Source organism: Lathyrus oleraceus, chromosome 7, assembly GCF_024323335.1.
Source record: "Lathyrus oleraceus cultivar Zhongwan6 chromosome 7, CAAS_Psat_ZW6_1.0, whole genome shotgun sequence".
Taxonomy (NCBI): domain Eukaryota; kingdom Viridiplantae; phylum Streptophyta; class Magnoliopsida; order Fabales; family Fabaceae; genus Lathyrus; species Lathyrus oleraceus.
This window is the reverse complement of record NC_066585.1, coordinates 136,364,909-136,436,997: the sequence shown is the minus strand read 5'-3', so window position 1 is coordinate 136,436,997 and position 72,089 is coordinate 136,364,909. Positions and strand designations below refer to the sequence as shown.

General features: G+C 37.4%; 1 protein-coding gene across 11 annotated transcripts; it reads right to left on the bottom strand.

Annotated features, from left to right (window-relative positions):
- Positions 1–25,713: 25,713 nt before the first annotated feature.
- Positions 25,714–59,669, bottom strand: LOC127104476 (uncharacterized). Of its 11 annotated transcripts, none has more exons than XM_051041652.1 (4): positions 59,510–59,669; positions 58,353–59,277; positions 33,526–33,646; positions 25,714–25,954 (listed from the first exon to the last, which is right to left on the bottom strand). In XM_051041652.1, the coding sequence occupies exons 2-3, from the start codon at positions 59,242–59,244 to the stop codon at positions 33,570–33,572; spliced, it is 969 nt and encodes a 322-aa protein (XP_050897609.1). In that variant the 5' UTR covers positions 59,245–59,277; positions 59,510–59,669; the 3' UTR covers positions 25,714–25,954; positions 33,526–33,569. The 11 variants fall into 11 exon arrangements, with proteins under 11 accessions (XP_050897609.1, XP_050897614.1, XP_050897610.1 ...); XM_051041657.1 differs by having other exon boundaries at positions 33,526–33,643; XM_051041653.1 differs by lacking the exon at positions 33,526–33,646 and adding an exon at positions 27,200–27,320.
- Between the last annotated feature and the right edge of the window lie 12,420 nt (positions 59,670–72,089).

The following is a 72,089-nucleotide window of genomic DNA, read 5'->3' as shown; positions in this document are numbered from 1 at the left end:
GTTAGGGTGATGATATGTGTTAAATTACTTAGCATTACATGATGTTTTATAATGCTTATTATATCGATTGAGAAACTCACCCTTACAACTATTTTTCAGGTAACGAGCAGTGATTGAGTAGAAGCTAGTCCTTGGAGTCTAGTGTAGTTCCTTAGTGGGTCATGCTCTGGTAGATGTAACATCGGGATGGGATGTTTTACTATGTTTTCATTTGGTTGTTGAACAACTTTACATGTAATGTATTACATGGTTTGAATGTTGTTAGTTTGTATCCGCTGCGAATTATGCAAATGTTTATTTTGATAAATAAATGAGTATGACCAGATATTTTGGAACATGGTGTGAAGTGTCATGTGTGACACCCTTAGTTGCATATTTACTCTGATTTATGTTTTGATATTATAATTTATTTTTGGGGTATTTTAGAAGGGTGTTACATCTACCACTTGGGGTTCTGATTCAAAATGATGTCATAGCTCATATGAACTCTTATGAATGATTATGGTGCCCAAATTCTTCAGAATGGCCACCATCTATTGCTCAAATGAATGTATTGACTGCCTTGACCTGTGATTGCTTCATCTGCAAGTAACAAGGTTAGATGACATATTTTTGTACTTTTGGTTAGTAAGCAAATGAAAAGCAATGATATACAAATGCCAAACATGCTTGGTGATCAAGAAATCACTCTCAAAAGATAACCCACCCACAGGAAAGCATGCAAGGTGCACAATGATCCTTGAGGCAATGATATGGTATGATATGATGCCATGAGGGATCTTAGGGACAAAATTGGGGTCTTACAGATGCCCCTATTTAAGGTCATTCTAACCGGAGAAGTGAAGTTTAGAAATCTTCATCTCGACGCGGTAGAATGGGCTTAAATAACAATAATGAGACAAATTTTGGTCCCTAAGAGACCTCATGATGCAAATGTATGCATGTAAAAGACACAAACTCTGTGGGGATAATGGTTCACACAGAAGAAAAGACAATCCATCGGAGTAATACACCCACTAGGAACAGAGACTCTAACAAGACTCTCGCGGGGACTCTTATTGGGGATAGAAAGAAAAAGAAGGCGTGAGCAGGACACGACTCTGAATTAGGGGACCAACTGACACTGCGTGAACAAAACACGACTGGACTAGAGACCTCACTGGGGAGTGAAGGACTCACACTGGGGAAAAGATGATTTCCAAAGGAAGACACATCCATTGGAAAGACTCAAGCTGACTCAAACTATCCACAAAGGATACTTCGGATAAAAATCCGGACTCGGACTGGGAAACGATTCACAAAGAACTTCCCTGCTGGGGAAAATGCATATATTGGGGAAAACGCCAATACAGCAAAAGGGTAAAATCACAACGGAAACTCCACTGGAGAAATGTCTAACAAAGACTCTCACGGGGAAGCAACAAAGAATGAGGCGTTACCGGTATAAGGGTAACCAACTCAGGAAGAATGAATATCTAAGACCGGTATAAGGGTGAGAGATATCAATCAACCAAACATCTGAGAAAGACCTGAAAAAAGGTACATCAACTCAGGAAAATCTGACTCCACAGAGGACCAAAGTCATAATAGGGAGCAGAAAGGAAGGAACACCAGGGATACCGGTTAGGGCATATAATAGGTGACCGACCAAAGCGTGAATTGGTATATATGCCAAAACACTCATCATCCGAAAGGAGGGCTTGAAAAAGCAAATCGACTTACAGGATGGATATTCGAATCCACAACGGGAAAACGAATCTTACTCAACTGGGGACACAAACCCAAAGAGTGCATGAGATATAATATCCATTACCGTCAGAACGTGGATAGAATACTCGCATGAGATATATTATCTATTACCGTCAGAACGTAGATAATATACTCGCATGGAAGGAAACACCAGGGATACCGGTTAGGGCATATAATAGGTGACCTACCGAAAACGTGAATTGGTATATATGCCAAGACACTCATCATCCAAAACACAAACTTGTTAAAGGATGGATATTCGATTCTACAAAGAATACGAATCTTACTCTACTGGGGAAAATCAACAAAGGATTCCAACCAAAGAGTGAAAGAGATATATTATTCATTACCGTCAGAACGTGGATAACATACTCGCATGGAAGATTATCCACAACCGGTTACTGGGTTAATAAAGGATAAATCGACCGAAAAGAAAGGCATCGGGATACCAAACAGGTATATAATGATGACCAATCAAAGGGAGCAACAAACATTACCGAGCAAACGGGTAAATGAAAGAAGACCCGATGGGGATACATTGATACAAAATCAATGATCCGGGGATGAATTGCATAAACAGCAATTATCCACAAGGACTTGCTGGCGACTTCAAAGGGATAACATTGCAAGCATACGGCAATGATCCAGAAGACGGCTGGGGATAAAATTGCTAGCAACCGGCAATTATCCAGAAGCAAGGGAGGAATATCAACATTGAATATCGAATGAAGATAACCACAAAGAGTAACCATCATCGGTTAGGATGAACAACAAGGTTAACTCTGCAAAGGGGAGAAATTAGGGTTTACAACTACCGAATACGGGGTAGAATACCAAAATACTGGCTGGGGATAAAATTGCTAGCATCCGGCAATTATCCACAAGAAAGCACAGACTCCGTTGGGAATAAAACCACAACAACGCCAAAATCCACCATCAACCAGAACGAACCACAAAGGTTACCTCTGCTAGGGGAAAAAGAGATAGGACTTACAACTACCGAATACGGGGTAGTAGCCAACAACTCTGATGAGGATAAAAGATAGGGTTTAGATCTACCGAATACGGGGCAGAAAACCACAACTCCACGTGGGAATGAAAGAATCACAATTCCGCACGGGAACAAAAATAGGGTTTATAACAAACCACAAACTGCTGGAGAGCAGAAAAAACTAGGATTTACAACTACCGACTACTGGGTAGAAAACCAATCAACTCTTGTTGAGGAATAAGAGGTATATAACCACAAATTCCGCCAAGAAGAGGGAATATAGGACTTACAACTACCGGTATGAGGGTAGAGGCCCAAAAAGATTCCGCTGGGGATAAAAGAATTATTGCCGGTTACTGGGCAATTTATTCATCTATTCCACAGGGAAGCACGAGAAACAGCTGACAAATGCCAATTCGGGGTCGATCCAAAAAGACAGACTGAATCAAGACACGTCCTAATGAGGATATAGCTCAATAGGAACATCCATCCCAATATATGTGTTGGGAGGAAACGGAAGAAACCGTCATCCACGAGGATAATCTCAGTGGGGAACTGCAGAAGGAAAGACAGACACTTTCTGCTTATGGGCTGACTCTATATGGAGAGATTTAACACCCGACATCTGCTTGGAGGATCTATTGAGAGATCTATATCACCCATAGCAGGAGACAACAAACAAGAGATATATGGCAAAAAATGCAACATGAATATCTGAATGTTTTTATGATTATGCATGAATATGCGTAATTTATGTTTGATGAATGCTGACAAAACAAACATATCTAACACAAACAGGCCCAGGAATCAAATGCCTGGTACTACACTTCCAGAGGAAGAACCAACTGGAAAGCCAATCTGCTGGAGATCTTCGTGCCGAAAAGAAAAGATCTGTGGGGAGGCAAAAGATCAGAGACATCAAGAAATCACAAAATCTCTGAGTGATGGATCAACAAACAACCCAACTGGGGAACAGAAAGTCACAACAGGCATAACCCGCCACCAAGACAAATCTGTTGGGGAAACGGGAGAAATCCCGAAATATCTGCAGGGGAACCTCAGTATCAACTGGGAAACAGGAGTTCATTGCACAAGCGAGAACTGCTACGAAAGCAACTCCGAATAACTCCACTGGGGAACAACCCACAAAGGGAGAACAGATCATCCATGTAGAATCTACTGCACAAGCAATTCTACCTGGGGAAAACACAAGTAGCCATTCCATCGGGGATACACCCGCTGAAGAAAACACAGATCACACAAGTAGATTCTGCAACAAGCCACTCTACTGAGGATCAAAAGCAAACAGGAAATCAACCCAATCTCTGGATGCTAGACCACCAACCGACCCTACTGGGGAAACAGAGGTTTCAACAAGCAGAAACTGCCACAAACAATTCTGTCGAGGATACCAGCTCTGGCGGAGACTCTGAGGGTATTATCACAGATGCAATCCTGACTCTGTTGGGGATACCAACTCTTTTTGGGGATTTTGCATAAATACAATCCACCAAACCACAAATCTACTGACGGTTAGGGAATCCACTGGGGATATGGAGGAGAGCTGGGGAATCAACCACTGAATGCTACACCTTCCAAAAACAAATCAACAACTGCTGAGGAGGAAAATAATCACTACTCTGCTGAAGGCTAAACGCTCTGATGGGGAGATAGCAACAAACTCCGCTGACAATGTTGAGGAAAGTGGTAAAGTACCGGGATATCAATCCACCAACCACTGAATCTTCAAAAAGAAAGCAACCATGCTGAGGAGAGAAACAACAACTCCGCTGGCAACTGCATTGGAGAGAGTGACGGGGTACCGGGGTTCCAACCCACCAACTACCGAATCTACCAAAAGGAAAACACCCATGCTGGGGAGAGAATACTGCTGGAGAAGAAAACGAAGTCTTCAACAAGCACTCTGCTTGGGGAACAACCCATAACAACCACTCTGCTTGGGGAACAACCCCAACAACAAAGCAGGAGAAAGAGGATACAACCATGCCAGGAATATGAACAAATGTCTTACCTGTTGGAAATCATGCCACCCTTGGGAGAGCACTGAGAAATTCTTAAGTATCCTTTCATCATTGTGAATGTTCACTTTGTTTAAAACAACAAATTTGAAAATTTTATTTGTTTAAAACAATGACATTTTATCAATTAAAACATGCAAAACATTTGTTGAATTGAAACAAATATGAGTGCAAATAATTGGATAAAAGCTCAAATTGATTTGATGGAATGGTAGCCTGCAAATGGCAAGACTCTATAGATCTGTACAAATTTGAAATCAGTGATATGTATTGGAAGAGGGCTACATTGAACATAATGATCCTTTCTCTACCAATTTGAATCCCGATGTATTCGAAGCTTCAGTCGACGACAAATCGAGAACCTCTGACGAAAAGACGGCTGTGGAACAGAAAGTCTTGTCAGGATGCAGTTACTTGCCAAATCCCTAATTTTTGCCTAGATTGCCCCAGGATGAAGTACTCAATCTAGCGGGATGCAAATATTCTCTTTTTTTCAAGTCTCTAATTTTTGCCTGGATCACCCTTTCGGGTTCTCCACCGAGACGCTCATTTTTGCCTAAGCCGCCCTTTCGGGTTTTCAACTTAGCGAGCTATTCTGTTTTTCATTTGCATATACTTTTTTTAGGCAAAGTATTTCTTGACTGCATCTGAATTCACAGGACGAGTGAAATCCCCCCCATCCATTGTTGTAAGAAACAGTGCACCGCCTGAAAAGGCTCTCTTAACAACATATGGACCCTCGTAGTTTGGAGTCCACTTGCCCCTGGAATCGGGCGCGAAAGACAAGACTTTCTTGAGCACAAGGTCACCTTCTCGGAACACACGAGGCTTGACCTTCTTATCGAATGCTTTCTTCATTCTCTGCTGATATAACTGACCATGGCACATGGCAGTCAATCTCTTCTCTTCAATCAAATTCAACTGGTCATAACGACTCTGAATCCATTCAGCATCAGTCAACTTGGCTTCCATCAAGACTCTCATTGATGGGATCTCCACCTCTACTGGGAGAACAGCCTCCATGCCGTAAACAAGAGAAAAAGGGGTTGCCCCTGTTGAAGTGCGGACAGATGTACGATATCCATGCAAAGCAAATGGCAGCATCTCATGCCAATCTTTGTACGTAACTGTCATCTTCTGGATAATTTTCTTAATATTCTTATTAGCAGCTTCAACAACCCCATTCATCTTAGGTCTGTAAGGAGAGGAATTATGGTGTGCAATCTTGAATTCAGCGCACAAATCTTCCATCATCTTATTATTCATATTAGATCCATTATCAGTAATGATCTTATCTGGCACACCATAACGGCAAATCAACTGGTTCTTGATAAACTTCACAACCACCTGCCTGGTCACATTCGCATATGAAGCGGCTTCAACCCATTTGGTGAAGTAATCAATTGCTACGAGAATAAACCTGTGTCCATTGGACGCCTTCGGTTCAATCATGCCGATCATGTCAATTCCCCACATAGAGAAAGGCCATGGTGACGAAATCACATTCAGAAGTGTCGGAGGAATATGAATCTTATCCGCGTAAATCTGACACTTGTGGCATTTCTTCACATATTTGCAGCAGTCAAACTCCATTGTCAGCCAATAGTAGCCTGCTCTCAACATCTTTCTAGCCATGGCATGTCCATTGGAATGAGTACCAAATGAACCCTCATGGACCTCAGTCATTAACAGGTTTGCTTCGTGTCTATCCACGCATCTGAGCAAAACCATGTCAAAATTTCTCTTATACAGCACTTCACCACTGAGGTAGAAACTGCCTGACAACCTTCTCAATGTTTTCCTGTCTTTCACAGATGCCCCAGGCGGGTAGACCCGGTTCTGGAGGAAATTCTTGATATCAAAATACCAAGGCTTGTCATCATTCACTTCTTCAACTGCAAACACGTGAGCTGGTCTATCCAAGCGGATCACGGCAATGTTGGGAACTTCATTCCAATACTTGACCACAATCATTGAAGCAAGCGTAGCAAGAGCATCTGCCATCCGATTATCCTCTCGAGGAATATGATGAAAGTCAACTTCTGTAAAGAACATTGAAATCCTCCTCGCATAATCTCTATATGGGATGAGACCTGGCTGATTCGTCTCCCACTCTCCCTTGATCTGATTAACAACTAGGGCCGAATCACCATACACATCAAGATGTTTGATTCTCAAATCAATACATTCTTCCAGTCCCATAATACAGGCTTCATACTCAGCCATATTATTCGTGCATTTGAAAGTTAGCCTTGCTGTAAACGGAATATGCGTGCCATGAGGAGTAATGATTACCGCCCCAATTCCATTTCCATACTGATTCACAGCGCCATCAAACACCATCGTCCATCTGGAACCAGGTTCTGGACCTTCATCAAGTGTAGGCTCATCACAATCTTTCATTTTCAAATACAGAATCTCCTCATCTGGGAAGTCGTACTGAACAGACTGATGATCTTCAATCGGCTGGTGCGCTAAATGGTCAGCCAAAATACTACCTTTGATAGCTTTCTGAGCTCGATACTCGATATCATACTCAGACAACAACATCTTCCAACGGGCAATCCTCCCGGTGAAAGCAGGCTTCTCGAAAATATACTTGATCGGATCCATTCTGGATATCAACCAAGTAGTAAGATTTATCATGTACTGGCGCAAACGCTTAGCAGCCCAAGCCAAAGCACAACACGTCTTCTCAAGCATGGAGTATCGAGACTCATAATCAGTAAACTTCTTACTGAGGTAGTAGATAGCAGATTCTTTCTTCCCTGATTCATCTTGCTGACCGAGTACACAACCCATCGAGTCTTCAAGAACAGTCAAATACATAATCAGGGGTCTTCCTTCTACAGGTGGAGACAAGATCGGAGGTTCAGACAGATACTCTTTGATACTGTCGAAAGCTTTCTGGAAATCCTCGGTCCAATCATGAGACTGATCTTTCTGAAGGAGCTTGAATATCGACGCACATGTGGCAGTCATGTGGGATATAAATCTGGAAATATAGTTCAAGCGGCCAAGAAAACCTCGGACTTGCTTCTCAGTTTTGGGCGCAGGCATCTCTTGTATTGCTTTGACCTTGGCAGGATCAACTTCAATACCTCTCTCGCTGACCACAAAACCCAACAACTTGCCGGAACGGACTCCAAATGTACATTTGTTCGGATTCAGGCGAAGTCTAAACTTCCTCAAATGCTGAAAAAGCTTCAACAAATGCTCCACATGTTCAACTTCCGTTCGGGACTTAGCAGTCATATCATCAACATAGACCTCTATCTCCTTGTGCATCATATCATGAAACAAGGTAGTCATAGCACGTTGATACGTGGCTCCGGCGTTCTTCAAACCGAAGGGCATCACTCGATAACAAAATGTTCCCCAAGGTGTGATGAATGTTGTCTTCTCCATATCCTCGGGTGCCATCTTGATTTGATTATATCCGGAAAATCCGTCCATAAACGAAAAGACTTTGAATTTAGTTGTATTGTCTACCAACATATCAATGTGTGGTAGAGGGAAATCATCTTTCGGACTAGCCTTATTCAAATCTCTGTAATCAACACACATACGGACTTTTCCGTCCTTCTTAGGCACAGGCACAATATTGGCCACCCATTGAGGATATGTAGAAGTCACCAGAAACCCCGCATCAATTTGCTTCTGAACTTCCTCTTTGATCTTCACTGCCATATCCGGATGAGTTCTTCAGAGCTTTTGCTTCACAGGCACGCACTCAGGCTTCAAAGGCAGGAAGTGTTGCACAATATTTGTATCTAGACCAGGCATGTCTTCATACGACCAAGCAAAGATATCGGAATATTCTCGTAACAACTCAATCAATCTCTTCTTGACAGATTCTTCAAGGAGTGCCCCAATCTTCACCATGCGAACACAATCCTTAGACCCCAAGTTGACTGTTTCCAGATCTTCGAGGTGCGGCTGAATGATCTTCTTTTCGTGCTCAAGGAGACGGGTAATCTCATCAGGAATCTCTTCAACATCATCTTCCTCTGCCTTGAATACAGGGAATTCAAAATTGGGAGATGGCGTTGGATCATTATGTTCAATGGGTTTTAGAATCAACCTGCATAATGATTTTGGTTAATAAAAGACTTTAGCATTTAAACAAGCAAACCATTATGCAGATGAAAAAGGATTGCTTTTATTCTTGTTTTTATGGGTTTTTTGTGATCACTGATTTCATGCAAAAAAGCAAAAAGTGAAAACAAAAGGAAAAACAAATGTTTAACAATGCATTAATTGAATGAAAATATCATTGTATAAATGTTGCCAACAATGTCATCACTTCTCCTTTTGGCATGGGAGAAGGGTTTTGAACAAAGTGAACCATTACTCTGATCTATGAATGACTGTAGGAACATCTACAGCGACCCAATTGTGGCAGATACCACCAGGTATGATGAAGTTGCTCAAATCCTCTGCATCCTCTTCCAAGATAGCAGCAGCTTCTTCAGGTTGATCAGCATGGATGAAACCTCCACTCTTGAACAACCCAAGCTCGTTGAATGCCCCAGACGAATAGCCAATGCTAGCCCGGGATTTATTGTCTTCAAGCTCAATCATCTTCCCTAAACCAGCAACTGCACCACATTCAATGGCCAGTTTCGCATCACGATAGGAAGCAAATGAAGGAGACTTCTTCTCAATTGGTTCAGTAATAGATAAAGCTTGGAAAGGCGTTCCAACTTCATCCTCAGCATCAATATATGAGAAAGAAGACAAGTGGCTAACCAGGAGAGCCTTTTCTCCCCCTACCACAACCAGTTTCTTGTTCTTGACGAATTTCAGCTTCTGGTGTAGGGTGGATGTCACGGCACCAGCCTCGTGAATCCATGGTCTACCAAGGAGACAGCAATAAGATGGGTGGATATCCATAACCTGGAAGGTAACCTGGAAATCACTTGGTCCAATCTTGATTGGGAGATCAACTTCCCCAATCACAGTCTTACGCGACCCATCGAAAGCTTTCACAACAACCCCACTCTGCCTCATAGGAGGACCCTGATATGACAATCGAGAGAGTGTGGTCTTTGGCAATACATTAAGAGATGATCCAGTGTCAACTAGCACATTGGACATGGCATCAGTCTTGCAGTTCATAGAGATATGTAGAGCCATGTTGTGGTCTCTTCCCTCCTCAGGGAGATCAACGTCACAGAAACTCAAAGTGTTGCAAGTAGTGATGTTTGCAACTATACTATCAAACTGTTCAATAGTGATGTCATGATCAACATAAGCCAGATCCAAAACTTTCTGCAGAGCCTCCCTATGGGGTTCTGAATTCAGCAGCAAAGATAAAACAGAGATTTTGGAAGGCGTTTGTAGAAGCTGGTCTACAACATTGTACTCACTCTTTTTGATGAGCCTCAGCATCTCATCACATTCTTCATTCACAGCGCCACTCGGGCCAACAGAAGAAACAGGAGTCTTTTGTACAGAGGAGGATTTGGCAACAGGTGCCGGATTCTGAACACTCACAGCCGTCCCAGCCGGACGCTCAACAGAATCAGAAACAACATGATGTTTTGGGGGTGCAGAAAACACACGACCACTACGGGTCAACCCGCTCACGTCAGCAATATTGGTAACAGAAGTTGAAGGCAATGGCACTTCTTTCCCATCTTTCACAGCAACGGGATTATATCTGAAAGGGATAGCTTTATCCAAAGAATAAGGCACAGGGCCTGCAGGCTTGATTATCAGAGAAGGAGAGACCTTCGGCTTGCTGCCATCATAACGGATGACAACAGGCTCAGGCAACTTGAACACAGGAGAAATAACATTCACTTCTGGTTCATCTTCATCAACATTACGGTTCTGAAGAATCTCAATAGTACCTTCATCCAATATCTCTTGAAGCTCTCTTCTCACTTGGCGACAACCCAGTCTATTGACAGAGCAAATGCGGCACCTGTCATGGTCATGCTCCATATGACTGTACTGACACAGCAAACGATGCAACTCGACCAATGACTGTCGAATATGACTCACATATTTGACTTTATACTTCCCAGGGCACCCCATGACCATGTTCACTGATTTCCCATGCTCGGGCAATGGGTTCTTTGTAACATTGGGGCCTGAGTCCTCGAAGCTCAGAATACCGCATCGCATAAGGTCTTGCACCTTAGTCTTCAACGGATAGCAATTTTCAATATTGTGTCCCGTAGCACCGGAATGATAAACACAGTGTTGATCTGGCTTGTACCACCACTGCGGGTTAGCAGGCACAGCCGGAGGATCCCTGGGAGTAAACAGTTTCCTTTCCAACAAGGAAGGATATAGTTCAGCGTATGACATAGGAATGGGATCGAAGCTGATCTTCTTCCTATCATAATTCAGATTAGCTTGGTTACTAGTGCTGCCACGAGGCTGGTAAGCCTGTTGCTGTGGACGATGCTGCTGTTGATACTGAGGTTGTTACTGATGATGATTAGGCTGCTGATACTGAGCATTATCTCTGAAAACAGGTGCTATATGAGCCACCTGGTGCTGATGACGCGCAGGCTTCCTCTTGATAGAGGGTCTTCTTGGTTTAACATGGGATTGCACAGCATGTGCCTCCCCATCTTTCTTCTTAAACGCCCCATACCGTTTAGAAGAGCTCTCATCTTTCGACAGACGTCCCTCACGGACTCCTTCCTCCAGACGCATCCCCATGTTCACCATCTCGGTGAAATCAGAGGGAGCACTGGCTACCATCCGCTCATAATAGAATGAGCTAAGAGTCTTCAAAAAGATCTTAGTCATTTCTTTCTCTTCTAGCGGAGGAGTAATCTGAGCTGCTAACTCTCGCCACCTCTGGGCGTACTCTTTGAATGTCTCTTTATCCTTCTGGGACATGGCCCTGAGTTGATCACGGTCAGGCGCCATATCAACATTGTATTTGTACTGCTTGACGAAGGCTTCGCCAAGATCGTTGAAGGATCGGATGTTTGCACTATCAAGGCTCATATACCAACGAAGAGCCGCACCGGACAAACTATCCTGGAAATAATGAATCAGAAGCTGATCATTATCTGTTTGCGTAGACATTTTCCTGGCATACATAACCAGGTGAGCGAGAGGGCAGGTGTTCCCCTTATATTTTTCAAAGTCAGGCACTTTGAACTTGATTGGAATCTTCACACCGGGAACAAGGCAAAGTTCAGCAGCAGACTTGCCAAACAGATCTTTCCCTCGGAGGGTCTTCAATTCCTTTCGCAGCTCAAGGAATTGGTCATTCATTGCATCCATCTTCTCATTAACATCTGGGCCCTCAGACGGCTCAGAATGATAGATGGTGTCGTCTACCCTGGGAATGGTATGCACGACAGGAGGAGCAGCAGCATGGACCGGGCTAGATGCCGGCATGGAAGCAAAAGTTGGTGCTGGAATATCTGGCATGAAACCCGGAGGCATACCCCACGGAAACCCGGCTGGCATGGCATGCGGCACGAAGTGGGCACTGGCAGCTGGCACAGTCGGAGCAACGACTTCTGATATAACCGTCCTCTGGGGAGGAGTTGCAGGAGGTGGAGAAGGTTGGTTCTGAGCAGATAGAAACTACTCCATCAGAGCACTCAGACGAGCGACCTCTTCCTTCAGCTCTCTGTTCTCTTGTTCCAATTGATCCATCACTCTAGCAGAATTGGCTCTGGTATAGTACCGGTGAGTCAGCTTGTCTTCAAAATAAATGAAGAGCACAGAGTTAGGCCACAGACAAGAAGACCAAGAATAACCTGCTTATGCAAAATGATGCATGTGATGCTTGTGCATATGCTTTATTTTATTTTCAAGGAACTTTTAGGGTATTTATTTGCAATTTTTGAATTTTTAAGCATTTAATAGCATATGGAAAAATATCTCATCCAATATATTTGAGACAAAGAAGTACAACATTTTTGATCATTACAAAAGGGAAAAGGAAAATAAACATCCTATGGATCCCTAGAGGCTCGGGATGCTGGAAGACGAGATGCACAAAGCTTCTTGATCTCTCTCTCATAGGCTGCTTCCATATCCGCTTTCTCCTTTGCAAGTCGATCATACTTCCTCTTCCAGAATTTGGAAGACTGAGGAAGCAGAGAAGTCCAAGTATCATTCGGATCATCGATCACCTGATGCTCGAGAAACTCAATCAGAGCGTCCTTCTCCTTGATTTGCTGAAGCAACTCCTCTCTTTCACGGATCCAAGCACGTGAAAGGTCTTCTTCTCTCAACTCCTCTACATCTTGGTTGGGGAGGGTTGAAGGCCCAGCCACATCCAACGGTGTAGGTCTCGGATGATCATACGACATCAGATATTTAGAAGCTCTCTGTCTGACCCAAGAGGTATATGTCTCCAAAGCAATGCAATTCTTCGGACCCAATTCATTCCTACCCTTCTTCTGAATCTTGCCCAAGCGCGGACGAATCTGGCTTTCAGGCCTTGGGGATCTTTACCCTCCTGAAAGAATACACCTTCTAACAGAATGTTATGAGGTTTATCCTTTAGGGGGAACCCAAGCTGACGACGTGCTAGAATAGGATTGTAGCTGATCCCACCACATGTACCAAGAAGAGGCACATTAGGGAATTCACCACAATAATCAATGATCTGAACTGTATCATACACGCGATCATACCAAGAGATATCATCATTAGTGAGAGACATAAGTCTCTGAGACCACCGTAGACATCCCTTGTTCTCCTTGAAAGCAGTCGTCTGCGGTAAGTGAGAAATAAACCACTTATACAGCAGAGGCAAACAGCACACAATAACTCCTCCACCATTTGCATTCCTCAGATGCAAAGAGAAATAGGCATCACCCAACAGAGTCGGAACGGGATTAAGAACTGAAAAGATCCTAATGGCGTTCACATCCACAAATTTGTCGATGTTGGGGAACAATACCAAACCATAGATGAGCAGCACAAATAAAGCCTCAAAGGCATCCTCACTCCTGGCCTTCCCATAAACGCTAGCTTGAGCGATGAGGAAATCGGAAGGAAGACCCTGAATTCCACCTTTGGTGGTCAGATTAGCTTTAATCAAGGCTTCATCTATGTGCAACAAGTCTGCAATCTCTCGAGCGGTCGGAATACCCTCTAAGCCACTGAACGGCACCTGATCCAGAATCGGGATTCCAATAAGATGAGCATACTCCTCAAGCGTAGGCAACAGCTGAAAGTCCGAAAAGGAGAAGCAATGATACAGAGGATCATAGAACTGTGCCAAAGTACTCATCAACCCTTCGTCAACCTGAGTAGTCAACAGAGGCAGAAGCTTCCCATAACGAGCTCTGAAACCCAAGGGATCTAATACATAGGATGTCAGATTCCTTAACTCTTTCACATCAGGTTGTCTAAAGTTGTACTTCTTTGTATGCCTTTTTGGTCTTTCCATGTCTGAAAATTTTGCAAATAAACCCTTTAAGTTCCTTGAAAATTTTCTCATTTTTCTGATGACATGAATGCATATGAATGCAACAATCACACTCAAGGATCAAGCAAGGCACACCAAACAAAGGTCATGGGAAAGCTCATTGTATCCCTAATATCAATCATCCATTTTGGTGGATTATGGTTTTACACCTTATTAACACCCAAGTTCCATTGATATTAACGGTACATGAACCGGCTCAAACATCCTTAATATCAATCATCCATTTTGGCGGATTATGGTTTACACCTTATCGACGCCCAGGTTCCATTGATATTAAGGTTGTCTGAACGACTCAACCACGAATCACGGGTTTGTTGAGAGTCACGAGCATGGAGTCTCGGTTAAGAACCACCCAAAGGGAGTGTACTAGGGTTTAAACCTGCCGAGCATGTTCTACCAGAGGTTCCCATAGTCATCATCCCATCTTTCGAATATTATCGGAGGAACGAATACTCGTATTCCAAAAATATTCTCAAGAGAGACTCTTATGAGTGTAGTATCGCGTAACAATCGCATCAGATCTGACATCTGAACGACCTCTGCACTACGTCCTAAAAATAGGCCAAGATGGGCTTGGTAAACTAAGGTCCTTGGCTTCTAAGGCACATGATTGAAAGAATAATGCCTAACCACAAATAACTTGTGTGACATTATTAATCCAACATGACCTCCACCAAGTGAATGGACTCGCAAGTCAACTGGCTAAGGAATACTCCACACCAGTCAACAAGACTATGCCATTCTCCTATCCTAAGGTACACTCGAGTTCGGGTATAGAACTCATCTCACAGAGATCACCAAAGCAAACATCAATTGTATATCAAGCAATTCAAACATTACAATCAATACAGTTATCCCAAATTGTACAAAAATATGTCAAATAACACATAAACAAATATCATACAACAAGGGTGAAAAGTAGGCAAAACCACCAAGGAAGATCTAATGTTAGTCCCCAGCAGAGTCGCCACTTTTCTGTAGCGGTGTATTCGTCACTTTATGATTTATTGATTAAATCAAAAGCAAAGCATACAAAGAATCGAGTCGCCACCGCACTTTTATTTATCCAAAGGAATGGCTAAAAAGTGAACAAAAGCCTAAGAAGTTTTACACATAGAAAACTAATGAAAAGATCAGAGAATCTGGGTAAGGGGTAAATTACGCAATGGGAAGGTGTTAGGCACCCAAAACGTCCTAGGTACTCCTAGGGAGCCCTTTTCACACTTGTTGTATAAAAAAATTTATTTGTTTATGACATATTGTGCAAACATGATTGGGAAGATGAGAAAAGAATATACAATTTTTATTGTTTTTGTGTTTGAACGGATGAACCCGTTGCCTACGTACCTTCCATGAAAGGTAAGGATCAAAACGCCGTAGTTCGGCTAAAAGATTTCCAAAATATGAGTGGGTTCATTTTAAAACAAAAGCCCTAAGGTTTTTCGTTATCCACGGGAGAAAACTCAACCTTATACAAACAACGAGTCCACCATGTGAGAACAGCTTCAACTTGCTAGTGAGGGGTTAACCCTATAATAAGCAAGGAAGTCTTACAATTCAATCACTAAGGACAAGAAGGTGAGATTAACATCAACCAACTAGGATAAATCAAACCTATGGCTAATGTATGAAAACTTAACAAGAATGGACAAAGCCACAAAACAATTGAATGAGTTGGATTAACCAATTAGAATTTATTCACAAAAGATGGTCAAAGTATGATTAGAATTCAATTCAAAGAAGTATTATGAAATGGAGTTTGAAAAAATCAAAGGCCTAAAGCCTAGGTTTCTAATTTGAAAAGAGATGACAATGTTTGCACAATATTTCAAAGTTTTTGAATTAACATGTGAAAAGGGAGTTTTAAAAACACACACAAAAATGGAAGGGTGAGGAAGTAAAACTTCTTAGAGGTTCACCTCTTGAAATCATATGGAAGATGATTCAAGTGTGTCCTTTGGAATAGGCAACAATGCACATAAGCAAATGAACAAAGCAAGGTGATACCGGATGCCAATCAATGGACTTATACCAATCTCACAAACAAAGGTGGATACCGGATACCAATCAATGGATTTACACCAATCTCCTAAAACAAAACAATGATACCGGATGCCAATCAATGGACTTATACCAATCTCACAAAACAAACACGGATACCGGATACCAATCAATGGATTTACACCAATCTCCTAAAACCAAACAATGATACCAGATGCCAATCAATGGACTTACACTAGTCTCACAAAACAAACACGGATACCGGATACCAATCAATGGATTTACACCAATCTCCTAAAACAAAATAATGATACCAGATGCCAATCAATGGACTTACACTAGTCTCACACCATATCATTGGAACAACGGCCAAGTAATGGACTTATGCTTGTCTCCTCCATGGACAAAGCAAACATGCTATAAAGCAAAGCTATGAAATGATATACAAATGATGATGATAAATGCACTAAGGCACACTCAAGCAACTATGCACAGATGAATCAAATAAGCAGACAATCAATTCAGTTAGCACACACTATATAAAAACAATTAGGCTCAAGCAAGGTTAGACTTTAAAGTCAACTGGAATGGGGTAAGTTGTGCTCTTAACCTTAACATTGAGAGTTAAGGTGAAGCAGATGAAATGGAGATGAGGGGTGTGCCTCATAGCTCTTATCCCTGGCCTGGGAGAGCTTTGAATGATAGAATGTGTGGGAGTTCAGAAAGTTGGAACTCTCTCCACAAGTGAATGACTCTATAGGATCTTGGGTTAATATCCACAATGTATCAACATGTAATGTGAGCAAAGGGATGACACACTGAATAGTAGGAGATGGACTACACATCTCTTTTATCTATCAATTACCTTATCAAAGGACTTTTCCTGCTTGGCACAAAGAGTAAACAATCACAAGCATTGCCTCTTAAGGAGGACTTCAGACAGGTTCCTGGCCACATAACAGGCCAGGTCTTCCAGACTACATGAAGAAGAGAAATTATACCTAAGTGGTTAAGCAACCAAGCAAAAGCAAGTTCAAAGTGAACTTAAGCAACTAATGTACCTGTGAAACATCAAACAAATCAGTACAACTATACAGACAATCAACAGTTAATGCAACAGATAACCAATGTACACAATGTGTAAACCAAAAGTCAAACTCAATTGAGTCAACATCAACCTACAAAACACACATTAGTAAACAAAAGCAAATATCAAATGCTCTCAAGATGAGGCATCATCAATTGTGTAACTTGTATGTGTAACCTGAAACAAAACTTTAAACATGAGCATGGCAATCAAATTCCATAAGGCAAGGTAATCACACACAAACTCAAATAGAACACCATTTGCTACATCAAATTAGCACAAGCCTAAAACAGAATTGGCAAATGATAAAGACCTCAAACCAAAGCCACAATAAACTTCAAAATGTCTAGAAATAATTTGCAAAATTTCAAGTTCATATGATAAAGCATAAGCATTTCCCAAATCATTGAAGTTCATGACTATTCAAAAGTTCAAACATGACAATCCAGAAAGAAAAATCCCAAACAAATCAGAAATGAATCCTAAAATTCCACAAAAATTCATGATCATCCACAACATGCATAAGAATTATCACACAAAAAATCAGATCATTTGGAGTTCATTTGGTTTTGCAAAGAAAATTCACAAGTTGAGCAATCAAAGGTGTGACACACATTGTCACACCTACATTAACCAGATCATATCTCAACAACCATAAATGCTAAAAATGCAAACTCAACACCAAAATGTCCATCAAGATGTCTAGTTTAAGCACACCAAAATTCACAGGCATTGGATTAAAACTCATTATTTCACAAAGCATATGGCAAGCAAGGTTCAAATTGGACATGCATGCACAAACCCTAAGCCAAAATATTTTTCAAGCGTGCACAATTTCTGGAAAAATGCTCAAAAAATGGTAGACATAATGAGGAGAACAATGCAAAAATTCCCAGGTCATTTGGATGATTATTTATGGAGTTATGAATTTTCTAAGTGAATGAAAAATAAAAAAACATGTATGAAGCATATATGAACATGGATGAGAAAATGAAAATAATTCAGCAAGGCAATTTGGAAATGTCTATCAGTAAGATTCGAACCGTGCGCCATTTTGAATTAGGCGCCAGTTAAGTGAAACGCACCGTTTCACTTAACTGAGGTGGCACGGGCAAAGCATTCTTGGCCAATCAATTCGCCACACACACACTGACTTGGACCAATGCATGAGCAATAACATGAAAACGCATGCAACAGGCGCTGGGAAAGATCAAACACAATCTGGAAACTAAAACCCTAGCACATTCATCAATCTTCATCGTGTTCATCATCCTCAAGAACAAACATCCACAGAAATTCAAAATACACATATCATTGGACTCATCTTCCATCATACATCATAGATCAATTCTTAATTTAACCTAATTCTACATGTATCAAGCAAATCGAACACAATAAGTTTCACATGCCAAACTTCAAACAACCATAACTATCACAATACTGCACGAAATTCATGGATGTAAAGCTCAGTGTACTCAGTGATGAAGGATCTACAACATGCACATAACTATTTCAAGAATTAAAGCATTCGAAATCTGACCTTGTTGAAGATGCAGAAGTGGAATTGCTCGATTCAGGTCCTGGAAAGCTGAAACAGATGCTCTTCAATGCTTAGATAGATGAATGGATGAGGAAGGATAGCTCAATCGTGCTTAATCTGGCCAGAAACTTCAACTGCCATGGATGAGCATAAACTTCAACAGCTTCGAATCTTGATGAATTCTCCTGGATCTTGCTTCCAAAATGCTATTCAATGTTCCTATGTGATGAATCAACTAAGAACTAGGCAATGCTTTTGCAGAATTTTGATGAAAAGTTTGAGAGAAAATTGGAGAGAAATTTCTAGATCTGAGATTTGTGAATTGTTGTTGCAGAGTTCTGTTAGGATTAGCTATATATATGATCTGTTAATGAAGCTCTTAATCCCAATTAGGCTAATGCAAGTGAATTAATGAAAATAAGGTGTTTATGTCAATTTGCCAATTCACCTCATGTATGCTAGGGCAATGCAACAGTGCACGAGTTCTGGTGGAAATGCACTTAAAATGTGATTTTGAATCAAATGCCAATGGTGGAAAGTGAAGGCAATGCATAGTTTTTGAATTTGGATTTTCCCTCCAAAATTCAAATGAAAAGTCAAATATTTTTGTAATGAGAATGCATGGCCTATGATGCATGTTTTGGATAGTGCATATCAAGAGAGAAATGTTGCAAAAAGAACCACCTCATTTGGCCTTATGGTTCAAAAGTTATGCAAGTTTGAAGTTCAAATTCACTTGGCCATGTTTGATCCATATCTTCTCAACCACACATGAGAAATTGATGTTCTTGGACATTTTGGAAATGGGAGAGAAATATCTACAACTTTCATGTTCAACAAAATTTCATTTGAAACATTTTTGGTCATGTAATCTTGAGGAGAAAACCTTTCCATTTTTGGCAATTTTGAATTATAGGTCACTTTCTATTTTTGGAAAGTTTTGATCTGACTTTATTTTCTTCAATGGTGATGTTTGAAATATCAAATGAGACTTGTTTGAACATGAATGAAGTATTTCCCATCACTTCCCACCTCCAAAAATCACAGTTGACTGAGCAGTTGACTGAAGAATGCCTTGATGAGATTCAAGCCTCTACCACTTGGGATTCTGATTCAAAATGATGTCATAGCTCATATGAACTCTTATGAATGATTATGGTGCCCAAATTCTTCAGAATGGCCACCATCTATTGCTCAAATGAATGCATTGACTGCCTTGACCTGTGATTGCTTCATCTGCAAGTAACAAGGTTAGATGACATATTTTTGTACTTTTGGTTAGTAAGCAAATGAAAAGCAATGATATACAAATGCCAAACATGCTTGCTGATCAAGAAATCACTCTCAAAAGATAACCCACCCACAGGAAAGCAGGCAAGGTGCACAATGATCCTTGAGGCAATGATATGGTATGATATGATGCCATGAGGGATCTTAGGGACAAAATTGGGGTCTTACAGGTTTGTGTGAGGATCAAGTTTCAAAAGCATGGTTTGACTATTTCATCAAGCATAGGGGAAGTGAAACCCTGATTTCCTGATGGTGGAGGTATGGATTCAACAAGGGGTTGCCCAAGCAATCCTCAGGGGTCTTCAAAACCCTAATTCTTAATGATATTATGATGGGATCCTTTGGAGCTTCTTGTCTTGGCCATCAAAACCCTAATGAAGGCTCATACATTGGAAGACATGTTGTTCAAGCATATGGTTTTGTTCAAAGTACTTGATTAAGGAGGTAGGCCTCATGGAAACCCTAATCAAGGAGAGAATGGCCTTGATGGACTTTCCATCTGGTGACATCCAAAACCCTAATTTCATCCACTGACTGGTTGGCACCACCTTGATCTTTGTCTTGGCTCAAGTCCCATGGATTCCATACCTTGCCCCCTCTTTTGTCATCCCATATAACCACCTCTAGCACAAGGTCTACTCCTGGTTCATTTTCACTTGGTCATTAGTCTCAAATGCAATCCATCTTAGCCAATGCTTGGTTGTTTAGTCTATGGATGGTTTTGTCTCACCAAACTACCAAAGTTCATTTGTGTCATAATCCGAGAGGTATTTGTCTTTTGATTCATAGTTAAGTCTTAACCTTGTTTCATTAGGTAGTAGCCTTGTTCATTTTACAAGTCATGACCATGTTCATTACAATTCAAGCACATACAAATACAAAATCCATTGTACAATGAAAGCAACTTGAAGACCATTTTCAAACCATTTTTATTTCTTTCAATCCATCATAAACCATCACATTGACCATTACATGAAAAATTACAAGCCTTGGCAACTTTTTACCAAATGTTGACTTTGGTCAACAATTGACTTTTTGGTCAACTTTGACCAAAGTCAACCCAAATTCCTAAAACCCTAAATTCACCCATTGTTGACTTTTTGGTCCATTTACAAGAAAAAATACAAAAAAAAAGAATTATAACCAATTGTTGACTTTGGTCAATAGTTGACTTTTTGGTCAATTATGACCAAAGTCAACTCACCCGTTTTTTTGACCCTCTAAAACCTAATCCTAACCCTAATCGTCCACATCCCATTTTGACTTTTGATTGGCCATTGGTATATAAGGCTTCATACTCCATGGATGTCTAAACCTTGGTTCAATCCACATCATGAGGTCATGACCTACAAATGACCAACCAAGATAATTCATTAGCATACCACACATACACCAAGGCTTACCATCATCAAGCAACGCGTACCATGAACATAGGCCAAGCAATGACCAAGACTTACAACACACTAATGTCATTATTCATACATGCAGAACCATGTAAACTTATAGCAATTAACCAAGTTGCATCAATACATGTGACTATAACAACAACCTTGTAATAAACTTGCAAGCAGAATAATTCAGAACCAAGTGAGAATATGCTTGAAACACCTGCCTAGCCTCACTTGCAGAACCAAAAACAAAGTTGCAATACCATAATTTTGTAGCATTAAACATCTGTTACAACATGAGACCAAGGACTCACCTACCAAACCATGAACCAAGGTAATCTACAATAGCTGCAGTAGCAAGGCCAAAGCAAATGCCTGCATCAGGTCATGCAACAACTATTCCCAAGAGCATTCCACAACATTAACCAACAAGGAAAACCAAGATACCATACCTATGATACATCCCGCTATTCCAATGCAATAGAAGTCAATGAACCTACCTAATACTTGCTACAACAAGGCTACAGTGCAATCAGCATGTAAACACTGCTATAAAATCCTGGAAATTCAGCAACATTGAGACTTAATTGAACATGTTCACAAGTCAGTAACATCAACATTCTCCCTACCATGACATCATGCACATGCCAAAATTGAACCAACTGTACGCCAGAATCCTGCACCAAGCAAAAGATGCAAAAAAACATGAGTTAATGACTAAGTTGAGATACCTTGATCATAACTACATGGCATTTGATTTTAACCAATTCGATTGGTATTAATCCTGCAATTATCAGCACCATTCTCCATTTGAAACACACGTTGCCAACTCAAGCCAATTGCCATGCTTGCTGATGCGGTTTTTCGCAAGTATACGAATGCGTCAGAGTAATATAAAAGATTGTCGAATCCACAAAGACCAAGTTTCAATCTATCGTTATCTATTGTTATGGTGTTTATCAAAGGCAATCAAAATAGGTGTTTTTAGAGTGTGCAATGAAAAGTAAAGTGTTGAATAAAGATTAATTAATAAAGACAGGGTCGAATGTAATTCACGTAATCAATTAATAATCCAAGTACTTGCTAATAGAATTACTTATGGGCAGTGTTTCCTACTTTGAAAAGAACTAATTTAACAGGAATTGTCGCTTTCGCGTATTCAGAACCGAGTTGTACTCCCTAATCAATCCCTCTTATTGTCACTTATAAAAAGGCGCACATTGCGTTAGAGTAGTAAACCTATTTTTAAGAAATATAGTATCTTGACTAAGTTGAAAAGTATTATAACCTGGATTTCTTAACCAAAAGAGATTCTCACAAACCAGACTCTAAACTTATAAACGCGTCCAAAAATAGTTTTAAAATCTCTTTTCTTCTTAAGTTAAAAACTCCTAATGAACTAAACAAAGCGCTTTCGCTGTTTTTGAAATAGTTAAAAACAATTAAGTTTAGATAGACTTTGGACGGCTTTCGATCTTACCCAACGGAATTGAAGTGCGGGAAAACTTAAGTTGAAAGTTAAAATAGCCCTTAAGTGTTTCTACGAACAATTGTACGGATTATTGGTTCAATTACGATTCTTACATTTTAACCTTATAAATTTAGTTAGACATTGTAAAGTAAAAATGCATTAATTTAAATAAAAGTAGTGCGAGTGCGGAAAGTAAATAATTTAAAGCGAGTGCGAGAAATAAATAATTTAAAGCGAGTGCGGAAAATAAATAATTTAAAGCGAGTGCGAGAAATAAATAATTTAAAGCGAGTGCGAGGAAATAAATAATTTAAAGCGAGTGCGAGAAAATAAATAATTTAAAGCGAGTGCTAGGAAATAAATAAGATAAAGATAAGAAATAAAAACCTGCTCCAATCGGAGGGTTGAATAAATTGCAAAGCGGAAATGAAAATGGCGGCAGGATTAACTTCCTTCCAAAGTGCTCCAAACTCGATTACAGACTCTATTACACAATTGTGGTAACACTCCAATGCGAAGCGATTACCACTTTATAATACTGAATATATGCCTAAGTGAAACAAAGTTGCTCTGAGTTTGCCTCTGTTCTAAGTTTGGATGATTGTAAAAGTGATTTCGAGTTTCTATTTATAAGCAAGTAAAAAGATGGAAATGACAAAGATGCCCTTCAACTTGAAAATGGGAGGGAAAACTTTTCCTCTTGTGGCGCCCGCCACAAGGCCATGGCGCCCGCCACAAGGCCAAACTGAGGCGCCTTAGTGGAAGTAGTGGGGAACATGGCAGTTGAGGGAAGTTGAGCTTGGACACGTCATGGCAGGGTCTATGGCGCCAGCCATAGGGTAGGCCACAAGTACAAAATGCTGATTTTTAGGGTTTTTAGCTCTTTTTCACTCCTTTTCTGGATCGGGGCTCCGATTAAAGTAAAAACCTGAAAACAAAGGAAAACGTAGCAATAACACAACAAAATAACAATAAAACAACTAGAATGCATGTGAAATCGGAGTCGAAATACGGTAAATTTCAGTGTTATCACTTGCCTTGCAACACCATGAATGTACCAACTTGCTGCAATGCCAAACCTGCACAAACAAACAACTTCAAAACCATACCTACATCAACATAAGCAAGAACAAATCAATGAATGAATGATGCAGGCTAAGTTCAAACATATATCCTATCATGCCAACCCTAGTATTAGTCCACACCATGAGATGCACATCAACATGGCTTCAAAGTGTGCAAGGCATCACATGTCAATAACATTGTTCTAAGGTCTCCAATGCCATTTCAATCATGATTTGTACAACAACAATGTCACTCTATGTGTTGTGTTGCACCAAGATGAACCAAACCAATGAAGTATATCAATGGACCAACTGAACCTGCAGACCCCAACATATATACAACACTTCATCATAAATCTTGCCAAAAATCATTGGTTCATACATGTACCAATACTAAACAATAACATCCTGCAACAAGGCTCAAGTTGCTACCAAACCTATCAAACCAATAAGCCAATGCAACTGAACCAAATTGGCTGCAAAAGATGTAAGCAAATGACCTGCAGAGAATTCTATACCAATCCATTACTTTGCTGCACCATAGACCCAACCAACCCTTCAATTCAAACACAATTCATCTCATGTTAAAATGCAACCTTCATGGCTAATCCAAGTCCTTAGTTGAATCACAAAGCCTACAATAACACCCTGTTTAACAAGCCACAACAACTGAAGGCAGTGCAAGAAGAAATCAAAACAAGAAGATACAAAATAGCAGAATTTTAAACAAGCATGGGCTTGCATTCCAAAACCAACCAAGGCATAGCAGTAATAAAACATAACATTGCCTAAGTTAAGTCACTAACATATGGCTTCTACAAGGGAACCTGTGCAGCAGGTCATCACTCAAGCCATTAAACCAATTCCACTTAAAGTTGTAACATTTATTATCCAGCCAACAAAAACAAAACTTGCTCATTCACTAACCTATCCAACTAACTTAGTAAGGATTAACTAACTGAGTTAACTACCAACTCAGTGAGCCAATGCTAACTAACTCCAAGCCTTCTCTAACAAAATCCAAGCCTAACAAAAAATCCCAAACCTCATCTCTATTTAAATAGTATCATCACCATTATTTGATCACTTTTGGAATTACCTACAAACTCATTCTCACTCTGCAACAATCTCTCCCTCACCACTCACTCAGAGCTCTCTTTTCTCCTAAGCCATTGAATCTTCACATTGAAGCTTCAAATTGCTTGAGCTATACCTCATCATTCACTATCCATCGTTCCCGATTTCCAGAAGAAGAAGAAGAAGAAGAAGAAGAAGAAGAAGAAAGGAAGAAGAGAATAGGAAGAATCGTGAAATCAAAACTCACCTGAAAATTTTCCGGTCTCCTTCTCCGGTAAGTCAATATCCAATCTTGGATTTTTCATGCTTTCAAGTCACCAGAGCGTAGAATCTTGGATTTTTCATGCTTTCAAGCCACCAATTCACCTTAAATCCCTCGATTCATCCTATCCAACAACCATTTCCCAAAATCACCCCCAAATCCATCTCCAGCGCAGCCTTGCGCGTTTGATGGTGATTTCAATTTTAGTTTAGGGTACCACCGTCGCCGGCGGCAGCCGCTGTAACACCCTTCTAAATACCCCAAATATTTAATTAAAACAACAGCATATAAATCATACATATCAGAGTAAATATTGTCACTCAAGGGTGTCACATAACAACTTCTTCACATAATTCAACATAAAAGCAGTCATACTCAATTTTATTCGACATAAAAACTTCTTTAACAATACGCAGCGGATAAAATATTTCAACATCTGTAATTCATCAAAATTAACATTTATTCGACAATTCAAACATCCCGTCCTGATGTTACATCTATCAGAGCATGACCCTCTAACCACACTAGACTTCAAGCACTAGCTCCTACTCAACTCACTGCTCGTTACCTGAAAAATATTGTAAGGGTGAGTTTCTCAATCGATATAACAAATATTATAAATCATCATGTTATGTTAAGTAATTCTACACGTTAATCACCCAAATCATATCATGCATGCGGTAACGGCACATTCAACTCAATTATCATACGCAAATACAACGTAAATACAACTCAATAACAACATAAAATGCAACTCAATGAGACTCGACTCTTTATGCATGTGGTACCATTTGGAGTAAAACTCCCAACTTAAAATCATTGCCAGTTTAGTGGGCATCAAGGCATAAGCCTTCAACTTTCAACTTAAAATTTTTGCCAATCCAGGCCAACGTGGTGTGAGCAAAAGCCCCATAATTTTTTGCCAATCCAGGCCAACGTGGTGTGAGCAAAAGCCCCATAATTTTTTGCCAATCCAGGCCAACGTGGTGTGAGCAAAAGCCCCGACTTAATGCATATGAATGTCTATGGCATGTACGACTTGAACTCAACAACATAAGAATAACAGCAACATAACAGCTTTTCTTTCAACAAAACAACTTATAATCAACTTTGGCTCATCAGCCTACAACTCAGTAATTTTCAACAAAGCAACTTAAAATCAACTTTGGCTCATCAGCCTACAACTTAATATTTTCAACAAAACAACTTATAATCAACTTTTCAACATATTTGCATCGGCATTTCACAACATAAACTCAACAATTTTATTCATCACAATTAACTGCAATAGGCCAACTACCAATTGCATTTACAACATAAAAATCAACTATTTTTCCACACTGCAACAGTGTTAACCGGTTAACGCTATAGGTTAACCGGTTAACGCAGGACAAAAATACCATTTCTGGCAAAACGCAACAGTGTTAACCGGTTAACGCTATAGGTTAACCGGTTAACGCAGGCAAAACTCAACATTTGCTCAATTTATAACAGTGTTAACCGGTTAACACCCTGGGTTAACCGGTTAACGCAGGCGAAACAGCAGTTCCTGCGCTAACACAAGGCAGAATGCAGAGTTTCCGCATTTTCCGCCGTTGGAGGACTTCCGGACCTCCGATTCCAAATCCGTAAAAAGCGATACGTTCAGAATCTCACAACTCACACAGCTACCGATCTAATTTCAGCTTAAATTCAACTTATTCATCATAATATTTCAGCATCCATAATCTCAATTCGGTCAAATTAACAGCTTATCACTACCCATTACATGTTAATCGATAATACCCGTTAAACGACGATAAACCCCCCTTACCTGATATAATCCGGCAAATCTCTAAGCTTTAGCTTCTCCGTTCCTCAACCGTGCTTTTCGGCTCTTTGCCCTTCTTCCTCTTCTCTGCAGCTTCTCTGTTTCTCACGTGAAAAAAACTCTTCTGTTCCAAAAAATGAAACCCTTTCCTTATTCCCACTTATATATTTTTCCAATAATTATTATTAATAATAATAATAATCCAATAATTCAATTTTATTTAATTAAATTAATAAATATATTATCAACTTAATTAAATAATTCTTTTTCTTTATTTGGGGTGTTACAACTCTCCCCCACTAAAAGAGTTTTCGTCCTCGAAAACATACCTCAAACAAATAACTCTGGATAAGACTCCTTCATCTGACTCTCCAGTTCCCAAGTCACATTGCCACCTGCTGGTCCTCCCCAAGCTACCTTCACCAAGGCAATCTCTTTACCCCGCAACTGCTTCAACTCTCGATCCTCAATCCTCATAGGTGATGTTTCAACAGTCAGGTTATCTCTCACCTGTACATCATCTACTTGGACAACATGCGACGGATCATGAACGTACCTCCTCAACTGAGACACATGAAAAACTTCATGCAAATTCGCGAGTGACGGCGGTAAAGCGATACGATAGGCTACTTCTCCTATCCTCTCCAAAATCTGATAAGGACCAATAAATCGCGGTGTCAACTTCTTCGACTTCAAGGCTCGACCAACACCAGTTATCGGAGTAACACGAAGAAACACGTGATCTCCCCCTTGAAACTCAAGTGATTTCCTCCTCTTATCCTGATAACTCTTCTGACGACTCTGAGCAATTCTCATCTTCTCCTGAATCATCTTAATCCTTTCTGTAGTTTGTTGAACAATCTCCGGTCCAACCACAACACTCTCACCGGACTCATACCAACATAACGGTGTCCGACATCTCCTACCATACAAAGCTTCAAACGGCGCCATACCAATGCTCGAATGAAAACTATTGTTGTAGGTAAACTCAATCAAAGGTAAATAACAATCCCAACCACCTCCTTTTTCCAAAACACAAGCTCTCAAAAGATCTTCTAATGACTGAATCGTCCTCTCAGTCTGACCGTCAGTCTGCGGATGATATGCAGAACTCAATCTCAGCTTAGTTCCCAAAGCTCTCTGCAAACCTTCCCAGAACTTCGATGTAAATCTAGGATCTCTGTCCGAAACAATACTCGACGGAATACCATGCAGACTTACAATCTTCTCAATATACAACTCAGCCAATTTCTCTAACGGATAATCCATTCTGATCGGAATGAAATGAGCCGACTTTGTCAATCTGTCAACAATCACCCAAATGGCTTCAAAATTCTTACTTGTCCTCGGTAAACCAGAAACAAAATCCATACTGATACTATCCCATTTCCACTCTGGAATAGCCAACGGTTGCATTAGCCCAGACGGCTTCTGATGCTCAATCTTTGACTTCTGACAAGTCAAACAAGAATAAACAAAACTCGCAATATCTCTTTTCATTCCCGGCCACCAAAATAACTTCTTTAAATCATGATACATCTTCGTAGCTCCAGGATGAATACTCAACCCACTACGATGTCCTTCTTCAAGAATGTTCTTCTTAAGTTCAGTAACATCCGGAACACACACCCGACTACCAAATTTCAAAATACCATTCTCATCAATTCTGAATTCGCCACCTTGACCTTGATTCACTAGAGTCAACTTATCAACCAGAAGCATATCAGATTTCTGACCCTCTCTGATCTCGTCCAGAATACCACTTGTTAACTTCAACATTCCCAATTTAACACTATTGTGAGTACTCTCACACACCAAGCTCAAGTCTCTAAACTGCTCAATTAAATCCAATTCCTTAACCATTAGCATAGACATATGTAATGATTTCCGACTCAATGCATCAGCCACTACGTTTGCTTTACCCGGATGGTAATTCAAACCAAAATCATAATCCTTCAGAAATTCTAACCATCTCCTCTGTCTCATATTCAGCTCTTTCTGATCAAACAAATACTTCAAACTCTTATGGTCACTGAAAACCTCAAATCTTGACCCGTACAAATAATGCCTCCACAACTTCAGAACAAACACCACAGCCGCCAACTCTAAATCGTGCGTCGGATAGTTCCTCTCATGAACCCTCAGTTGTCTCGAAGCATAAGCTATAACCTGCTTATTCTGCATCAACACGCCACCCAAACCCAACAATGAAGCATCACAGTAAACTTCAAATGGTTCCGATGAACTCGGTAATATCAGAATAGGAGCACTAGTTAATCTTCTCTTTAACTCTTGGAAACCTTCTTCACATTTTGAGTCCCAAACAAATGCTTGCCCCTTTCTAGTCAACATCGTCAACGGTAACGCCAACTTAGAAAACCCTTCAATGAACTTCCTATAATAACCAGCCAAACCAAGGAAACTTCGAATCTCAGCAACAGACTTCGGAGCTTCCCACTTAGATACCGCTTCTATCTTAGAAGGATCAACAGCAACACCACCCCTTGAAATCACATGACCAAGAAAACTTACCTCTTCTAACCAAAATTCACATTTAGACAGTTTAGCAAATAACTTCTTTTCTCGGAGAACTTCCAAAACCACCCTCAAATGTTCAGCATGCTCTTCTTCGGATTTCGAATACACCAAAATATCATCAATAAACACCACAACAAACTTGTCTAGGTACGGATGGAAAATCCTATTCATATACTCCATAAATACTCCAGGTGCATTAGTCACACCAAAAGGCATTACAGAATACTCATAATGTCCATACCTTGTCCTGAAAGCAGTCTTCTGAATATCCTCAGTCTTCACACGTATCTGATGATACCCAGATCTCAAATCTATTTTGCTGAACGCACTTGCACCAACCAACTGATCCATCAAATCATCAATCCTCGGCAAGGGATACCGATTCTTGATCGTCACTTTATTCAGTTGCCTGTAGTCCACACACAACCTCATAGTACCTTCTTTCTTCTTAACCAACAACACTGGTGCACCCCACGGTGACACACTCGGACGAATAAATTTCTTATCCAACAGATCTTCCAACTGACTCTTCAATTCAGTTAACTCAACAGCAGACATACGGTACGGAGCCATCGATATCGGTCTAGTACCAGGTACCAAATCAATCGAGAACTCCACTTCGCGTTCTGGTGGTAATTCGTTCACCTCTTCAGGAAACACATCAGGAAAATCACACACCACGGCTAGATCACAAATCACCATCTTATCCTTGGCCTCCAAAGTCGCTAACAGCATGAACAACTTTGCTCCCTCAGCTACTGCCTCATCCACTTGCCTTGCTGATAGGAACAAACTCTTTCCTTCTACAATCTCAGGAAAGATCACCGTTTTATCAAAACAATTGATAGAAACTCGGTTGAACACCAACCAGTTCATACCCAGAATAACATCAATCTGCACTAGTGGAAGACACACTAGGTCCATCCCAAAGTCTCTACCAAAAATACTCAAAGGACAATTTAAGCAAACCGACGTAGTAGTCACTGAACCCTTCGCAGGAGTATCAATTACCATACTACCAAACATCTCAGATATCTCTAACTTAAGTTTCACAGCACACTCCAAGGATATAAAGGAATGAGTCGCACCTGTGTCAATAATAGCTACTAGAGGAAAGCCATTAATATAACACGTACCTCGGATCAAACGATCATCAGCAGAAGTCTCAGAACCCGATAAAGCAAAGACCTTGCCTCCAGACTGATTCCCTTTCTTCGGCTTCTGACACTGACTTCCAATATGCCCTTCTTCGCCACAATTAAAACAAATCACTTCTTTGTGCTTGCAATCAGCTATTGCATGCCCAGTCTTACCACAGCGAAAACACCTCTTTACTTCAGCAGTGCATACATTACTCTTATGACCAGCCTGACCACATTTGAAGCAAACTATACCAGTAGGAGCACCTCCCCCACTAGCTCTCTGAGTCGGAGCAGCTCTTTGTTTCCCTTTCCCAGCTGGAACATCATACGGCTTGCCACGGTTTTGATGTTGCTTGCCTCTGCGATCACTGACAATCTTGTAATGAGCATTATTGTCTTCTTCAAATATCCTGCAGCTATCCACCAGTTCAGTAAAAATGCGTATCTTCTGATACCCAACAGCCTTCTTAATTTCAGAGCGCAGTCCGTTTTCAAACTTGATGCACTTTGAAAATTCAGCACCCGCACCAGTGTAATGAGGATAAAATTTGGACAGCTCCACAAATTTCGCAGCATAATCAGTGACAGACGTGTTTCCTTGCTTCAGCTCAAGGAACTCGATTTCCTTCTTACCACGAACATCTTCCGGATAATACTTCCTCAGAAATTCCCTACGGAATACATCCCAAGTAATGTCTTCACCTGCTACGGTCAACCTCTCGTGAGTCTCTAGCCACCAGTCATCAGCTTCGACTGCTAGCATGTGAGTACCATACCGAACCTTCTGAGCTGGAGTGCAATCCATAACACGGAAGATTCTCTCAATCTCTTTCAACCATCCCAAGGCTGCATCTGGATCATGCTTCCCTTTAAACACCGGCGGATTCTCTCTTTGAAAAGTCGCCAAGCTACGTGATCCAGCATCTCCACCAGCATTTGGCAAGTTCTGCACAGCTTGTGCCATCGCTTGCATTGCGGCAGCCATTGCAGCGTCATTCCTTCCAGCCATTTCAACTTATCAATACAACACAACTTAAAGTTAGATTGGTAACAATACACAATTGTTAGACAAAACGACACGACAACTGGCCGGACGGACCGACCTGCTCTGATACCACTAATGTAACACCCTTCTAAATACCCCAAATATTTAATTAAAACAACAGCATATAAATCATACATATCAGAGTAAATATTGTCACTCAAGGGTGTCACATAACAACTTCTTCACATAATTCAACATAAAAGCAGTCATACTCAATTTTATTCGACATAAAAACTTCTTTAACAATACGCAGCGGATAAAATATTTCAACATCTGTAATTCATCAAAATTAACATTTATTCGACAATTCAAACATCCCGTCCTGATGTTACATCTATCAGAGCATGACCCTCTAACCACACTAGACTTCAAGCACTAGCTCCTACTCAACTCACTGCTCGTTACCTGAAAAATATTGTAAGGGTGAGTTTCTCAATCGATATAACAAATATTATAAATCATCATGTTATGTTAAGTAATTCTACACGTTAATCACCCAAATCATATCATGCATGCGGTAACGGCACATTCAACTCAATTATCATACGCAAATACAACGTAAATACAACTCAATAACAACATAAAATGCAACTCAATAAGACTCGACTCTTTATGCATGTGGTACCATTTGGAGTAAAACTCCCAACTTAAAATCATTGCCAGTTTAGTGGGCATCAAGGCATAAGCCTTCAACTTTCAACTTAAAATTTTTGCCAATCCAGGCCAACGTGGTGTGAGCAAAAGCCCCATAATTTTTTGCCAATCCAGGCCAACGTGGTGTGAGCAAAAGCCCCGACTTAATGCATATGAATGTCTATGGCATGTACGACTTGAACTCAACAACATAAGAATAACAGCAACATAACAGCTTTTCTTTCAACAAAACAACTTATAATCAACTTTGGCTCATCAGCCTACAACTCAGTAATTTTCAACAAAGCAACTTAAAATCAACTTTGGCTCATCAGCCTACAACTTAATATTTTCAACAAAACAACTTATAATCAACTTTTCAACATATTTGCATCGGCATTTCACAACATAAACTCAACAATTTTATTCATCACAATTAACTGCAATAGGCCAACTACCAATTGCATTTACAACATAAAAATCAACTATTTTTCCACACTGCAACAGTGTTAACCGGTTAACGCTATAGGTTAACCGGTTAACGCAGGACAAAAATACCATTTCTGGCAAAACGCAACAGTGTTAACCGGTTAACGCTATAGGTTAACCGGTTAACGCAGGCAAAACTCAACATTTGCTCAATTTATAACAGTGTTAACCGGTTAACACCCTGGGTTAACCGGTTAACGCAGGCGAAACAGCAGTTCCTGCGCTAACACAAGGCAGAATGCAGAGTTTCCGCATTTTCCGCCGTTGGAGGACTTCCGGACCTCCGATTCCAAATCCGTAAAAAGCGATACGTTCAGAATCTCACAACTCACACAGCTACCGATCTAATTTCAGCTTAAATTCAACTTATTCATCATAATATTTCAGCATCCATAATCTCAATTCGGTCAAATTAACAGCTTATCACTACCCATTACATGTTAATCGATAATACCCGTTAAACGACGATAAACCCCCCTTACCTGATATAATCCGGCAAATCTCTAAGCTTTAGCTTCTCCGTTCCTCAACCGTGCTTTTCGGCTCTTTGCCCTTCTTCCTCTTCTCTGCAGCTTCTCTGTTTCTCACGTGAAAAAAACTCTTCTGTTCCAAAAAATGAAACCCTTTCCTTATTCCCACTTATATATTTTTCCAATAATTATTATTAATAATAATAATAATCCAATAATTCAATTTTATTTAATTAAATTAATAAATATATTATCAACTTAATTAAATAATTCTTTTTCTTTATTTGGGGTGTTACAGCCGCCGGCCCGGTGGTCTACGGTGGTTGACCGGTGGACTGAATGTGAGTGGGAGGAGGAATGGCACGCGCATGATGCTTTCAAATGTTGTTGACTTAGACAAGTCAACTTTGGCCATGGTTTGGTTTTGATTAGGCTTAACCCTTCCAAGTCCACTAATGTTGTTTCACACGCCCATATTTCTTATGCACCCCCTGTTAATATTGAGTGAACTTGATAGTGGGCTTAACGAAGCCCGCACTGTATTTTTGTGCTTACCACTCTATTTTTGGGTGCACCCCCTATAACCAATAATCCTACATAATGGGCTTGTCTGAAGCCCACCTAACAAATTCAGTTTCTCACCTCCTCTCATAATTCATACCTCTTAGCCCAAATTCACTTTTTTTTATTTCAATTGATTGTTAATTTGTGTAATTAGCTTAACTAGATTGATGTTAGTTTAATTAGGTTAATGCTAGTAATAGGAAATTAAATCTTGTTTTTTAGAACATTAGGTTAACATGAAAAATTAGGTTTAATTAAAAATAGTTAGATTTTTGATTAAATGTAGGAATATAGTGCAATTTCCACATTAGGTTAAGATCAATCTTTAGGATTTAATCAATTTTTAGGCCATAGTTAGGATGTGATTTGTGATGATATTTGGACATATTTTGCAAATGACAATTTTGCCCTTTAGAGGAATTTTAGGCATTTTATCCATTTAATGACATGATCCCATTAGGACTAGAATTTAACATTAAGATTGAATCATTTCCTAACAATTGTAGGTTCCCTTGGGAATTATATATATACTTTTGATCAAGACTTTGATTAATATGCACATGTTCCCCTAGAATTTTGACATAGATTTTAATCAAGCTTTGACTAACTATGCATGATCCCTTAGGATAGTTTCTAACAATTAATAACCATTAGATTAGATTCAATCAAGCCATCCTCAGTCATACCAAGCAGTGGATTATACAAGCAATCAAAGGTGGAAACTTCAAAAACTTGTTAAATCAAAGTTAGAATCGTATAACATGAGCCTTAAGTAATAGAGAAGGAGTAGGACTGGAGTATTCCTACCCCCATTCTGAGTATCTTTGACTATGGGACGTATGGCCCAATGCTCATTGTATTCACCTCTATTCATATACTTTAGCACAATTCTAACAATGTGATTGACAAGCCTGTCTCTTCATAAAGCAATACAACAAGCAAGGACTACATCAACAATTTATCAATCATGAATCAAGTTGTACGATACGAGCCTTAAGCAATAGAGGAATGGGACTGGAGTATTCCTACCCTCATTCTGAATATCTTTGGGTATGGGACGTATGACCCAGCGCTCATCGTACTCACCTCTATTCATAGACTTTAGTGCAATTCGAATCGAACGATTGGCAAGGTCTTCATCAACATAAGAAACAACTATAAAGATTATCCTCTCTCCACTTGGAAGTTAAGACGAGATTTACATGCCACGAGCCTTAAATGGTAAATAAGGAATGAGACTGGAGCTTTCCTACACTCGTTCTGGATATCTTTGGGTGCGAAACGTTTGACTCGTTGCTTATCGTATCCACCTTTACTCATAGACTTTAGTGCGACTCTTGTTCTACAACTATCAAGTCTATTCATCCTCCATTCAAATCATTTCAATTTCAGTCATTCAATCATTCTTTTGCCTCCAATCATTTTTACTTTCAGCCCTAGTGGGTTGAACTACGAAAGCTCTGATTTCCTTATTGCACTATAAGAATACGTAGGCAGGAGAATCCAGATTCTTCGCGAGCTACCTTACCTATTGCTATCTTATTTATCAATCTACATTCTACACATACTATCTTTTTAGATCAATCTTACTTCTCCTTGGACTCCCTGTCTATTCTTTTAGGACGTCCTAACGACGGTCCACTTCATCAATCGAGAGTTGTTTGGCCTACATCCCCAAACACTTAAGCCATTCTTTCTTTTTGGCTTTACCTTATAGTGGCGGCCTGCTAGTCCACGTATTGGTAAATGCCTACCTTGCTCTTCGATTAAGAGTCTATCTCCTTCTTGGATCCAAGACACTATTTTATTTGATCTCAAACCGTGTGTTTTCCCAGCAAGTGACATTATTCCTTGTACCTCCATATTACAATCATTCCTTGAATTGGTGTTTGTCTTGTGAGCGCCCATTGCTTAGACAAACGTCTCTCTCTTTCTACTCTCGTGGTTCCGAACTACGATTGCTCTGACTTTCTCATTGCACGATGAGAATACGTAGGCACGACGATGCGAATCCTTGGCGAGCATACTTCTAATTATTCCTCCTTCACCTTAGGGCATCATTCATATTTTTCCCTATTTTATTTTCTACCTTCGATCATAAATCGTTCACCCAGTGACATATTATTCCTTTGACATCGAAATACACTCTCTTTGGAATTCCATACATAACCTTTTAGGACGCCTAACGAATAGTCCGCATTTCTACCTAGAGTTGTTTGGGCTACAACCTCAAACACTTAAACACCCTATAGTGGCGGTCTTACTAGTCCACGCATCGGTCAAAGTTGTTTCCCCCTATGGTACAAATCTCATTTCTCTTATGGATTCCAATACACTTTCACCTTTCGATTTTAAACAACACTTCTTCAGTCGCTTATTCCCAAATATCCAATTCTTGTGACTTCGGTCACTTCATTTCGTTCACCTTCGTGATTCCATCACATTTGACATTCCTTCACTCCATGTGATATACCAGTTATCTTTGAGCCAAACACACTACCTCCTTGCGCTCCTTCTTGCGTCACCTTGTGAACCAAGAGATGTTTGGGATATAACCTCAAATACTTAATTCTTTCCTTTTCGGCTTTACCCTATAGTGGCGACCTGCTAGCCCACGTACTAGTAATAGCCACCTTACTCTTGGGTTTATCTTTTCACCCTTGTTGGAGCTCAAAACATTATTCTTTGATTTAGACCATACTTTAATCACACTCCTTTTTATCTCCCGCCTCTAGTTCCTTGAACTACGAAGCTCTGAATTCCTCATTGCACTATGAGGATACGTAGGCATGAGGGTCTTAATCCTCACCGAGCACTTCATCAGATGATAAAGGCTGAGGAATACTTTTCATCCCTTATTTAGAAGTAAGCTTGAAGGCGATAGGGTTGTGACCAGTACCGTAAGAGATGCTTTCTTTCGCGAGAGATGAGGAAGCCATTTGGGGAAATGAAGCAAAGGTTTGAGGGTCTTTTGGATATGTTGTGTGAGAAAGCGCAATGCAGAAGTATGCCTAAGGTTTAAGCAAGAGGATACACTAATATGGAAGTAAAGAATGTGTAAAGAAGGAGAAGATACTATTTATAAGTCAGTGAGGTGAATAGTCGAGCAGTAGGTGATTGAAAAGTGGCTGGCTAGGAAGTAATCAGAAGAGATAGTGGGTTTTGGTTGAGATCCCACGACCTAGGGATGGCTGTTAATGATGGTTGAGTGTCTTGGAAATCGTGCGGCCGAAAAAAGTCATTATCACATATGAAGTCATGAGTAATGACAAGACAACTAGCTGAAATATGGAACGTCAAAAGGCCAGTTTTTCGATCGGCTCGCTCATGTCGAATCCAACCTTTTCAGAGGGAAATTTGTGAGTTGGAAAATTCCGACTAAGGGAAAAGCCAGTTTCGACCATGGGTTCTGTCTGAGGCTCCTCAACAGGAGGGTGGACGAGTCTGTCGGTCGACCCATGCAAGCTTCGGTCGAACTCAAAAGGTTTTGAGAGGAGAATGGGAATGTGGGCACACAAAGAGATCATGGGTAGTTATGCGCCAAGATGGGGGAAGTGGGCCGACACGTGGAACCACGAGAAGGCTTTGTAACCTCCCGACGGTTATTTTCAACTAGTATTTAAGCCAATGTTAGGTGAAATTCTAGAGGTGGAAATTTGAATATTTGAAGTAGGGGTAAAGCTTGAAGTACCAAAGCGTTTACGAGAAAAAAGTTACTCTCCTCATAAAAATGTATTTTGCCTCCACTTTATAATTACAAGTCATTTAATCTTCGCAAAGTTTATCTTTTGTCTTTTCTTGCTTTATCGTTTATCCTCTTTGGTTCAGTACTTTATCGTTTCTATTGTACATTTTACCTTTATTACCTCCCTGACTCATCAAGAGTCTTGTTTACACCCTTTCAACTTGTCAAAAACACTGTTTACCAAAAACCATACACCCAAAACACTAAACTCCAGGACTCCGTAGTCGGTCCTGCAAGTAACCCTCATATAGGAAGGCTAGAGATTGTTGCGTAAAACAACAACAACACAAACAACTCTTAGTTCACAAAGAGATACACGATGAAGCTCCAAGGGATATTGTATTTGGCTCAAGTAATAGGTATATCACACAGAGTGAATGAAGGTAGGATTATGAATGCATCATAGAGATGAATGGAACGAATGACCAAAGTCAAAGAATTAAATGATTTGGTAATAAGTGACTAAAAAGGTGTACTTTGAAACCAAAGGTCAGGGTATACAGTGGAATCCATAGGAGAAATGGAATTCGTACCATAGAGGGAAATTGACTTATTGGCCAAAAAAGAAGGAATAAAATGTTTGGGTACGAGCCAAACAACTCTAGGTACAAATGCATATTGCCACTATATGGTCCTAAAAGGGTGTATATGGAATTCCAAAGAAAATTGTATTTTGGTTTTAAAGAAACAATATGTCACTAGGATGAACGTTTTAATGATTGAAGGTAGATCATGGATCGTGAAAGATATGAGTGGTTCCCTAAGACGGAAGGAGGAATAAATAAGTATGCTCGCGGAGGATTTGAACCCTTGTGCCTACGTATTCTCATTATGCAATCAAAAAATCAGAGCAATCATAGTTCAGCCCACTACGGCTGAAACAAAAGGGAACGAGATTGATTTGCTAGAGTACACAACCCTTCACGGATGAAAAAGGAGTTCCAAGGTTCACAACCTTCTAGGCAAGGTATCACTACCAGAGTTTATAATTCTGAAGGCAAGGAACTGAACTGGACTGCCAAGGTTTATCACCTTACATGGCAAAGAGAAGCAGATGCCAGAGTCCATGACTCTCAGGGCAAAGAACTAATTTGGACTGCCAAGGTTTATCACCTCTCAAGGCTAGGAATCGTGCCAAGGATCATCACCTTACAGGGTAAAGAGAAAAAAGATGCCAGAGTCCATGACTCTCAGGGCAAAAAACCGACTTGAATAGCCAAGGTTTATCATCTTACGGGGTAAAGAATTGAATTACCAAGGTTTACCACCTTTCAAGGTAAATGATTGAATTGCCGAGGTTTACCACCTTTCAAGGCAAAGAGATTGAACTAAAAGAAGGTATACAACCACAAATTGCTAACAACAAAAGACACTCCATTATTGAAGTGTTTGAATGAATGATGCTTGCTTGAAGAAGACTTATCAATTGTGTGATTCAAATTACACTAAAGTCTATGAACAAAGGTGAATACCTTGAGCAACTGGGTCAAGCGTCCCGTACCCAAGGATATCCAGAATGAGTTAATGGAATTCTCCACTCTCATCCATTCTCTATTTCTTAAGGCTCATAGCGTGGCACTCAAATCAAGATTAACAAGCTATTGACAGGAGATCCTGTGTGTTGATCTTATTGATGTAATGCTACTTGTTGTAGAAGAAGACTTGACAATCACATAATTCATATTGTGCTAAAGTCTATGAATAGAGGTGAATACTGTGAGCAACTGGGTCAAGTGTCCCGTATCCAAAGATATTCATAATGAGTTAATGGAATTTTCCACTCTCATTCATTCTCTATTGCTTAAGGCTCATGCCGCACACTCTGAATTATGATCGACAAGTGTTGATAACTTTGCAGTGCTTGAGAAGTAGTCCACTTTGCTAGCTATGCTTGACTGATGTTGACTTGAAGTCTTAATCTTGCATTTGAACCTTGAGGTCTTGAGCTCCTGAGATTCAGCATATCCACAATAGCTTGAGCGTAAAGAACTTGCCATATCAAGTGATCAAGGTTCTTTTATCACTTGAAATAGGCTTAGGGCTTACAACACAATTACAAAGGATTTGGTTGACCAAAGCGACCTTTGGTCAACACTAATCAGTGGGATTGAAATGAATAGATGAACTATATACCATAATAAACCCATAGGATTAATCAACTAGATAAAAATCAGATAGATCTGATTAACGCCCTAAATTAAGGGATCATGTATTAAAATCAAGATTTTTCTACCTAGGGGTAAAATGGTCTTTGTGTCAAAAATGAATTAATTACGAAAGTAGTTTCTAAAAATCAACATTTAATTAAAAACTAATTAATCTTAATTATGCTAAAATCCTAATTAGTCTAATTATCTAATTATCCTAATCAAGTATAATATAACCTAATCAAGATTTACGACTTAACTAAATTCTTAAAACTAAGTAATTCTAGAGTTCTAATTAGGCCTAAATTACTAATTAATTTAATCTGAAATATAATCAACCAAAGATTAGTCTTAATTCTAATTCTAATTATAGTCATAATTATCAAAAAAAATAAAAAAAATTAAGAATGAATGAATTAGTAAAAACCTGAATCTGTCTGACTGGGCCCTAGGGTTGAGCCCAATGCAACCCTAAATGGGCTTAGAAGTGTGGAATAATGGTCTACAGGTATGAATAGCAAGCTTGGGCCTCAGACCCAAGCATGAGCAACCAATTAGTACACCGATCCATGTGTATACGCTTAAAACTCCAACCCAATAACCATGTACAATCCCTTGGCCGTTTTCACAAGTTTCCTCCACTCCCTCTGACGAACACTCAAGCGCAAAAACCACGGAGAAAAACAAAATCATCAAATTCTCCAGTCGCCAAAGTCGGATTCGTCTTCTTCGCATCGACTCGAATCAACATCAATCGTACTTGTAAGGATCATTGATGTGCGTGTCGCGTTCAAGAATCTTGATCTGATAGTATTAGCAAGAGGCAGAGGAACCTCACCGAAATGGAGTTATGAACAGGTAACAACTCTTATCCTCCTCAGTTTCGATCCTTCCTTCTTCTTCTCCAACTTTCTGCCAAATGCTTTTGTAGCGGTAATTTTTTTTTGAGATTAAGCTATTAATTAACTTAACTCGCAAAGCAAGAGTCGCCACCACGCTTTTATTGTTTCCAAAGGAAAAGGGAAAAAGTACGAAAAAAACCCAAAGAATTTTAAAACAAAACTAGTAAAAAGAGAACAAGGGTCCGAGGGTTAGTTATGCAAAGGGAATGTGTTAGCACCCTAAACATCCATGGTACTCCATGGGAACCTCTTTGAAAATATGTACATTTTATCTTACAAAAGAGCGTTATTTGTTAAAAGATTAGAGGGATGGGAAAATAAGCATTTTCATTATAACTTGGTGTTTTCCAAAACTTTTAAAGTCTCATACCTACGTACCAACAAGGTGCAATGGAGGATCAAAACCTCATAGTTCATGGTGAAAATAACAAAAGGAGTTTGTTTTGATTCATTTTTATGGAAAAGACATTTTGTCATTTTAAGGAGAATACTTAACTAATCACCTACAAGTATGAGAACTTTGCATCATCATGAGAAGGGATCCAACTTGGATAGGATCAACAAGTATGCCACTAGCTCCCACAGATGGAAAAGAATTATCATCAATACTATAGAAATAGGAGAATTATAACTCAACTATGGAAATGACTCATGTCTAATTCCTTGAGAAAAAGTTAAAAAGGAAAAGTTCACAAAGGGATTCAAGTTAAAACAAGAAGGTTTTGAAAAAGAGAGAAGATTTTGAAAATTAAAGAAGGGGAAGGAGAAGAAGAGGCTATGCTAGAGCATAAAAGTAAAAGCTAGAGAAGAAAGATCTAACTAAGAGATAGCAAGATTTATGACATAAGTCAAGCAAGAATTTCTCTCATTTGGATTAAGCCTCAAGCAAGCAAAATAAGCAAATAGTAATCCATGTATCAGATGAAACCAAAGTAACTAATCCAAGTCTTCAACAGGAAATCCCAAGTCAAAGGTATCAGATGGATTCCACAGTCTCAAGTCACAAGTCCTAAAGCAAAGGTCAAGATCCTAATTCTAAGTCCATAATTCCACAAAGATGCCAAGGATAGTAATCACAAGTCCATGAATTAAGAGAGACAAGTTTCCTTTTTAGGTTTTCTTAGCAATGACATAAAGAATGGTCAAAATAGGCAAAGAAAAAAAATGACATAATCATGAGTAATATGGTATGAAATGCTAAACATAAAGCATAAAGTAAATGACATAAAATAAAGGCATAAAGTAAATGACACTAAAATAAAGTTAATATAATAAGATTGTTAGTAAATGTTAGTGAAAGAAGAAGAGATGTTTTGGTCACTTTTTGGAGAACACTCAACATCCACTCACAAGCATGAAAATATGAACATATACATAATTTATGAGAAGGGCTCCAACTTGGATAAAATCAACAAGTATGCCACTAGCTCTCACAAATGGAAAAGGAGCAACATTTCCACACAATACCATGAGGAATAGGAGACTTACAATCTCACTTATAAAAATTCCATTGCCTTTGGGACAAATTTAACGCTATGTTAAGAAATCGTAATTGGACTTATGTAGAAGTCACAACTATCTGAGGCTAGTCAATAATAATGTTTGTGTTAATACATGCTAGAGAAATGATATCTAAAACGTCCTCCTAAAGCTATGCAACACAAGAAAAGAAAATTAAAGGGGATGATCAAGCACAAAGGCTAGGAGGATGTTTCATTACTTCAATCCATACTTAGGACAAACTTATGCATCAATCCAAAGTACCTTAAATAATTCGTGATCACTTAGAAGGTAGATTTGAAATGATGAAAGTTCATCAAGTACCAATCCACACATCATGAACAAGATGGACACAAACCATTCAATTGATCAAAGGGAAAAAAGGGATGAAGAAGAAAGGGGATAATAAAGGTCACACCCAAATTGAATCACAAATTTGATTAAGTCATCATCAAAATCAATCATCAATTTTGGTGGATTAGGATTTTCACCCCATCAACACCCAAGATCCATTGAGTTTAATGAGACTTGAAGTCAAAATCATCAAGATCCAAGGCCAACAGAAGTCCACAAGGTCAAACAAATTAAAAATATAATAAAATAAAATAAAAATGCATTAAAGGTATTTTTAAATGATTTTTAAAATAGAATAAAAGTGGAAAATCCACAAAGTCTTTCAAAACACCAAATAAATAGCCAAGAAAATTATGGAAGGTTAGAAATAAAATGAGAAACATATAATAAAATTTTCAGAATTTTGAAATGCAGAAAAGTATTTTTAAACCAATTAAAACAAAGGAGAAAAGAGAAAATTCATTAAAAAAAATCAATGAAATAAAATGTGGAAAAATAAAAATCAGATGAAGAAAAATAAAAGAGAATTTTAGAAATTATTTTGGGATTTTTTGGATAAAAAATGAAATTACTACGATTTTTAAAAAAAAAAGCAATTTAAAATAATAAAAGAAAAATAATTAAAATCAGAAAAAACCATGAGCATTGGATCACACCTCATTAATTGACGTGGCAGATCCAACTCCAAATAATGAGAAAAACGATGGAACACGCTGCAATCAGAACACATGATCAAGTTTGAATTTAACCAATTAAAATATTTCAAAATGCCAACGTGTCTGGTCCAAACTCAGACCACCTGAGAAATACTCCGGTCATCTTCTCCAGTGAGCTCTTACCGGAGTTTCATTGTTTGATAACTTCAAGACACGAGACAACCACCATTGTGATCCTCTTCTCATCCTGAATTCAACCTTATGCCTCAAATTCATTTATGTGAACTGAGCAAAGGGAATTTCAAAGAAGTTTTAGAAACAAACAAAACACGAAAAGTAAAATTAAATAATGAACACGATCAATCAACACCAGATAAGTTAGGAGAAAGCATCAGAGAGTGAAGGACTACATTGTGGTAACTTGTTTGAGTTTAAATGATGCTCAAAACCACCTTGTCCAGATGATGATCAGAAGTTGATGAAGCTCGATCTGGTTAGAACACTTCAAAAGGTCTCAGAGCTTGGGAATTGTTGCAAAAGTTTCAGAGTATGCCGATGGAACTAATAGAATCAAGAAAATGGATTAAAACAAGCTGAAACTCAAAACACGATAGTTGAATTTTCTGGAAAAAAATTCAAGTTGCAGCAGGGGTTTCTTGGTTCTCCAAAGCTTTCAAATGAAGGCAAAAACTTACTCTATTTATAGGCAATGCAATTGGATCCAAATACGTGTGGAATGATGTTGAATTCGTGCAAAATAAATTTTATCCAAGTGTGTGAAAAATGTGACTTGAAACTCCTCAAAACTCAGTCAAACGATGCATTTTAAGTGTCAATTAACTTCTAGAGGTTTTATTAAACATGTTTAGGACCAAAACACTTGCTAATTTGGCTTGTAATTGAGTTTAGTCATGATCAAATTTCGGGCAATGGTGATTTCTTTAGTTTCAAGTTACCATGTTCAACTCAATGGGGCATCCTATTTAAGAGGACTTTTGATCTCATTCTTTTTGCAATGTGTTAACTTCATAGCCAAGATTACAATGAGACAAGAAATGATACATTTGGATGCTTCAGCACAAAGTTATGGTGTGTTGGAGTTGGCATAAAATACTGGTTCCATAACTTAGAAAAATTTGAATGCTTTGTGGCTGAAGATGACCTATAATGTCCCAATGAATTCTATGGTCTTCCAAGCATAATTTGAGCTTGGTCCTTGAAGAAAACTTGTAGAGGGTATCACTAATGGCATTGTGAAAAAATAATTAGCTCTATATGTTGAAAATTGAAGAAGTTGTGATCTTTGAAAGTTGGAAAAAAGTCACTTGAAAATAGGTCAAATTTCACTAAGTCCACAAATGGCCTATAATGTCTCCAAACTTTTGATGATCCTCCAAGCATAATTGGCTCTTGTCATGTAAAGAGAAGTTGTAGACGACTGTGAGAACAATCATATTCAAAAAGAGGAATTCAAAAATGTTGAGAATTGAAGGAGTTGTGATCCTTGGAACTTTAACTTCAAAATATTATCTTTTAGGTCAAACCACTTAGAACAAGCTTGTGTATTTGGACTTTCCTTGCATTCCAAAGAACATGGGTGATCGTATGAACTCAAGATAAGGTGTCCTTGATTTCCTCTTGATTAAATTGCATAAAGATCGAAGTTACTTATTAAAGAAGGCATGAAAATAAACACTCGAACCTTTGACTTTTCTTGAGAAGTAAGCCAACAAACTTTGGGATGTTTTTTATTGAGAAGTCCTACCTTGCACAATAAATTCAAGGGAAAAAAGATATATTTTTAGTATTTTGATCAGTGGTTAGATAAGCAATTAATCATATAAACACAAAGGTAAAACAAAGAGGTGCTTGGTGATCCCTACAAGAAGCAAACCCAAAGATGATTAAGGGAACGCCCAAGATGTGACCTTGTTTGTATGCAAAAGATGCAAATGAGATATCAGATCTTAGGATTAAAAATTGGGGTATGATTGTTTTGTTCTTCACTGATCCCGTGCCGAATCGTTGTGTGAGTTGTGCGATGAACCGATAAATTAGCGTGAGGTTCTGAGAGCTACAAAGAAATATCGAAAGTGAAGAGTATTTGCTCTACGATTTTCTTTTATCTGTGTTATGTGATTTTTTATATTTCTTCGGTGAATGGAGCGTGTGAAGACGATGAAGATGAGACTGAGAGTGAAGATGGAATTTCATAGGCTTCTGAGAGATGGAATTTCTTCGGTAAAAGGTTTTGCTCACTCATGATTTGATACAAGGAGCCCATATGCAATAGCCGCCCGATTAGTAGCCGTTATAATCCCGAGAACAGTAGTATGCCAAAACAAATTATGTCCAACTACATGACCCTCTAGAAGTTCTTTTGTAGAATGTACCTATGAATGAGTCGTTCCTTTGGTCAAGCACAGAGTTTCATCAGGTTTCATCTTCCGGATCCGTCAGACTGTTGTATTTTTGCATGATTACCAGTATACTATCATGAATGTATTGATGTGTATTGATGTACCCTGTTTTGCAAGGCCTTGGTTGATTGTCTTTGAAAATTGGTTGCCAATGTCAGCTAAATAATTAGCATTTACAACTTGTCAAATATTTTTGAATTAGTGGATTAGGACTCATATTTGTTACATTAGTCAAGTTATGTAATGAGTCATGTTGAATGTCATGTAATGAATACTTGGATTGAATTGTGGATTTTACGGAATTAAGATTTAATTATCTTGGGATTGACTTTGAATATTAATTGGTTTAACCAAATGGTCTTAAGTTGTAATGGACTCAAATTATAATGAATTTGAAATATTAATCGAAAGGATTTAAGAAGGTTAATTAAAATTGCCTTAAATGTCAATTTAGGAAGTTTCTTTTTGGAAATCAAATGGAAATGTTTTGATGGAATTTGAAATTGTTATAGAAAGTTTTAATGAAAAAAAACATGGACTTTGAATGCATTTGAATGGTTGAAGATTGTGACTTAAAATTTGTTAATGAATGATTAAAAATTATGGAAATTATGAAATTCATTTGAATGGTTTAATGAATAGTTAAAAGTTGTTAATTAAATGATTTGAAAATTGTTATGAAGAATAATTTGAAATGGAATTAAATCGAAAGTTAATCGCATTTTGATGTAACAATTGCATGGGAAGGTCAATGGTTAACAAACTTCAAGGTATAATTTGAATTAAATGGGCCTATAAAATGGATGGTTGACTTTGGTCAAATAGTTGACCAAAAAGTCAACATTTGACCAAAGTCAACTATGAGACCTGAATCAGGGTTTTCATATATAATGCAATTAAGGCACGATCCACATGAAATAAGCCTAAGGTTTAAGCCACAATGTATGAATCAATAGAATCAACATCTCAATGAATCAGTCGCCCTTGACCATTTGTACCACATGAATGAAATGAATCAAGACATATGGACCTATGCATTTGCAACTACCAACAAACCTAAGTCAATGGCCTAGGAAATGTTTGAATCAGATGAAATATCAATCATGTAGGCGTGTAGATGATGGATGATGCATGATATGATAGTCAAACATATCACCCCCTATGAATTAGGGTTTCCAATAAGCACTAGGTAATAAGTCAAGCCACAAGGCACCTTAGGATCATACCTTTCCTGATTAGGGTTTTAAACTCAAATCAAGATCCATAGATGAATCACCCATGATACCCACATTTAGGGTTTTAAGAATCAAATGGCCACCAAGGACAAGAGCCAAGTCAACTAGGGTTTAGGCATGCATGAAAGGTCAAGATGCAATCCCACAATGTTAAGCAAGACCAAATCGTGTTACTCATAAGCTTTGAATCTATGATGTATGCGAGAATGAATGCATGACGCACATGAATGCAAATGAATCTCAAGTCATAGGTTAGATGAAAAGTGAAAATGGGAGGGCAAATTTTAGGGTACAACAGTTGCCCCTATTTAATCTACTTAAACCTGAATGGTCGAATTACAAGATCTTTTTCGGATATTCAAGGTATGAGTGGATTAAATACCGAAGTATCCGAAAATTTGCTCGTTGAGAACGGTCATATGGGATATAGGGATGGAAGTTTGACTTTTACAAGTTCATCTGTTGGGAATTTTGATGTAATGTGGGGATATTAATGGAAAATGAGGGTTATGATATGCATGATGTATTGTATGTTTTATCATTTTATGACACAGAGAGCCATGTATGTTATCCTCTGATATAAGAACGGGGAGCTCATAAGCTTAAACATGAAAGTTCTAGAATACCCTTGCAAACAAGGGGTTTCAAAAAATGAATCATCAATTCAAGAACTGGAAACAAAATCAACCGCAGAGGTTTTGAAAAAGAATATCAACCCTGAAGGTTGGGAAAAAGGTCATCAACCATGTAGGTTGAAAAATGTTCACCAACCACGAAGGTCGAGAAAAGAATCATCAACCCTAATGGTTGGAAAACAACCACGAAAGTTGGAAGCAAAGGATCATCGACCCTAAAGGTCGGAAACAAAGAATCATCAACCCTAAAGGTCGGAAAAATCAACAATCGCGAAGGTTGGAAAAAGAACCATCAACCCGAAGATTGGAAACAAGGATCATCAACCCTAAAGGTTGGAAAAATGTTTATCAATCCTAAAGAAAAAGAATCAACAACCACAAAAAAGTACCACTCAAACTGGGCTTTAAAAGATGCCAAGCAAGTTGGATTTTGAAGGAAGTGTCAAACCAGTTGGTTTTCCTTTATGGGTTCTGATTGAATATTATGGGGATTATTTCCTGGGACATATATTTTGCCCTAGGGTTGATGTTGTAGATAGTTCTGGCCCCTGCCTTTTCCATGTCCATAAGCTTCGCGGTGGACTTCTCTATGATAACCATTTTTACCCTTAGGACGTAAGAGACAATGCAGTGGTCGTCACAGTCTGCAAATCTCCTGAATTCCTTCACAAGGAATGTGTATACAGGATCATAAAGCCTCTTGAAGTAGTTTCCCCAGCCTTGTTTCTCTAATTTTTCAGTGAGATCAACATTATTTCTCTTGAAGTTGTCGAAATCCACCAGCAGTTCACATAATACTTCCAACTTCTCAAATGGTGTGGCAAGATTTAAATGAGGGGGACGGTCAAGAACGTGGGGTTCTTTGTAAGTGGTTATTGAAGTTGTAGCAGTTTGAGTAGCAGCCTGTTGGGGACCTTCAACACGTTGTTCAACAACATTTATTTGTTGACAACATTCATAAACTTGTTATTGTTGATTATCCATTTGAAGTTGTAAAAGATTAAGATTGTTGATGAGGATGAAGATAGATAAAGTTGTAGAGAAAATTGAGCGTAAGAGGGTTTGCGTGGGTTGTGAGTGAAAAGTATGAAAGTGTGAAATGTGATAAATTTATATACCTAACCAAATAACATGCAAAATGACAACGTATATAATAATAAGGGACAACAATAATAATTATTCCAGAAATCTGAGTTGACACGCTTGGGGAGTATTAAATGCAGCTAATGATGGTTGTCTAATCTCAAGAATATGCACACTGCTCGAGGAGATCTCAATAGTTTGGCTCTTGAGTTCTGAGCTAGACAGTTGTCTAGAAGATCCAAGCCACGCGTTTGAGAGACCACGTGTTGATGTTTCTGACATCAATAATACCAAAAGGTTTTTGATTCAGAAGGTTTCTAATCCAGATAACATCTAACTTATAGAAGTATCAGAACCAAAACTTGATAACCCATCGATGACTAAGTCAGAGCCTATTTTACATTGGAGAGGAGAGACATAAGTTCAGTTTTATTTTGGGCAATCTGCCATATTTAAATGTTTCAGAATGAAAAGAAATCTATCTTCGGCTAAGGGTTTTGTGAAGATATCATCCCATTGATGGTCTGTATCTATGAATTTTAAAACTATTATCCCTTTCTGAACATAGTCTCTGATGAAATGATGTTTAATTTCTATGTAGTTCGCTCTGGAATGCAAAATAGGATTCTTACTTAAACATATGGCAGCAGTATTGTTACAAAAGATAAGGATGTTACTCTCATATATCTGAAAGTCCTCAAGCTGATTCTTTATCCAGAGCATCAGAGTGCTGCATGGTGAAGTTGAAATGTATTCTGCTTCTGCAGTTGAGAGTGCAATGGTTGATTGTCTTTTGCTAGCCCATGAAATGAGGTTTCCTTCCAGAAACTGACAGTCCCCACATGTGCTTTTGTGTTCCAATCTGTCTCCAGCGTAATCTGCATCACAATACCCAGAAAGCATATACTCTTATGTTTTCTTGTACATCAGGCCCAGGTTAGGTGTTCCTTTCAGATACCTTAGGATTCTCTTAACAACAGTTAAGTGAGATTCCCTTGGATCTGACTGAATCTGGCACAGAGACACACGCTGAATAATATATATGGATGCATAGTAGTCAGATAGAGAAGAAATCATATCATACCACGATAGAGTTTCTGACAAACCTTTTGACTTACCTCTTCTTTCTCTAGAATGCAAGTAGGGGGCATAAGAGTCTTTGTTGGTTTGCTTTCTGACATTTCAAACTTCTTCAGAATGTCTTTTATGTATTTTCTTTTATATACATAAGTAGCATCTGATATTTGATTGATTTGAATCCCCAGAAAGAACTTTAGTTCTTGCATGAGACTCATTTCAAATTCAGTCTGCATTAGCTCAGAAAATTCTTGACAGACAGAGGGGTTAGCAAAACCAAACATTATGTCATCAACATATATCTAACAGATCATAAGGTCGTTTCTGATGTTTTTACAGAAGAGAGTAGAGTCCACCTTGCCTCTAATAAAATCATTTTTCAGTCTTTCATACCAAGCTCTGGGAGTTTGTTTCAGACCATAAAGAGATTTTTTCAGTTTAAAAACATGATGTGGATATTTTGAGTTTTCAAAACCAGAAGGCTGGTGAACAAACACCTCTTCAGAAATATATCATTTCAGAAACGCATTTTTGACATCCATCTGATATAATTTAATAGAATAGTTTACAGCAAAGATACAAGTAGACGAATAGATTCTAACTTGGCGACTGGAGCAAAGGTTTCATTGTAGTCAATACCTTCCTTTTGACTATAACCTTGTGCTATCGACCGTGCTTTGTTTCTGACCACTTCACCCTTTTCATTGAGTTTGTTTTTGTATACCCATTTGGTTCCAATCACATTGGTTCCCTTGGGTCTTGGTACAAGATCCCAGACATCGTTCTTTGCAAATTGATCAAGTTCTTCTTTCATTGCCAGAATCCATTCTTTATCTTAAAGAGCTTCTTCACAAGATGTTGGCTCTATTAGAGATACTAGTCCCAGAAGTGTTTCTTCAGAAGCTTTGAATGTTGATATTGTTCTGACAGGTTAATCCTTGTTTCCCAGAATCAGTTCTTCAAAAATATTCAGTCTATTTCTTGATCTTTTCTGAGTGATTGAGACTTCAGGTGCTTCTGACGTTTCCTTTTCTGCTTCTTCAGATTCTTTGGTCTTTTCGTCAGAACCAACTGTTCCATATCCTTTGATTCTTCCTTTCTGATCTCCTTCATAGCCTACAAAACCAGCGCCTTTGAGTTCCAAGCTTTGGAGCATATGCTTTCTTCATGTCATGTGTCGCGAGCATCCAGAGTCCAAGTACCATGATTGGTGTTTTAACTCTGCTGCATAAAATATCTGCAACATATATTATTTTATATTTTAGTACCCATAATCTTTTGGGTCCTTTATGATTAGTTCTCCCAAAGTTTCTGACAACTTTGGGTTTTCTAGCATTATTGAATTTTTGTGTTTGTGCATGTGTGTAATGATAAGAAAAATGAGATTTCAGTTTGTTTTCTGCATAAGGTTTTAAATCCTCTTCATCAGAGTCATATCCAATTCCTCTTTTCTTATTGTGACTAACGCCATAAATTTTAGAAGCCATTTTGCTTCTTTCAAGTCCATTATTCAGGAATTTCTGAAAAGCCTTTTCATATTTATATATGATGGTGTCAGAAGTGGGTGGAGCTTTAGAAAGAGTTTCTTTAAGTTTTAAACATTTTTTGGTTGAGAATTCATTTTCCTTTTCAAGAATAAATTTGTTTTATTTAAGTTCAGAAACTTCTTTCTCAAGCTTATCACACTCTTCAACAGTTTCTTCATGAACCCTTTTTAGGATCTTGAATTTCTGTCGAAACTTCTAATAAGAACTTAGAGATTATGATAAACAAGCTTCCAGATCAAAACGAGAAAAATCAGAGAATACCTCTTCAGAGTCAGATTCCTTTTTAGATGAACTTTCAGAAGTGGTTGCCATGAGTGCAACGTTTGCTTGCTCCTCTTCAGAATCAGATTATGAGGCTTCAAATTCAGAGTCATCCCATGTTGCCATGAGTCCCTTATTTTTTGCTTTGAAGGAGATTTTCTTGAAACCTTCCTTTTTGGAGTTGTTTTTCTTGAGCTTTGGACATTCATTTCTGTAGTGTCCAGGTTCTTTTCATTCATAGCAAGTCACTTCTTTGTTGGATCTGTCTCTGGAGGTTGACTCTGGACAATCTCCCTTCTGTCTGGGTCTTCTGAAGTTATTATTTATTTTTCTCCAGAGTTGTTTGATTCTTCTGGATAGAAGAGATAACTCTTCTTCATCATCAGAATCTTCCTTCTCAGAGTCCTCGTCATCCTCTTCTTCAACTTGAAAGGCTTTGTTCCTTTTTGGATTCCTTTTTTCTGATCTAGACTTTAGAGATACTGATTTGTTTTTCTTCTGAGGTTCATCTTCCTCTAGCTCTATCTCGTGACTCCTGAGGGAGCTAATAAGTTCTTCAAGGCTTATGTTGTTCAGATCCTTGGATAACTTCAAGGAAGTAACCATTAGTCTCCACTTCTTTGGAAGGCTTCTGATTATCTTCTTGACATGATCTACTGTAGTGTATCCTTTGTTCGGAACCTTGAGACCTGCAACTAAAGTTTGGAATCTAGAAAATACTACATCAACAGCTTCATCATCTTCCATTCTGAAGGCTTTATATTTTTGGATTAAGGTCAGAGCCTTTGTTTCTTTGACTTAATTATTGCCTTCGTGAGTCATTGATCAGTCTCCAATTCTACTTGTTTTCTGACCCTCATTCGGCAGCTTTTCACGAAGTCGATAACACATTAGTCTACTTGTTTTATTGTTCTGTTTAGTAAATTAGATGTTTTTCATTGTTGTTTCCAGTTGTTGATTACATTTGGTTTGCATCATTATACTCTATTTTATGTCTCTTTGTGGTAGTTCTATTAGTTTCAGGTGTAAGCAAGAGTACCGGAGGGATAGACAAGCAAATCGGACATTCCGGGCCCGTCGGAAGAGGAAATTAGGCAACACAGTAGTCCTGACACGGCCGCCCGTGTTGCCCAACACGGGTTGTGTCAGGAGAGGACACTTTGAAGAAGAAAATAGGGAGCTGACACGGGTACCCGTGTCAGCTGACACGGCCCGTGTCAAGGCTTTTTCATCAGCAGCCCAACACGGTCTGTCGTGTTGCCTGACATAGCCAGTGTTGCCTTGGGCACCTCATTTTCCAATTTTTGCTGTATTTTGGCACGACTGATCCCGGAGGGCATTTTGGACTTTTGCTACATCAAATTTGTCATCAGGAACTATTTAGGGAATTTTTGAATATGGAGAACAGTACTTTTTCACGATCAGAGAGGGGAGACGATAAAGATTGAAGCGGTCAAAAGCGGCAAAGAACGGAGATCCTTCAAGAGCGGACGCGATTGAAGATCAACGGAATTCCCAACCTTTTGTAATGTCTTGATTTTATTTTGTATCTTATTTGAATAATATGATAGGCTAAACCCCCCAATGCCAGGGGGTGTCCCTGAATTGATCGTGTAATGACTCTGATGTTATAATTTCCTTAATACATGTTATTTGTTGTTAAATTCACTGTGTAATTTACGTAATGCTTTCTTTATCAAAAAAATCAAGATTGATATATGGTTAACGATTAGCAGGATTGCAATTGTTAAGGTTTTTATACAGTGAAACCATAGTAGATATCACCTAGGGCTAGGGATACCCTATGGTTATCGGGTTATTCTTGTTAAATTAAAATTACTTGGTTTCATCATAATCACCTAAGGACTTAGAGGTTAGATTGAATACCAAAATTTTCCCTCCGAGGTCTTAGGGGGAAATAATCTTAAGATCCGGTAATTGAAACAATTTTCATTATTAAGGAGATATACACTCAAGGATCATTACAGGAGATTTTCACACCCATCCTTGGCATATTATCATAATTTGTGAAAATATTTATCCTGTTTTATTTTCTCTTACAGTGATTTTTATTTTTACAAAACCCTAACTATTAATTTTGTTCAATTGAGTAATAATTTACACATATATTGCTACGCAATCCTCGAGTTCGATCTTTGGAAAACATCCCTATTATTACTACATCGGCAAAATAGTACACTTGATATTTTCCCGATCAGTCATCTTCAGGGAGTCAAAGATTTCTTTAATTGTTTCCCTATTGGTGATCTTTTCGTACTCATTGTAAGATATAGCATTCAACATAATAGTTTTGGCTTTGTGGTGATTCTTGAAATCACGCTTATGATCATAACGCATTCTGCTTCTTGGTGTAACGAACCTAAGGGCAAAGATGGGTGGTTCATAACCATTTGTAACAATGTCCTATAGATCAGCATCGTAGCCTAAGAAGAAGCTTTCAATTTTGTCTTTCCAGTAATCAATTTTTTCTCCATCAAAAACTGGAGGTTTAGTGTTGTAGCTATCTCTTTCGTTTGTGTTAGCCATGATGTTTTCCCATGTTGGATCTCTCTACACTGTTAAGTGTTTGATTCGAAAATCAATAACAGAGCCGAAGCTCTAATACCAATTAAAGGTTGAGAAAAACAAGAAAGGGGGTGAATTGTTTTCACTAGAAATAAAAACTTTTTGCGATGCTACACACACAAAGGTAAAAACAAACAACACAGAAGTTTATCCTAGTTGGCTTGAAAGTCAAAGCTACTCCAGTCCACCCAGCCAAGGTGATTTCGCCTTCAATATGGACTTAATCCAATAATCTAGAAAGATTACAACAATCGTCTAAGAGGTATTCTAAGTATGGTATGTCGATTTCTGATAATCTTGAAACCATATTTCTTCTCTTCAAATCTCTGATGTCTTTGAAATTGAGATGGCTAAGTCTATAATGTCATATTCATTCATCTTTGATGGCTGCTATTGCAAGGCACTCATGCTCCATCACATTAAGCGCAATCTTGAAGGTTATATTATGAGACATTGGAGCCTTCAAGATCAACCTTCCATTTGAGTCTAGAACTCTCATCATCTTGTCTTCGATCGACACTCTGTAGTTCTTTTCGACTAACTGCCCCATGCTGAGCAAATTGCTCTTCATGCCTGGTATGTGCAACACATTTGAAATTACTGACCTCTTTCCATCTTTCCTCATAATCAGAAGATCACCAACACCTTCAGCTGCTAGAGTGTTGTCATTTGCAAATTTTACCATGTTCTTCATTGAGGATTTTATGTTGACAAACCAATCTTTCCTTCCATACATGTATGATGAGCATCCTGAGTCCAAGTACCACTGATCCTTGAATCTCTCTTCATCTCTTGTTGTAAACATCAGCGACGTCTCTTCTTCTTCATGTTTCGCCAGTTTTGCATAAGTTTCTTGATTCTTTTGCTTTTCTGGACAATCACTAGAATAATGACCATATTTCTGACAATTATAACACTGAATGTGACTCTTGTCTGGGTTTTGACCACCACCTCTTCCTCTACCTGCAACACCACCTCTTTGGTTGCCTTGGCTCCAGGGTTTTCTCTGATTCAACCAGTTTCCTTCTTGCTGATTTTGATCGGTCGAATTGTTGTAGCCTCATCTGCCTTTGTTGTCATTCCAGCTTCCTTTGCCTTTCCTTTCTTTTGTTGATTGCGCTTGCAAAGCCATATCACTCTTCGACTTTCCTGCAGCTCTTTCAGCCATTCTTTGTTCATGAGATTCAAGCGTCCCTTGAAGCTTTTTCTTTGTCAATTTTGACAAATCTTTCGACCCTTCTATGGCTACTACCACGTGGTCGAACTCTAGAGCCAACAACCTCAAGATCTTTCCAACAACAGATCTTGATGTCAACACTTCTCCACATACCTTCATTTGATTCACCTGTTTTATAACCTTGGTGAAGAAATCAATTATGCTTTCATTGTCTTTCATCTGAAGCAATCCATACGTTCTTTTGTGAGTTTGTAACCTCATATCTTTCACCTTATCTGCGCCTCCAAACGATTTTTCCAGAATTTCCCATGCTTCTTTCGCTGACTATGCATTACTAACATTTTCAAAGTTATCTGCATCAACACATTAATGGATTGTAAAGAGAGCTTTATAATCTTTCTTCTTCAATTCTTTATGTACAGCCTTTTCTTGATTTATCGCGTCTTCTGCAAGCATTGCTACTCCTTCCTTCACAAGATCCCAAAAATCTTGATAACAGAACACAACATTTATCTGCTTGCACCAATTCTCATAATTGTTGTTCTTGAGAATCGGAAGATTTGATGGAAAATGTCTGTTTGGATGATTCATTGCCATGGTGACTTTCTTCCCACCAATCGATTAAATCGGAGCTCTTGATACCAGATGTTAGAAATCCACCAAAATCTATGAATAATTTCAATCAGACTTGTTGAACAAGATTGTTATCACCCACACAATGACAATAAAAGAAAAGAACAATGGAGAAAGAAAGAAAGTAAAGAACGATGAAAGAGAAGAAGAATTAAATTCTGCAGAGTTTCTCTTTACCCACAAACTGTGGAAAACTTCTTATTCACTTTACAACTGCAAAATACTGTGAATTACAATGTTATGAATAATATATTCACTTCATTACGAAAATAAGGGTTACTCCCTCTATTTATAGATTTGCGTTAACTTGAACCTTAAGCCAATGCCTAAAACTAAAAAAGCCCAAAATAGCTAAAACTATTTAAATATGCCTAAGTCGAAACCATGTGTGAAGCAACATGTTTTGACACTTCGACACACTAACACAACCCAACACAATAGATGGTTCGATACATCCTTATTTCTGTCGAACAACCTACTTTGACACAAGAAAATACAATTCAATATCTTGTAGTACAGATCTTTCTCCTTTTGGAGGATAATATTTAACAATATCATGCATTGGAATAGGAATACTTTGAAACATCATAAAGAAAAATACCTTTTGCAATGAAATATTTGACTACTAGGGTACACTTATTAAAAACTATATATGCTTTAACAGATTTAACAGATGAGAATTATCCTAAAAATATCATGTCATCTGTCTAAATATTAAATTTGTCTAACTTATCCTCACCATTATTCAAAATGAAACATTAACAAAAAAAAAAAAAGAAAACTTGAAAATAGGATAAATGGGGTTTTTAAATTTTAAATAATCCATATGGTGTCTTTTATAGAATTAATTTAATGATTATCATATTGATCATACGACACACAATGTTAATCACATCCTCCTATAAATATTTAGGGAGACCCAATTTTCTAATTATAATATTAGCAAATTTTTCTAAAATGTAACTTTTATGTTCTACAACACTATTCTGTTGTGCATTTATAAAACAAGAAAAAACATAATTTATCTTATTTTTGTCACAAAAGTAATCAAAGCAGCTGTTAACAAACTCACTCCCATAACCGCTTCTCAAAAATATAATTTTAAATCCTTATCGTTTTGGATAATCTTTGTATATTTGACAAAGGTATTAAAGACGCCTTCTTTTTTTCTAGATAAAAATAAAATCTAAATAAATACATTGAAGTCATCAACCGTGGTAATTTCCACATATGTTCTTCATCGTTGAGGGGGAAAATAGGTCTAAAGGAGAACCTCTAAAGGTGAAATAGTAGAAACAACATTGTTTGGTTTAAAAGATACCTAGTCCTTTTAGAATTTAATTTTGGACATGTCTATCACTAAATTTTTGAACACTAACTTATTTAGCAGGTTAAAGTGGATGTAACCAAAATGTTCATGCCATAGTCAAAAATCTTAATTTCTGTCTTTGATACATTTGGTCCCATTAGAGGAGACACCTTCTAAGTCTAGCATATAAACATTTTCTAACCTAATGATCTCAAACACTATTATATTTTGAGCATTGTGCTTAATTAATTAACCAAGTGTGTTGAAAGTTATAGTGCATTCCTTATGGATAAGTGGCTAATGCTTAGGATTTTGTAGTTAAGCCCTTTCAAAAGCAAACACCATATATGTGTTTATGAAAGGATTTTCCACAACATATTATCTCAAGATCATACTCCCATTGATGTTCTAATAGGTAACATATCCACATTCTTTTTTAGTGAAGTCGATGAACATGGATGCACCCCTTGTCATTTGCCTAGAACAACCATTATCTAGGAAGAATTTCTCTTTTTGTTGTTGTGGTAATTAGGCTTATTGAAAGCCTTCCAAAGTACTAATGGTTCTTCTTTGGGTGAATAACTTATTGAAAGCCTTCAATTCTTTAAGCTTATCAATGAGAGTAGTGGTGTCTTAGAGTCTTGAGATTTTGTGACTCATTTATTGCAGTAACCATGGTTTTCCATTTTTGGACCAAAAATCTTAAACACTTTGTTGGTACAAATCTTAGTTTGTGAATTTCTTACCCCATGCAAGAACTATGAATTATATGTTGCCCACTTTCATTTCTAATTAAATGTGCCTACTTTAGCTCAAATTATATGTTGGGTTAAATCTAGTTTACTTCAATATTGCAGCTCTTTGGAATTTTGAATAGTTTCACTTTGGCAGATTACAAGACTGCCAAAGAATAGGACCAGATTACACTATTGAATCAATTCAATTTCTTACTAACTTACAAGTTACAACAAGTAAACCAGAATAATCAGGTATAAAATTCAACATCACCTGCAATTTCTCTGCATATTAGCTTCGATTCACTAGCTAACTTGATGCTTTTCGCAATTGCTAAACCAGTCAATTTGTGAGTAGATGCAGGTTTATAAGACTCCACCTGTTCTTCACACCCCAGCAACAAAGCTTCCCTCGCCGGAATCACATTTTCCCACCAAAACTCTCTAAGAATCCCATGTATTATGTCCCAATATCCACGTTCCCTGATGACACGAAATATAGTACTTCCATTCGGCGTCCAACAATACAAATCAACCCATTCAAAATCCATAATCTCCATTTGACCTTGAACTTGAGGCATATAATAGAACGGCATCGTCGACCACGGCAAACCCGTCTCAGGCTTACCCTTATTATAAGGACACTTGACTTCCAATATTCCCGTACCCAAAACGCCGTCCGGCGAGGCACCAAGCCAATCATAAGACTTCTTCGAATGAACCGCAAAACCCATCGAACTCACCTCGCGGCCAGTTATCTTTTTATAATTCTCAACAGCCACCGTCTCATTCAACATTCCCCACGCCATTGCGTTTCTTTGAGAAGCTTGAATGATTTGTGATTCGGAAGCAAACACTTTCTCTCGCCAGAGCTCAGAACGGCGCGAACCTTTCCAAAACCCTAACGCGGTACTAAACGTGCTGGTTGTTAGTTTGTCCTTACGAAGGGCGAACCACTCGTCGGAACGTTGAGGAACATCGGCAGGTGAAGCAAACGCTGTAAATGTAGGGGACTGAACAGTTAAAGAAGTTGTTGATGTACCTATGGATAAATTTCTACAATTTTGTTTTCCATATTTGATTCTTCTAGGAAGTGCTTTGTGAAAAAAGCCACTGAACTTAAACACGTTGGAATTGCAAGTTGCTGATGAAATCCTCATATCCATTCATTCAAAAATTAATCAAGATGGATTAAGTACCTAGCTACCAGAAAATAGTTAGAAAATCATGTTACAAATATAAGATTACGGATTCAATTACAAAAAATGAAAGTGTTTTCCGCAGGAACATGAATTTACTAGTTCTATGTTATAAATCTTAAGCATGTAATCGCATTTCGGAGTGTAGCTGTGTTTTTTCAATCACTGGTTATTATTGCGGTGCTTAGGTTAAGGGAAATTCGAAAGAAGTAAAAAATGAAAAGAGGAAAACCTGGAAGAGTTTGTAACTGATTCTGGCGGAATACGAAAAGCTCCGGCTGTGTTTTCCGGCAGGTTCAGTTCGGCGCGCCTCCTATCCAGTCCGATCCAACTTGTTTAGGATGGCAAAGCGGGTGGACAGCGATGATGGGTGACTTCAAAACCAAGTGGGCTGGGCTTTGGTTTATAATGTTATTTTGAGGGTTGCTCTTTACACAAGAATTAACTTGCCAACCCCAACTTAAACCTGACACCTCTCAAAATTTCTTAATTCTAAAATTGCTTGTGAAAAAAATTTGAAACAAATCAAAAAAAAATATATTTATCGAAACTTATATTTTTTGACTGGAAATTTCGAACTTTTTAATAAATAAAATAAAAAATTTAAAAATTATATGAAGAATATCAAAATTTTAAATAAATAAATATTTTTTTTTAAAAAAAATTTATATTATTGGTTTTATTACCGGTGCAATGGCTGAAAACAACCCGGATAGAATTAGTCTCGACCGTGTGTCTCAATATGCGTTAGTACGACGTGAGATGGCCAGAGACAAGGTCACAAGGCCATGAGTCGATGATATCGCATTTGATGGTTCACAAGGTCGAGGTTCACAGCCATTTAGTTCTACTTCATTTAGTTGTCTGTCTCAGGCATCTACTTCACGGGGCCACGTGTCCCTAGTTGATGAAGCCCCTGAAGCTCATGAGGAAAATGTTGTTAATGCCCGTGTAGATAGGTATCCATGAGGCCCATTTGATACATCCTTACTTCATCTCTATGGAGGTCATGCTGCTAGGCATGTCTGGGAAGGAGAGGTATATTTATTTACCTTTGCATTACATATATCTATTTTAAACTATTTTAGTGGTGAATTATGGTGTGTTTTTTGTTGCAGGAGCGTCCATGTTTAAAATTCATAAACCGTAGAAGGAAGATATTGAATTTGGAACAACCCAACACTGATTGGCTCAAGAATGTTATCTGCCACTCTGGTATTGTTGGTTTATGTGTTGCTACGTATATTGTAACACTCTAAATTCCGAAACTTATATAAAAATATTTATTCGATAATTTAATGTGTCACTACAACAACCATCCAAAAACATTCGAAAACATTTAATAACTTGTCGTGGAATTAGCATAATAACAACTTCAAATCAAATTTCGAAAATAAAGTATTAGGCTTTAAACCACATAATTCAACATTAATTCAAAACATAATAAAAACATCATGTTTCTGAAGTTACATATCAAAGCATTTAACCGGCTAAAACGATAACGATAAAATAAATGAAGATGAGCTCCAAGAAGCTATCTTCCATTCATATCAACCAAACTCTGCTCCTGATTATCTATAAGATGTCCATGATGGACAACATAAAAGCAAAGGGATAAGAATACGCTCAAATATCTTAGCGGTGGAAAACATCAAGAAGGGTAGGCTAAACAACAACAACAATCATCAACAGGTAATGTATTCACACAACAATCATCGATAATATAAACTCATATAAAACACTCTAATCAACTCACACAATAAACTACTCAATCTCATTAACTCATATAAAAAAATCAAACTCAATGCAGATATGTATGCAATGCTCGACTCCTCAACTCTGGCAATGCTCGTCACGGTCCCTCTCTGAATTAGACTCGCAACTCAACTTTATATGCATGTGGTACCAACTCAATAATGGTTCTTCATACGAACCAGGTCCCAACATCTGAAACTTGAGTCCCGTCTCTGAGCTTGGAACAAGTAACTAGTCCCCACATCTGAACTTGTGACTCGCCTCTTTCACAACAACAACATTTAATGCATGGCATACAATAATGCAGCGACAACAGGACAATATTGATTATAGTCACACGTCTGACTGTAAACAATCATGCAACACAACAACGATTATGACCCTACATATGACTGTAAAAAATCATTCATTTAAACGCATCTACGGTGGTTCTCACTCTGAACTACGCATCTCAACAATCATCAACAAGTATTTAGAATAATTCACATAATTATACTTGCACTACACATCATACATTCACACATTGAATAAACATCCACATAACACTCGATCATAATAATTCATATTATCATCGTTTCATCATTAATTCATTTATTCACACGATTTACCGTTCGTTCTTTACCGTCAATCATTATGCAATAAGTAAAATGACCAAATTTCACCTATTCCAGTACCCACGTATCCCATCAATACATCACTATAGGATAGTTATACGTGTTAGCTTTCCAACACTTCAAACCACACTTCATTTAGATTTACGGAACTAAAGTTATGGCAAAAGCAGTCAGACAAAATAATAGGTTTATGATTGCTTTGTGACACCCTCGTGTCCTGGGTTTGACCTCTCACGTGACAAAAAAAATTTATTTTTATGATTTTTTAAAGATCTTACTTCCTCCGTTTCATAATGAATGATTCATTTGAAACAAATAAGGGTTCCAAAATGAATGATCAATTTCAATTTACAATGCATCTTTTTCAATTCTATCCTCTAATTCATTATTCTCAACACTTGATAATAGGTACTTTAGTAAAAATATCATTATATTTCTTTCATTTTTTTTAATTTGTATGAAATTGTCAACTAAATCCTAACAATCCTAGCATATTTCGACGACAGTATACATACATACATACATACATACATACATACATACATACATACATACATACATACATACATACATACATATATATATATATATATATATATATATATATATATATATATATATATTCACATGTTGTAGTCGAATTGAGTCTATGAAATATCATTATCTCTCTTTCATTTATCTATTCACATGATGTAGTCGACTACATCATGTGAATAGATAAATGAAAGAGAGATAATGATATTTCATAGACTCAATTCGACTACAACATGTGAATATATATATATATATATATATATATATATATATATATATATATATTCTCAATCAACAAACCACATAGACACTTTTGTTCAGTCACATTTTTACAGGATTTAAAAGGATAGAATTTTCAAAAGATAAGATTATTTTTTTTAAAAAAATTACAAAGAAATTAAAATAAAATTTGCTTGTATGACATAGGATAAAAGTGTTATTAACGCTTTTTATATGGCAAATGTCCAAGATAGTGTTGTTGAAAGGTCCTCCTTCTAAAAAAATTCCTCAATATTAAAAGGATTACCTAAGGCTACTTGAGCTTCCTTTTCTTGCAGATCAATAGAGTCAAAATATCCTTCCAAAGGAGGAATTTAAACTCATGTTTCAATATGTTGTGAAAATGATGTCGAAATTATAAAGTATAATTGGTTTCTTGATCGGTAAGAAACACACAAGAATAGAAGAGAGAAGCAAGAAGAACATAACAAGTTGGTTATAAACTTTTATTCTTTACTTTCTCTTTAAAACAAGATTATAAGTGTTACAGAATAATAAGTAACTTCTCTCACCTTAATTAGGATTTGTATTGTGCAATGATGATAGACTAGTATGCTATTTTTAAGAAAACTAACATACTTCGACTATAGCATGTGAATAGACTTCGACGACATGCTAAGGCCATGTTGAGTTGTCGAACCAAGAAGCTACCATTCGATCATAGTAGAGTTCGATCCAATATCTCACAAATCTCCACCTTGAAATAAACTCTATAACATCAAGGGAACAAACTAGTTTTCTTTATCCTTTAACGCAACATCCATGATTGTGACTCCCTTCAATACTTCTAAACAACCCAGCTGAATCAGTAGGGATTTCATCTTCAAGCGCCATAAATCAAAATTGTTCACTTCGGTAAATTTTTTGATCTCATACTTTGTTGACGACATCTTCTCCATACTCACCGCACTAATTTGTCATGAAAAACGATGTCGGAATTACAAATTATAATTGGTTTCTTGATCGGCAAGAAACCCACAAGGGTAGAAGAGAGAAGCAAGAAGAACACAATGAAATTGGTTATAAACTGATATTATTTACTTTCTCTTTAAAACAAGATTACAAGTGTTACAAAATAGAAAATAACCTCTCTCACCCTAATTAAGATTTGCGTTGTGCAATAATGAGAGACTAGTATGCTATTTATAAGAAAACTAATATACTAAGCTAATTGGCTTTTACACGCAGACTCATTACACAAGTTAACTTAGAGAACAAACTAATTTAAATAATTGGACATAACAAACAGGCCCAATTCGACATGCTAACAATTCTAACATACTTCAACTACAGCATGTGAATAGACTTTGACGACATGTTAAGGTCTTGTCGAGTTATCGACCAAAAAGCTACCCTTCAACCATACTAGAGTTCGATCAAATATCTCACACAATGATTTCTAGACGAAATTGTTTACCATGAGCCATTATGCCTTTTGATTATATAATTTACATATTAATTATATAGTTACATACTCTCGTATCTTTTTGACATATTAATTATAAATTAATAGTAAAATATGTTTATATTTTATTTTTATATATTAATAATATATTAATATTAAAATATTTTTAAATTTTATTTTTTAACATATTAATAATAAATTTACATTTAAATATGTTTGATATAATTTTTAAGAAACAATGATATGTTTTGATAATAAATTTTCAAAAAAAATTGCACCTATTAGATCACATTTAGATATTATTCAAACACATTTAAATAATAAATTAAAATTAATTTTTAACTTTAGTTTATTATTAAATGTGTTTGAGTAATATTCAAATTTGATTTTAGTATGTATACATTCATTCAAAAAATTAATAATTATATTTATATATCAAAATGAACGTATTTATATATACCATATGTTAAATCAAATATATTGTGCGTAAATAATTCATACAATTAAAAAAATCATATTTTGTTTTAGAAAGAAATGTTTACCTTAGTATTATTTTTGTTTTCAATGAAATAAAGTGTTTAAGTTATTTATTTAGAAAATTAATTCTAAACTTTAATCATAAAATTTGAAGAAAAAAAAAACACACCAAAAAGAAATAGACAACTTTTTGAGAAAAAAGATTAAATGGTACTTTATTGTTATGTGCACCCAAATAGTTATTTTTCAAATTTGTGACTAAGTATTTCTATGTAGGTTTTGAAAACGTAGCACATGAAGTCGGTAGCAACTAGCCACCAGAAAAAGTTCATCGAGAATTTCTGAGCTTATATGTTACTACATTGTGTCGACATTATGACTTAATTGCCATTTTTTCATAGCAGTCCAAAACCGAACACACAGGATAATAGCATTCTCTTTTTGATATGAAGGAGGACAATAGCAATTTACGTTAGACTTTTCTTCCTCGGTTGATACTTGATACATCATCATCTCACGTTCATTGTCATCGATAACTTTGGATTCTACTAATTGATTATGCCTCGTTTACTCTCCACGTGATTTAATTTCTTTTAACAATTCGTCAAATCATGACAGGTCAAAATCCATTTGTCATAAGAATCTTTTTCTTACATAATTATCTGGACATTATTTAATGAAGATAGTTCACGTCAAATAACAAAAGCAAAAGCAAGACCACAGACAAATTTGATTTTTTATTTATATATTTGATTATTAATGTACCTAATTCATATATAAATTAAATATATTGACATTCAAATATAATAAAAAAATATTAAATTTATTTATAATATTGATCGAAGAATATATTTTTAAGATACTTAATCTAGATCCTTAAATATATATATATATATATATATATATATATATGGAGTGAATGTTCTTCCGTGTCCGTTTTCTATTTAATAATCTAATTAATGTGTTATATAAAAATTGAGTGCCTCATGTTAGATTCTTATAATTAACAATTGTCTTAACAACATGTTTTGTTTTGATCCATATAAAAATTTATAAATATTACAACTTTCAATATTTTATGAACTCATATACAAATTTAAGATGAAATAGAAATACTTTATAAATTTATATGGAAATTTAAGATGAAATTGAAAGCGATATCTACCTTTAAAATCCTTGTAATTTTAATGAGAAGACAAGAATTTTGATAGAGCAATGACCTAAAATTCTTAATGTCTTGATTCCTCTTCTAATAGGATGAATATAATCAATATTATATGATTTTGTCTAATGTCTATATTTGAGGACCATAATCTCATATTTATAAAAATATTATGTCTTTTCAAAGGGTCGTGATTATTCAAATTTAAAATCTCATGCCCATTCATGAAAGACCATGATTATTCAAGTTTTTTTTTCTCAATTTTACCCGTAATAAAGTAGAAATAATAAAGGTGTGAAAAACACAAGAAAATGAGATTTGAATTGGATTTTTAAAAACAAAGGTTTTTTTATCAACTCAAGAACACCACATAAATACTAAGAATAAAGAGATAAAAACACAAGCATTTTTATCTTGTTTCGCTTGAAACTCAAAACTACTTCAATCCACCCGCCAATGTGATTTTCTCTTATACCCAGGGACTTAATCCACTATAATCAACTGATTACAATAATCACAAAGAATAACATTCTTTGTCTTCTCAAGGATCCGACTATACCCTAGTCTCCTTAAGGAATCACAAATAACAAGTTTGAATCAAAGGTTTTGTGTTTACAAGATGCTTCTACACAAGCAGATTTTACACAAATGAAAAACAAACACTTACAAAAAAAACTGTGTACAAAAATGATAGCTTTTCACAAAGAAACAGACTTGTCAAAAGAGATTGTTTCAGCTTTTTCTTCAAGTCTCCAAGTCTCACTTATATAGCATATGAAAAGAGACTGTTGGAGGGCAAAATGGGAATACCAATAGAGCGGTTGTCCACTGTTGGATTGGTGAAAGGAGTGATACATAGTACTGTCCTTCGCCCATAATTTTAGTGACATGTGTGATGTATAGTACAATCCTTTTCCCACGATATCAGGTAGTGGAGAAAATATTTGATTTGTACCATGTATTATTTGATCACATATCCATTGATCTTATCTTCAAATTCATTGGCTTCAGATGAATAGATGATGAAACATGAAATGAAGAAACATACAACTGGATTCAGACACTTCAGAGTCTTTAGTCAGAACCTTGACAATGTCAGTAGTCTGGCTTGAGATCTTCAATATCTTCAGAATCTTTAGTCAGAACCTTGATAACCTCAACGTCTAGCTTGAGATCTTCAGAATCTTCAGCTAAGTAATAAAACTTCATAAGCTTTTCATTCTTCAGAAGCTTGATGATCAGAGTCACATCCAGAAGTATAAATGGAGAGAGCATTACAACAACAATATAACGTCTCTTCAGAAACTTCTCAGGAGTGAATCAACACAAAAGCAGAAAAATCATTGCAGCAACAACTTGAACATCTTTCAGAACTTCCCATGTTTAGCACAAAAGTGGAATTTGGAACACAATATTCAGAAACTGATGACGTTGCACGTCATAAACTCAAAATCAGAACGGATTGTTAAATCTACACAATAACAAATCATTAGGGTACCAAAGTGTTTCTCACACAAATTCAACATTGTTATCATCAAAACTCAAGGTATAGCTGCAAAACCAAATCTTGTTCTAACAATCTCCCATTTTTTTATGATGACAAAAACATGTATTTTGATGAACAATTTTGTACAGGGTAATCACAAAGAGAGATACATCTTACAAAGGCATAAAGCTCTCCCTGAGATGTATAATCCTAAAAAGATAAAATCAGAATGAAAGAACACTTTCCTGATTAACCTTTTTAAGGTACTAGAATGATCTTCCATCAGAATCTGGTTTGTCTTTAGAAGTTGCTTGAACTTATCCAAAGCATTGGTTGTTAACATCAACATTCTGATGAACTTCACTTCAGAAGCTTGGTTGATCTCTTTTGAAGAAGCTTCAGAGTCTGGTTCTCTTTGAGATTCTCTCTGAATCTTTGAAAGAGCTTTCAGAGTCTAGTTACAAATTCTTCTTAAAGAGCTTCAAAGCCTTGTTATAAACCTTAGGATCTGGTTGAGTCAAGTCTGATTAACATGGAATTCACAATTCCTCAAAACTTGATGCAGATTTTACAATTCCTCAAAAATCGATGCTTCATTCTGATTCCTAGTTGAAATCTTTTTAAAATAGCAGAGTTAAAGCTTCAGACTCAGAGAGTAGACAATTTCTTCAGAAACTGGTAACTTAACTTTTGATCTGAAAAACTTCAAGAGCTTCTGATGTTCTTGACTTTTCCCTGCAAGACAATTAACAAAATATTCTTCGAATTAGTTGTTAGCATAAACATTAAACTTGATGTAGAATTTACAATTCCTCAGAAACTGATATTTGGTTATGATTCCTAGTTGAAATCTTTTTCAAGCACCAGAATTAAAGCTTCAGACTCAGAGAGTAGAACATTTCTTCAAAAACTGGTAACTTAAGTTTTGATCTGAAAAACATCAAGAGCTTATGATGTTCTTGACTTTTCCCTACAAGACAATTAACAAACTATTCTTCGAATTTAGTTGCTAGTAGAAACATTAAAAAATCTTTGGGTTTTGATTCACGGATATAGATATATCAAAATCAATTACGTTTCTCCCTCTTAATACGTTTGTCCCCCTTTGTCAATATTCAAAAAGACATAGACAAATAAAATGAAAGTGATGGAAAGAAACAAATATGATTTTATTTAAAGATGCCAGAAGTCAGAAATAGTACAATCATATTACAGATACAGAAATTTAAAAACACTTAAGACACAAAGGTACTTGAAAAAAATAAAAAAATACGCAAGTGCATAGGCTACTTTTTAAAAAAAAACTAAGGGTTTTGTGGCGGATGAGGCGGAGGAACAATTGGGTAGTCATCAAGTAGATTAAAGGGATCCACCAAAGGGTCAATATTATCCTCGAGGCAGATTTCCATGTAGTACGTCAAGATTTCCAAAGGATCGATCTTGGTACATATAAGATAGTTTTCTGATGGGATACTACTACCGCAGATTTCTTCCTTTGAGGGAGGGGTGTCCTTATCGATGATTGGCTGAGGAAAAGATTGAGGTTGAGCTTGTTGTTATTGTTTTTTTTATCAACCATTGACGGAAGTTGTAGATGAAGAAGAACAATTGCAGATAGGGTATTTGAAAGTTTGAAAAAGAGAAAAGTGTGGGAGAAGTTGTGAGCGTAGTGTGAAAGAGTGAGTGAGGTGAGTTTATATAGAAAATAAGTGATGATGAAAAACTAACAAACCCGCAGTCAAAAGGGGGAAGCGTAAGAGATTTTAACCTAACCTTAATTAATGTGAAACCCAATGTGTCACGCTATTATCACGCATGCTCATAAAGTGGGACAACTGTCACCATTAAGAACCACATGATATCAAACGAAAAGACAACCATTTAATACAATGACTGTTCAAAATCAGGAAAATAAATCAATTAGATTGCTTTTGATCAGAACCTTTCTGATTCATGAAACTTCCTCACTTCAAAAAGCTCATGTCCCAGAATTAACAAATAAAATCTCAGAACCTAATCAGGAGTTCTGGAAGCTTAACATTATGAAATTCATCTTTTCATTCTGGATAAAAGTCCATAAATAAGTTATTCATAATGAAAACAAATCTATCTTCAGCAATGAGTTTTGTAAAGATATCATCTCATTGACGGTCTGTATCAACAAATTTTAAGTGAAAAATACCTTTTTGAACATAGTCACGTAAAAAGTGATGTTTAATTTCATATGCTTAGCCATAGAGTGCAAGATAGGATTATTAGACAAAAAAATAATAGAAGTATTATCACAGAGAATAGGAATGTTACTATCAAATATCTGATAATCTTCCAGCTGACTCTTCATCCAGAAGTTGCGATATATTCAGCTTCGACTGTTGAAAACGCAATTGTTGACTGTCTCTTGTTGGACCACGACATCAGATTGTCTCCCAGAAATTGAAAACTTCTAGAAATACTTTTCCTTTCTATTATGTCTCTAGCATAGCCAGCATCACAAAATCCTACTAATTTGTATTCACTTGAATTCTATAAAATAAACCAAGCTTAATACTACCTTTCAGATACCTAAAGATTCTCTTAACAACAGTTAAACGAGTTTACCTATGATCTGATTGGAAGTGAGCATATAAGTAGACACTAAATAAAATATTAGGTCTAGAAATTGTTAGATAAACGAGAGAGCCTATCATACCTTTGAATAGCTTCTGATTTACCTAACTACTTACCTCTTCTTTCTCCAGAATACATGTAGTATGCATTGGAGTCTCTGCTTACTTACATTCTATCAAGTTAAAATTCTTCAAAAGTTCTCTTGTATACTTGCTCTAGTGAATGTATGTTCCTTCTGAATGTTGATCAATTTGGATTCCCAAAAAGAACTTGAGTTCTCCCATCAGACTCATTTCAAATTCTGCCTGCATTGACTTACCAAAATCCTTGCACAATGAAGCATTAGCAGAACTAAAAATAATATCATCAACATAAATTTGCACAACCAGAATATCATTCTTAAAGGTTTTTCAAAAGAGAGTTGTGTCCATTTTCCCTCTGGTAAAATCATTTTCCAAAAGGAAGTTACTTAGTCTATCATACCAAGATCTGGGAGCTTGTTTCAGACCATATAACGAATTTCTCAGTTTAAAAAAATGGGTTTTTAGAACTTTCAAAACCAGGGGGTTGGTGCACATACACTTCTTCAGAAATGTATCCATTTAAGAATGGACTCTTAACATCCATATGATACGGAATGATGTTATGATTGACTGCAAACGAAACTAAAAGACGAATAAACTCTAACCTGGCAACTAGAGCAAAGGTTTATGTATAGGCTATACCTTCTTGTTAATATAACCTTGTGCTACTAGTTAAGCCTTATTTTTAACGACTTTACCCTTCTCATTGAGCTTGTTTCTGAAAACCCATCTGGTTCCAACGACATGGAAACCCTTTGGTTTCTGAACAAGATTCTAAACATCATTTATGGTGAATTGATTCAGTTCCTCTTGTATATCCATAATCCATTCATTATCCAGAAGAGCTTCATCAATAGATGTGGGCTCTATCAGAGATACCAAACCCATAAGAGTTTCTTTAGAAGGTTTGAATGAAGATCGAGTTCTAACTGGTGTGTCTTTATCTTGCATAATTAGTTCTCCAGAATGAGAAGTTCTTGGTCTACTCTTCTTCTGATGAGTTGGACCAACCATAACTTCTAGTTGAGTCGCTTCTGAGTGATTTTCTTCAGATTCTTTAGCTTTGCCTTCTGAGCCTTTTTCTCTAGAATTATTATCCTTGGATTCTGAAAGATTGATCTGAAGGAGAAGGGCGATCCAAAACGCAGCGGAATTTAAAATTTCTCCTTTAGTGATCCTTACGAATGGGCATGATCAGTGATAGAATCGTTACCTCTTGCGACGATTGAAACCTTTGATGCAGATCTACGGAGCGATCACGAATGTTGAACGATGACAATGCCTCTACTCAGTCTACACGAACGGATTCCTTCAATCTCAGTGCTAGCTGCTACGAATGAAGGCTTTGAGTGTGAGAGAGAGAGAGAGAGACGAAAAATGCAACTGCACTAATGCTTATGCACAAGGGTTCTATTTATAGAACCACTTGTGTGGGCTATAAGCTAAAAAGCCCACTTAAGTGTATGTGACCCATATCTTATAATATGCCAAAATCACTTAAGCTCGTGGTACCTTACCATATTTCGTATTCTACTTAAGTACACTGTACCTTACGATGTTCTACAATTCACTTAAGTGCACCGTACCTTACGGTGTTCCTTAGTTACTCTATCTCTCATCAATCCGTCCTTTGTGTGTGACCCTGTAGGTTTTCGCGGCATTGGCAATTATATTAAATCACGTATTTAACATAATAAACAGTGAGCGGTATCTAGCAACACATCACTGCTACCCAAGACACGAAAATGTCATGTGATATGACAAATCCTTTTGTGATAATACTTATGTGTACAATTACCCTTTTGCCTTTATGTCTATATTGAACACGAGGCATAGACCGTGTCATCCTTGTCCAGTTCAATATTGGGCCCATAGACATTTATCCTGTTACGCAGGATGGGCAAATTCCATCTAGGTCACTCATGTCCCTTAGCATGCTTCGTGGAGTACCCATCAACTGTCTTTATGGTCATCCAGTTACGGACAATGTTTGGTCAACAATAAGGCACTCGACTCTACATCTAGGGTCCATAGTGGTTTCAGGTCGAAGGGTGGTATACACCATTATCACCATGAGAATAACTTATGACACTTTGCATAACATTCTATATAGTATTCTCATAGCGGGTCAATCCAGTATAAATATTACTCTTAATATTCATACCTATGTTTAAGACTTGATAACTCCTTATCCATGATCCATGAGATGTGATCATCAATCTATATACATAATAGTCTTAATGCTTTAAAGTTATCCCACTTCACAATAAAGCTCGACTATGGATACTTTAAGAATAATGTCCTTATGTTTAATGTGATCTCATGATTAAGTCACACTTGATACATTAAACGGACTATCTATTCTAGGGACTTTATTAGACAAACATAATAAAGAAAAAACCTTTTATTA

Coding starts and splice junctions, on each gene's coding strand:
- LOC127104476 (XM_051041652.1), bottom strand. CDS start 59,244: ATGGATATGAGGATTTCATCAGCAACTTGCAATTCCAACGTGTTTAAG. Junction 33,647..58,352: donor AATATGCAGAGAAATTGCAG/GTGATGTTGAAT, acceptor TTTTTGGAACAG/AAGAGTTTTTTTCACGTGAG.